This window comes from Zingiber officinale, chromosome 9B, assembly GCF_018446385.1.
Source record: "Zingiber officinale cultivar Zhangliang chromosome 9B, Zo_v1.1, whole genome shotgun sequence".
NCBI lineage: Eukaryota > Viridiplantae > Streptophyta > Magnoliopsida > Zingiberales > Zingiberaceae > Zingiber > Zingiber officinale.
Genome location: NC_056003.1, coordinates 110375027 through 110447115, shown reverse-complemented (window position 1 = coordinate 110447115; position 72089 = coordinate 110375027). Strand labels below are relative to the sequence as shown.

The 72089-nt window shown below is 36.9% G+C and overlaps 3 protein-coding genes across 3 annotated transcripts in view; 1 reads left to right on the top strand and 2 right to left on the bottom strand.

Annotated features, from left to right (window-relative positions):
* The window catches only part of LOC122023368 (protein PHYTOCHROME-DEPENDENT LATE-FLOWERING-like), a 21143-nt gene extending 5779 nt beyond the window's left edge, over positions 1 to 15364 (bottom strand). Inside the window, exons 1-8 of the mRNA XM_042581433.1 lie at positions 14985 to 15364; positions 9507 to 9552; positions 9371 to 9435; positions 9204 to 9281; positions 3721 to 3801; positions 2067 to 2228; positions 1891 to 1989; positions 454 to 1817 (exon numbers count right to left, since the gene is read on the bottom strand). Coding sequence (XP_042437367.1) covers positions 454 to 1817; positions 1891 to 1989; positions 2067 to 2228; positions 3721 to 3801; positions 9204 to 9281; positions 9371 to 9435; positions 9507 to 9552; positions 14985 to 15125 — 2036 coding nt within the window. The 5' untranslated portion in view covers positions 15126 to 15364. The remainder of the gene's footprint in view (positions 1 to 453; positions 1818 to 1890; positions 1990 to 2066; positions 2229 to 3720; positions 3802 to 9203; positions 9282 to 9370; positions 9436 to 9506; positions 9553 to 14984) is intronic.
* Positions 15365 to 41473: 26109 nt separating this feature from the next.
* LOC122022627 (phosphoinositide phosphatase SAC2-like) lies at positions 41474 to 58065 on the top strand. The gene is made up of 16 exons (XM_042580666.1): positions 41474 to 42182; positions 42882 to 43086; positions 43196 to 43361; positions 43976 to 44198; positions 45512 to 45588; positions 45720 to 45907; positions 45978 to 46075; positions 46214 to 46347; positions 46501 to 46629; positions 50846 to 51281; positions 55264 to 55385; positions 55500 to 55610; positions 56319 to 56516; positions 56817 to 56972; positions 57466 to 57568; positions 57740 to 58065. The coding sequence occupies exons 1-16, from the start codon at positions 42090 to 42092 to the stop codon at positions 57842 to 57844; spliced, it is 2544 nt and encodes an 847-aa protein (XP_042436600.1). The 5' UTR covers positions 41474 to 42089; the 3' UTR covers positions 57845 to 58065.
* A 12068-nt stretch (positions 58066 to 70133) lies between these two features.
* On the bottom strand, positions 70134 to 71250 carry LOC122024396 (RING-H2 finger protein ATL3-like). Its single transcript, XM_042583020.1, has one exon. The coding sequence runs from the start codon at positions 71177 to 71179 to the stop codon at positions 70391 to 70393; it is 789 nt and encodes a 262-aa protein (XP_042438954.1). The 5' UTR covers positions 71180 to 71250; the 3' UTR covers positions 70134 to 70390.
* Positions 71251 to 72089: the final 839 nt, after the last annotated feature.

Here is a 72089-nt window from a genome sequence, read left to right as displayed (position 1 = left end):
CACAAAACACTCCAACTAGGATTACACTGGATGAGGCTCTTAATCATTTGGGGTTGATTGACAAAGAATCTCATAGACAAGCCTCTCTTTAAATACTTGCTATGATTCTGATTAAGTTAAACTTTATATTATTTTTGCCAATCTTAGTATCTAATAAAAATTTCTATGTGACTATTAATATCAAAGAAATATATAGATTAAATTATCAAAGCGTCAATGATATTTCTATTTTCTTAATTTTTTACATGAATTATTTGTGAATATATTAATATCACATTGATATCTTATGTTAAAGCTTAACTAGTACACATTAAATAATGAAATATTTGCAAGTTTTTAAATCTAGCAAATATATAAGCCAAAATAAATTTTCAAGGGGTAAATACAAAAATCAACAACTTTATATATTATATGTATGAATATCCCTTGGGTAAAAAAATCGTTTATACATACCTTTGGGTTATTGCATCAATTTTCATAAATCTCTCAATAATGACTTGATCGCCAAGAGGAGCAGTCCCAATTGAAGGACTGTTAACAATTAGGGAAGGATTCATATTGCTAACACTGGCAGGAGATCCAACTGCACTCACATTCTGAGTTTTGGTCATTGAATTTGGTTTGCTTTTTGCAGTCCCTGAGGTATGCTGTTGTCGGTTAAGAGAGTCACTAGGACTAGAAGTCACAGAAGGAGCACCAATTGCAGCATTAGAATTTGCTATTAACTTATCCTTTTGAACACCCAGAGCAGAAGCTGTTACAATGCCACTGAACTGTCCACCTGCAGATCCACTGGAAATTTCTCCCGATCTTGATGATACTGGTGACTGGACCATGGGTCCAGAAGACACCCTAGGGCTGGGCACTGATTTCCTTTTCTGATATGTATCATCTTTTAACATATCCTTTTCAGATACTGGTCGGGCATTCTGCCACTGGACAGGGGTTGGAGGATGATTTCTTATATATGGCTGTTGTAGTAAATGTGCTCGTGATTGCTGCTGATCAACTGGACTGTTAACAGGGAGTGCCTGAAGAACTTCTTTACATCTATCTTGCTCTTGTCTATCTAACTGTTCTTCCTTGGGACCAAATCTCATACCTTGGTGATTAAAATGGAAAGAAGCTCCTGGATCTTGTTTACGCGTACTATTTACAACAGTTGTAGGATACCTCTGATTGCCTAGAGTAGAAGCATACTGACCCCCCTTTGCATCTACATGGGAATGTAGCATTTGGTTCTTCCACTGCAAATCTGTTCCAGTTAATCCTACCAATTGAGACCCTTTTTGTTGCCACTGTTGCTGAATGCCATCTACCCCTGTTGGTGTTTGCTTCTGCCTCTTAATGCCAATAAAAGGTATCAACTGGGAATCTAGGTTCTCCCTTTTCATGGAACGAGGGGAGTTACTGACTTTGTCAGGATGTGAACCCATTAAGTTCTGAGATGAAGATATATTTGCATTTATCCCAGAAATACTGGATGGATGTCCAGGTCCATGATCCTGTGAACTAGTAGGCGAGTTGACGACTGTTTGAAGCTTGGCCTGAGAGGGCAGAGGCAAAGTAAGTTTCATACCAAACTTGTTAGATCTCATTGACCGAACTCCACTCGATAGATGTTGCAATGGCATAGTTTCGTAAGCTTGTTGAAGCGATGCATGTCTTACTTGAGATCCTGTTTCTCCTGACCCACAATGAGAACTCTCAGATATCCTATCAGTGCAGATCTTCTTTTCAGGATTTTGGTTATCAGATGAAATGGTCACTTCAGAAGTATGCAGTGGACGCTTCTTTCTTCCAATACCAAAATTGAGCTGTGCAAACAAGAGAAAAAGTGTATAACTAGCCTGTTTCTCATTGCTTACACAACATCATGTTCAAAAATACCTTGGTCACAGTAGGACCTTTCCAAAGTCTCTCCAACTTTGGAGTAGGATTTAAATAAAGATGTGAGTTCAATGCTTTCACAACTCGTGCCTCTACTTCCTACAGAATAAAATCACATATATCAAATGAGCTCAATAGCAAGATCTTTGTTAGAAGACATGTCAAGGGATACTCACCATTAGGTCACTGTATGTCCAAGAATCATCAGCTATTAAAGAAATGTCCTTAATGACATTTTCCAATGACATCCTCAATTGTACTTTCTGTACAATTGGAGTTGCATTGGCAGTAGAAGCAGTACTTCCTTGTTCAGAAAAGCATTTTCTATAGTCTCGTACCTGCATAGAGGACTTTCTCTAAGCAACTAATCAAGAAGATACTACTGAAGTTATGATGCACAGTGCTAAATTAATGTTGGCATCATTAAATTTTTTAAAAATTTCTCAAGCAAAAAAAAAAAGTTTATTAAAACTAAACAAAGAGATGAATGATATTTCTCTTGCCAAAACTTAATAGCAGTTGAAGTTAGTTCAGAAGGTAAAGACTAAAGAATTTCTTTCCAAAATATTTGACACAGTAAAACAGTCCCGCCATTTAGTCTATCAAAACACAAAATTTTCACCATATTTATTAGCCTTAGTACGAGAGCATATCTTGTCAATCATTAGTTCATTAGTCATTACTCGACATTTGGCAAAGACAAACTGGACAGATCAATTATGCTTATATCATAACACATGCACTGACGTTAGCCCTTTTGGGGGGTCTATTTGCCCAACTGACCGTACTATAACAATATGCATAGTTCATAATATCTCAAAGACTTGATGTTGGAGCTTAATAAAACTTGTAAATATAGAGCTTAATAAAACTAAGAGCAAGCACAAGTGTAACCGGTACATATCTTAACAAATAGAATATGCATAAAGAAAGAAAAAAATACTATAAATTTATTAAACTTAATTATCACAAGGTTATGACACATCTACTAGATGTTGAAGCGCATTAATCACATGACAAAGCAGATCCTAAATATCATGGTGCCATTTCTGTTTGATTCTTTCTTAAGTAGATTTACATATGCAAAAAGAGAAAAAAAAAAAAACATGATGGCATTTCACTAGTTGATTAGTATTAATTTGTCACTTTGGTTCAAGATTTCTTGTTATTAAGAATGAGTGCCTTTTAGAAATAACATTGAGCGTGCACTTGATGAGGAACACACATTTAGTCTAATAAGCTTTACATTAGTAAAGTTGACTGCTTTAGAAATTTGGACTAAATTAGTTCAAATTGAAAAGAACGACTAGCCTAGGGGCCAAATTGAGAGTTAAAAGGAGGAAATTGGTACAGAGGTTATGGTTCTGAATTTTTTTCCCAAAACATAGAGATCAGAAGCAAAACATGAGTTACTTGTTTTAACATTAAGAAAGTGGCAGCTTTTCTATAGACAAAACATACAAAGAGATAAAATGAGAACTCACTCACAAATGTGGGCATCTTTTACATAAACAGAAATATGGAACCATCAATAAGCATATAATGAATTATGGCCAACTACCAAATCACATAATGCAAAAGAAGCACCAGTCTAAAATGTCAGAAACAAGAGAACATGCCATCGGACAACTAACTGGATGTTACTTTACTTTGTCATCCCAACTAAAAAGAAGGATAATGACTCTAGTTGTTAATAGCACTCTAGAAATCTCACCTATAAAGATTATAACCACATAGCTAGCTGAGAAAAACAACCAACATATTTAAAATACAAATACAAATTATAAGAATCTGAGCTTAAAAACAACATAGAAGTCAAATACAGTTTACCTCACAGACAACAGTCCCGTGATAGTAATTGCAAGGTATATCATCAAGTATGTCACTTGGCAGCCACCCTGACTCAACAGCCTACAAGCATCATGCAAAATTAACTGAAAGATAGGTGAAGTATATGCCAACCAGAAAAGGTAGATCCTTAATCATATGTGTATAAAATCTTCTAAACAAAGTTCCAAAATCATAATTTTAAATTACCAATGGTTACCCTTATTTAGCATTGTATTAAGTCAAGTAGAGTGTTAATTATGCAAGAGCCATAATTAACAATTATAATTAGGTGAGCTATTGGAAACATGGTTGCGCAATTTGATTTATAAGGGCATTCATCATCCAATAATATGGCAACCTAATTGACCAGTTTGACACCCGATCAACTTACCCAACCTGTTCAATCCAGTTGGTCCGATCAAAGCCTTAATCAGTTAGGATTGACTGTTCTAATCCCTAACTCATCCAGCATGCCTGGCTTGTCCGAGTTATCTGGCTCGGTCAGACTTCACCATCAGTTGGGACAATTGAATGTGTCGTATGAAGGATGGAATAGATAAGGAACAATTATTCCTTAAATGTAGCAAAGAATAACTATTCTTTAAGAATTTGGAATAAGTATTCCATAGTCATTTTTACAACCAAACAAAGGAATAAGTATTCCATAGCAATTTATAGAAAATAAAATAGCTATTCCTATGAACCAAACACGCCATTAGATACTTCTATTACATCTTTAACACATACCTACCTCTAGGGGAAAAAATCTAGATACCAAATTAGAAGCACAGTTTATGCACAATAACATTTCTAATACGCTTGTGATAAAACACATCTTTAATATAACTAATGGGAAAAATTAAAGTTTAATTCACAGTTGTTGAGCAATGTCAAATAACATTTTAGGAATTCTATTGTATTATATTTACAATTAGGCCTATACAATTTAGTCTCTAACACACCCCTCAAGTAGTCACACACCCCTCAAGTAGTCACAAAAATAGAATAAGAATTAGTTTTTTAAAAATATATTCAATCCCACAACTTCCCAAAAACCAATTAAAAAAATTACAACTAAGAAATGATATCATAATTTTATTGAATTCTACATTATATCTAGTGAAATGGCAATCAATCTATTTGATTTATCTTCTTTTGAAAGCATTTAAGTAGAAGTTATATGCATGAAAAATTGATAGTCGTAATACAAATTCATCGAATTTTTAGGAGTATGTTCCAACTCTATCATATTATTTAATTGCAATAATGTTAAAATATATTAATCTCTTTAATTCATTCAATTAATTTATATTAATATATATGATATTATTTATTAATATTTTTTAACTATTAAGTCTAGAATAATAAAATATGAATCATTATGTATCAATAATCTTAAAGATATACTTTTAGTTTAATAATATATATTTGATATTTTTAGAATGTTATTTTATAAATAATAGCAATAGTAATGTAATATTGTTAGACTAATAATAAGATTATTTATAATATCATAAGACTGAGATATAATATGTATCTTTTTTATGATTAAATATTATTTTTAATATCAAAATATTTTTCCACCCTTTTAATTTTTCAAACAATTTCAATTTCACACATTTGTTCCGTGTGTAAGATTTTTTAACCATTCAATTTTAATATCAATGTCCATTTTGATAACCATGTTTTCAACATGGTTTGAATGTATGACAAACTTCTAATGTTTGTGTATTTGTACAATACAATTGATTAATATGTAAGTTTGCTTCTTTTTAATAAATCATAACAAATTCAATGACATGTTTAGGAGAGTGGTTCATAACTTCATACTAATTAAAATTGTTTTTGAATTTTGGATATTTTTGATGAAAATGTGCACAATCATTATTTTCTTTTTTCAATTACTTTCAAATAGCCTCCACATTTCTAAAAAATTAATTTCAAGAAAGAAAAAATCAACAAAAAAACTAAAATTGTGTAATTTTCAAGAACCAATGGTCATTTAAATGATTTAAAGTATTTCCTAACTGTTTTGAAAAGAGTCATTTATATCTCACAAATATGCTTTACACTTGAATAAGCTAGTACACTATGTGCTAGATCTATAGAAAAGCCCATGGTTCAAAATGTTAAAACTATCACCAAGACATGAAGAGTTATTATCAAATCCTAGGAAGTACAAAAAATTGTTAGTAAATTTAATTATCTTATACTAACTACACCTGATATCTCATTTGTTATGAGTGTGATTGGCAAATTTATTGACTCTCCATGTCAAAGTAATTAAGAGACGACTATGGATTCTTTATCAATCTAAAGAATCCTCCAAGCAAGGTCCCTTGTATAGCAATCAAAGTTATCTTCAAATTATATAGTACAATATGCAGAATAAGTAGATTCATGGTTTAAAATTTCAAGTCGTATCAGAGTTTCGGTATATGACCAAAACAATATAGTTTCGGTATCATGCCGATACGTCTTCGATATTTTTTTAACATAAAATATACAACAACAACAACCAAGCCTTATCCCACTAGGTAGAGTTGACTATATGAATCCTTTTATGTCATTGAGCTCTATCTCTTACTATATCATCATTTATACTTAAATAAATTTTATCTTATTTATTGTTGTTAACCAAGTCTTTTTTGATCTTCCTCTTCATCGTTTGATATGCGTGTTTGTCATAGTTTCACATCGCCTAACTACAGCATTTATTAGTCGTTTAAGTACATGCCCATACAATCTTAAACGTGTCTCTCGGAGTTTTCCCTCAATAGATGCAACTCCGACTTTCTCTCTAATGCTCACATTTCTTATTCTGTCTATTCTCGTATGTCCACATTCACGTTAACATCCTAATCTCTGCAACTCTCATCTTTTACTCATGTGCTTGAGTCATAGCCCAACATTTAGCTCCATATAACATAGCAGATAGAATTTTCTTTTAAGTTTTAGAGGTACTTTACGGTCACATAAAACACCCGACACTCTCCTCCATTTCAACCATCTTGCTTGTATTCTATATAAGACATCTCTCGCAATCCCTCCATCATTTTGCAAAAATGATCCTAAATATCTAAAGCACTCGGTTCCGGGCACCTCGTCATCTTCTATCTTAACAATTGTCTCATTATGTCTAATATTGCTAAACTTAAATTCCATATATTCTGTCTTTATCCTACTAAGCCTAAAACCTTTTCCTACTAGTATTTCCGACCAAGATTCTAGTTTAGCATTTACTCATTCACGTGTCTCATCTACCAAAACAATATCATCTACAAACAACATGCACTAATGTGTGCAGTGAGTTCATCCATAATTAGTGCAAAAAGATACGGACTTAGAATTGATCCTTGATGTAACCCTATCTTTATTGGAAATGCTTCAATTACTCCACCTAAAATCTTTACTCTAGACATTACATCCTTGTACATATCCTTAATTAGTTCAATATATGTTACGTTAACATCTCTCTTTTCTAAAATTCTCCATATAATTTCGCTCGGGACTCTATCATAAGTTTTTTCTAAGTCAATGAATACCATGTGTAGATCTTGTTTTTGCTTTCAATTAATTGTCTAAAAAGATGTATAACTTCTATTGTCGATCTTCCAAGCATGAACCCAAATTGATTTTCGGTGATCGTGGTCTCCTTAATCTTTTTCTATTACTTTTTTCCAAAGTTTTATGATATGACTCATTAGTTTAATACCCCTATAGTTTGCACAATTTTGTACATCTCCCTTGTTCTTATAAAAAGGAACTAGAGTACTTATCCTCTATTGATCATATATTTTTTTCATTTTCAATATCATGTTAAATAATTTTAAGTCATTCAATACCTTGTTTCCTTAGGTACTTTCATGCCTTTATCGAAATATCATTTGGTCGAATGACTTTTCCATTGTGCATCATATTTAAAACTTATTCTACTTTTAAAGTTTAAATTCTACGATAAAAATTTAAATTTTTATGCTCATTTGACCTACTTAAATTACCTAAGTTTATATTTTTTAATATAAAATATATTAATTAAAAAAATATTATTATAATATTTTATTACTATAAATACTTATTATTAGGTTAAACTAATATTCTAAAAATTAAGATAAGTAAAAAATCAATTTAGGATTAACTAAAGATTTGGATCAAGTAAGTTTAAATTTAATTTAATTTAATCTAATTTTGTCAATTTAAGGAGGAAATTTTTTCCTATGTATTGGAGGAAGAAAGGAATTAGAAAAAAAAAATAAAAAATTATGTATTCAAGGATGAAAGGAATAAAAAAAATAAAATATGGAGAAGAAAGAGAAAGAATTAAGAGAGAAAAGAATTAACCATTAAAAAAATAAAAATATATATATTAAGTGGCCTAAAAATTTAAAAAAAAAACATAAAGAAAAATATTTTAAATGCCACGATTTAGCACGAGGCCTCTGCACAGCCACTGCGGTCTCGCACGAGGCCTTCACACGACCACGAGGCTCACTCGAGGCCTTCACATGGTCGCAGGGACTTGCGCGAGGCGTCCACAAGGATGCAGAGCCTTCGTGCAGGGCGTACCGATTGATGACTAGAACGATATGTTTCACCCGTGTCGTCAAGTACAATACAAGATTTTAAACCATGAGTAGATTCCTCACAAATATGTAGTACACCTCAAACTATTATGTCCTTCAGGTAGCAAATCTGACAACTTAGTAAAGCCAAAAACATTGCTTCAATGCTCACATCAAGTGCAGAGGCAAAATTTATGATTATAGCATTTGCCATGTAAGAGCTTGTATGGCCCATGCACATTGCTTTTGATGTTGTCTTTCATGGCATAATAAAATGCAAAGATGAATTGCACTAAAAAAAAGGAATCAATATGTCATTGGTTAATTTAGCAATCTGTCAACAAATATGCAAACTAGGTCTTTGAGGGGTGGGTTTAAGAATTGAATACAATTATAACAAACTGAAGTTTTTTAATACCTTTGAGCCAAGTTAGGGAGTCTTATAGACTAGTTTGTAACACTGTAATATAGAACTCATTTGTGAAATTGGACATTATAATTGGTATGGGTAGAAAAGCTACCTAGTGTCAGTAGAGCTATAAACTTTTCTATAACATTAAAACCATGGGACCTACGGTATGCCCATACAAGGACCATACCAATTGTTAAAATTTAAAAATCTCAAACTCTGAAACTTGCACTAAGAAAGAAATGCAAATTATAAAGATGAATGCTAAAAAAACAAACAGACAAGTAGCTGGGCCTTAATCCTTGTATGAATGCATTTATGCTGTAGATTATAAACCAAAAATTAACTGCAATGAAATGTCAATCTGGTCGATCCTAATAAACTTTGGACTTCATGTTCATAAAATAATTGAATAGAAAATGTTGCAGTAATCTTGCTTAATCAAAATAATCTCTGGATGCAAACAAAATAGAAACCCCCTACAAAATACTTTTCAAAGCATTCATACATACAGAAAATAGTGTCTCAGATGCTCTATCATATGGATGCAATGGCTTAACATCCTGAAGCTGAGTCTGACAGTTCTCAATCTGACAATATTGAATTAGATCAGGATAATATCACGCTAAAACCTAAGTTCAACACCGTGTTTCATCATATTTTTCGTAAATTAACAAACCTCAGAAGGCTTTCCAATGGAGTATCCATTCAGATAAAGGTTCAAGATAAAGGACACCTCATGTTCTGTATTGAAATAAAGAAGGAAAGAATGATCAATCAAATGACAATTTTTATTTCTTAATTAAAATATATACCTGGAAATAGATTGTTGGTGCCATTTGCAGCATTAGTTATTTCAATCTGCATAATCACATTTCAGAAAAGAAAAGATAAGATATGCCATCCTAAAAGCAGTAAGATGAAACTGACAATTTTAACAAATTGAGATAATAATCACATAATTAAGCATATATAATTATCAATAGTGATATTAAACTTTTTTATTATAAACATTTCCTATTTGATTGTCACATCTTACAATAATTATATCAATATAATTCTGATACTTGATTACCACCATAGGCGCCTCTTGATTTTTTTCTCTTTTATTTTATCATTAAGTGGTAGAGATTGTCCATTTGCGGCTTCTTGTTCATGTCGACTTTACATAGAACAGCATACAATGGGTCTACTGTCATAAGACTATCTACAATGTAGGTGCCTCTTGATTTCCTCTTTGATTTTGTCAATTAAATGGTAAACATTGTCCATTTGCAGCTTATTGTCCATGTTGACTTTACATAGAACAGCATACAATGGATCTACTACCATAAGACTATATGTGATGTAGTTCCAAAATCTATCAAATATAATATTTTTCCTTCAATGGTGCTAGAGTATCCAAAGGCTTCCCGATCCTCAAAAGTGAACATCATCTTTAATTCAAATTTTTTCTAAGGAGAGTTTATCAAGAGAAAATGAATCACAAACTTAGTAGTTTTGAGTTGTAGAATCTCCTTGTCAATAAATTTTGTTATTAATTAGCCCAACAATAAGTATAAAGGAATGTTGTTAATGATTGCCCTCTTTTTACAACCTTCTTCATTATATTTCAATGCAGTTACTTACTACATTATATATATATATAGATTTGTAAAATATCACCTTTCTATAGTAGAAAGTTAATAATAGTAATCTACATAGGTCCTCTCCAACTATCGCATATTAATGTAACTCCATATAGGCCCTATTGCTTCTTGCACAATAGGATCCATATGTCGATCTCCTCCACTTGTTCATCTAAGTATCAACCAACAATTTTATATGTGATTAGAGGCATGTTAAGGTAGCATGTATTATTTGTTGCATTAGGGGGAATTCAATTGAAATGAAAAAATTTAGCAATATTTTGTTCCCTTGTATAAACATCATCAATCCTAGTCTATTTACTAACTTAGTCTAGGAATGCTAGTATATCAATATCAACATATTAACTCCACACCTTCCTACGATAGAAGGAAAGAAACGACCATTACCAACTTATGATGAGATAAGATGAACACTTAACACTCCTCCCCATGTTGGTAAAGAAGTTGAGTCACTTCCATTAGCGCCAATTGTATCACCTCTATATCACATAAGTAACTCATACTTGAATTCAGCTCAAGAGGCACAAAGAACTATTTAAAATACCTTCGTTGTGACCTTTAAATTTATCATAGATGGGTTCTCCGGAGGTTCAATTATCAAAATATTCATTCACGTCATTGTTGTTGTTTCTACTTTAAATATTTTTTGTCATCAATTTCCTCCTTCATTGCATGACACATTTCTTGAGGAACTATTAAGTACTTAAAACATCCAGATATCCATGTTGCTTCCAATGAAATTGATTTGCTAACCAACATGCATGTCGATTGGGTCATAAGTTTGTTGTTTTTGTGTTATTTGTCTACCCATTCATCATTTAAAAGTTGAAGTATCAAAAAGATAAAATCATTTACAACAATTATAATAACAAAATTAACATAAGAATATTATTTTATTTATAAAAAATTATAAGATAAGAAGAATATCTAGTTTTTAACAAAAACACTAAATAAATAGAATAAATATTATCATATATAAACATTATTTAAAACTTTTAAACAACTATTATAACTACATAATAAAATTTAGCATCTCATGTTCGTTATGCTTGAAAATATAAAGATCGATAAAACTAAGAATTTAAGGATAGTTCTGAAAATTATCTAAAAGATTTCAAAAACTAATCTTAAAACTATAAAATTATTTGAAGAGTCAAGAATAATTTTACAAATTATTCAACATTTTTTAAAGTCATTTGGAGGAGATTCAAATTGTTTTTAAATATATTTAAAATTTTATTTAAAACATTTAAAATTATATTTTTAAAAATATAATTTTTGGGACAATAATCAAGAATTTAAATTTATAATCAATTCTTAACATATTAAAAAAATAAACAAAAATTGAAAGGGTGCCACTTATTATTATTTTCATCAAAAGGGTATCCAAATTTAAAATAATTTCAAACTGGCACCTCATTCCATTTTTCATCCAAAAATACCCTTGTCCCAACACTCTTGTAGCAGCTTTGTTAAAACTTGCTATGCATGTAGTAGTTTTATTCCAAAACTGTTACAATGTGTAACAACTTTGTTCAAAACTAATATAACATCTAGCAACTTGCTCAAAACTACTACACGGTCTAGCTGCTTTATTCAAAACTCCTATAACATATAGTAGTTTTAAACAAAGAGTACACGTTGTAGCAGTTTTGGCCAAATATGCTATAACATAAAGCAATTTGATCAAAATTGCTTATAGCAACTTTGGACAACGCATAACTGCATGTTAGTATTTAAGCAAATTTGACTAAGTTGGCAATTTCGTCCAAGTTGAAAAAGAATATTTTTCAAATAATAGTGTTCCATGTGTAGCAATTTTAACCAAATAAGAGCAGTTTTGATCAAATATGCTACAATAGTAATGGAATAATGATATTTTCGAATGAAAAATGGGATAAGATGTTGTTTTGATATTCTTAAAACTAGAGCGCCCTTATAACAAGGAAAATATGGGCACTATTTTGATTTTTTCTTAAAAAATTGGAATTATTTTAGAAATTATTCATTATTTTTTAAAATTATTCAAAAATAATTAAAATAATTTTTGAAATTTTAAAATTATTTTTTTAAAAAATAAAGGTTATTCTTTAAAAATTTAAAATAAATTTTAAGTTTGATTAATCATGGTTTAAATGAATTTGGACTAACTGACAATTATCCTATATCGACTACATATAGTCGATTTTAACTTTAATTGATTCAACGTCAAATATCTCCAATATTTTATTTCCACTTATTTTAATGTTTTTGTATTATTAATGGGTTCATGTAAAAAACATAAATTTACATTTAACTATATAACTGTTAAGAATCTATATTACTTATCACTACTTATATATCTCAATTATAAAACTAATATATATATATATATATATATATATATGAAATCGTTATATTAAAATAAAGAAACTCAATTCCTCTTTTCTGTCTTCTCGTAGTCTCGCAATTGTTGTCATTACAATCGCAATTCAATTGATGATCATCTCCTACGAGATTTTGATCGGCGCTCTCTCCCCCAACCACATCTCCCATCACAAAAAAATAAATCGGTAATCCAAAGCCGAATGACCCCCGCCACTCATAGCTATTATTGCCTCTCACCGTTCAACATTTGTTGTCACTAGCGGGTAAGTTTTATAGCCCCAATATTCTCTCCCATAAGTGACAGAAGGAATCGAGTCGATTTCTCTATCGAGTTCGATGCCGACAGTAAACACACAAGTAATCAAGGACAAACACAGCTTCCCACATGATAGGCAGAGGGAATCCTATCAACCTATGTTGTTGTCGACAAAAATGTGTTAATGGGGCATCAGTGTCAATCCCATACCAGAACAATAAAAAAGGCAACATGGGTCGACACTGAAATTCTTGAACTGAACCTTACTATACACTTAATATATCACCATGTGAAATAACTTTGACTATTGTAGTATCGATCAGAAAAGCACAATTTAAGAAACATTCAACAATGGAAAATTTAGTAAATAAACAGAACATAAAAAAATGGTTCTTAATAAAAGTTTCGGTGAGTTATTATGACTTAGAAAACTATAAGGGTGAGTAATTATGACTTACAAAATTATAACAATGTTTGTAATAAGACAATAACAAGCAAAACACGATTATCAATTATTTGAAGGCATTTGTATAAATCTATCCAAGTTGTTGATTTTTTGTAAAGTTATATTTTTACTAATATATGAATCATTTAAGTCATTTTTAGTTGAGTTGTGTAGAGCTAGAGCTTTTGTTGGTTTCTCTTTTCCTCTTACCTTCAACCCATCTGATTCAACTTGACTAATTGTAAAATTTATTGAACATCTTGAGGTATATACATATATCATCTTAATCTATTCTTGACTTATCGACCATTAGATCTTTTTTCTAAGTAGCAGTGTTTCTTCTATTATTTCTGTCTTTATATAACTCACCATCGATTTGTGTTCTCATCTCTACTAATCTATCTTTTTTGCATGTGTGTTTTCTTAATTGTTGAACATTTTAACTCATAAAAGATGATTTGTTGAACCACAATCTATCAACTCTTTATAAATCAAGGGACTTATGATGATCATTAAAACTCACAGTCTTGTCTATTTTAACCATTCAGTTTTTTACTTTTTTATCCTGTTAATGAACTCTCCTTGATAATGAATTCAAGATGTCATAAACTTTTGCAGAAATTTTCTGTTCATTCAATTTAACTATCTCCCCATTTCTTTGGTAAAAATTTTATTTCCAGGTAAAAATGATATTTAACAAAGGACTACATATGCTCAAAGATTTGTGTCCCACCAGTACGAACCACCTAACATTCAGTTAGATTAATGTAAACTGAATCTGCCAATTGCAACTTGCAAGAGTATAATACTGCATTTCAAAACAAAAGCAACTGATCCCAGGCTTTCAAACTTGTTAAGTTTGCACTTCACCTCAATGACAGTTACTTTGTATCATAGATTTTTAAGACGATGTGGTACTTGCTTCATTCAAAACCCCTCTGGTTCTTGTTAAATCTTTCAAATAAAAACAATATAAATTTGTATAATGGATACCCTTACCGTGCCTACAATCTCAAATCAATCTCATGTGTGATGGGTATCAACCATTTCATCAAAAGTATCATACACCTGTGTAGCAGGTATCCAAACCTGCTTAAACGGGCCACCTATGAGTACCAAAAACTCCACTCCTAACTTCGATTCCGTCAATACACAGAGAAGAAGGATACAAAAGGAAAACTTCATCGCCCCAGATAACAAGACAAAGAAAAAATTAGAAGGCATGGTAATTCAGAAAATAGTAAAAGTGATTCCATAGTGAGAGCGTGCTAGAAAAGAAAGTCGTATGCCATAGACGAATTAAAACTCACTAAGCCACTAAAAAGAAAAATCAAGCGCAGCCACGATATATGAAAGATCTCATCCTAAGCATCGTTCGAGTTAGACCAAGAAAATTCACCAGTATACTACGATACCAGGGGTCCAGGAGACTAAGCTTACAATTGCTTAATACAAAAGAAACACCATCAGCTAATCCCCCATCAGCTAATCCCCAACCAGATATAGATGAAACAAGAAAAGAAGAAGAAGAAGAAGAAGAAGAAGAAGAAAAAGTAATAGCAAAGAAAAGGCGGACCTCGCGGTCCAATCCAGCTCCGTGAAGGACATGCGAGCTCTCCTCATAGCCCTCCTTCGATTGGTCGTCCTCCTCCGGCTTAAAGTTCGATTTCGGATGATACCGCTTCCCGATCTTTGAAATCTTGAAGGAGATCCCCATCTCCCCCCTTCGCCGCCTCCCTTTCTATTGACGCATGATCAATGGAATCCGGCAGCAAAGGCTATCATAGTACACCTCGAAGAACTAGTAAGGTCTTCAGGGGTCAACGAAATCCTCGACGCCACTTGCCGTCGGTAGTGAAGGAGGTTCTCGAGTTATCTCTCCCGTCGAGGAAGGAGATCGCCGAAGAAGAGAGAGCAAAATGTTGCGGGTAATGTTCGCGTTTGGTTGAGTTTGGGTCCGCGATTCGTAAAAAGTACGGAAATTAATCTTTAAAAGGAAATAATTTTTGTTTAAAAGAATGGCTGGATACATGTTAACGGTAGGTTTTATCTAAAAGTTAATCCTTTTTCTATTTTCTATTTTTTATTTTATAAAAAAAACAATATGAAGTCGTTTTGGGTAGAGGAATAGATCTTGGTCCATAAAAAATGAAACAGAAGATAAATTACTCATAATTATGATCATATCATGGCCACAATCTGACCATAATTAGTTATCATCTCTCTAATTATGTTATCATCTCTCTCTAGGTTCGTCGTCCTCATCAGGTTATAGTTTGGGTCGAAGCGGACGGCCGAAGGCCCCCCTGCTCAGTGTCCGGCAACCTGAATACTTGTCCACTTCCGACAGCCTTCGGATGGCCTCCGATCACTCTCTCCGACCCAAACTATAACTTAGTGGGGACGGTAAACCCAGGGAAGGATCATAACTAATTGCAGTTAAATCGCGACCATGATCCGATCGTAATTGCGAGTGGTCCAACCAAGAGATATGGTCTCTTTGGATAGGGATGATAATTCCCTTCTAACTCATCTAATATTCGATCTAAATGGATAAGGATATAGAGGACTCTACCTCAAATGGTGAGGGCAAAACTTTTCTTCCCCCTGGTTTGCTGCCCTAGCCTCACTGCCCTAGCTTTGTTGCCCTAGCTTTGCTATCGAGGAAGGTGAGGGGAGAGGACGGCGAGCGCACAGGAATCATTTCCTCTGCCCTAGCTTCGTTGTGGAGCTTTGATGAGCGACATCCGAGTGGTGCTATGAAGAGAAAAGGAAATTGCGATGCCACATAGACATGCCAGCAACGCAGTCGCGCACAGGCGCGTTTTTTAGAGCCAGGATCTCCTGGGCCACTTTTTGTGGTCCAGGGGATGGACCACTCATATTTGCGGCTGGATCGTGGGCGCGATCCGGCCGCAATTTGTTCCGATCCCTTTCTAAGTTCACCGTCCCCATCAAGTTATAATTTTGATTCGGAATGGGCAGTCGGAGGCCGCCCGGAGGAGACCCTCGCTCGGTGCACAGTAACCTGGTCACTTATCCACCATCGGTGTCCTCCGAGCGGCCTCCGGTCGCCCGCTCCGAACCAAACTATAACCTGGTGAGGACGGTGAACTCAGGAAGGGATCGCGGTCACGATTCGATTGCAAATATGAGCAGTCCATCCCCTGGACCATAAAAAAGTGGTTAAGGAGATCTGCTATCCATTTTTTAAGTCTCGTAGCATAACAGTTGTGTGTGTGTGTATATATATATATATGCCTCTAGGATTTAAGAATTAAATTATAGTGTTCAACTTTAAAAAAATTATAAAACAAAAAAAAATAGATACTCATGGGATAAATATAAAAGGTTTAAGATTTAGAAAATATTTTAAAAAAAAATAAACAAATGAATTGAGACGTTTGCATTTGATCCGGCGTCTCAACACTGTTAACAAAAATTATGAAGACGCCTCCAATGCATTGAAGGCACCTCAAGTTGGGACGAGTACGATAATTGAATGGAAAGAAGAAAATTTATTAATATAGAATATATCTGATTCTTTAATTGATATAGATATAAAAATGGATATCCGATACTTGGTGGGTATGAGGAGGAATGATATAAAATCTGATTCATAACCAATCCATTATTGTGGATTTGACAAAAGGTTATACACCAACTACGGACACCTCATACTATCTACCATATAGTTATTTATAAAAAGGTAAATTATAAATTAAACGGGCAATGCAAGAGTATTTCTCCTTTTTATATAAGACTTAGTAATATATATGTATAGAGAATTTCGTTACTATGGACCAAAAAACTCTCCTATAGGATCTTTTCGATCTGAAACCCTAACTAACTACATGTTTTTTTTTAAAACAAATTATTGTATAATGCACAAAAAAGGAAAAAAAAAAGCTTTGTTCACTGATAGGTCACCTTGCCAAATTATTCAGAGACGGTTGAAGCGCTTTACTGCTTCGTTCACTGATAGGTCACCTTGCCGAAACTCGGTGAACTCGTCGTAATGCCGGTTCGTCACTTACATATGGAAGAACTCTTCAAAGAACTCTGTCTCGAAGTCCGTCCAGTTCATCAGATTAATCTGTCTCTTTACCTTCACTCTTTCCCACCACATTCTTGCGTCTCCGGAAAAGCAGAATGATACGCATTTGATCTTTTTCGATACGGGCCAGTCTAGTAATTCCACTATGCTTTCCACTATCTTGAACCAGGCCTGGGCGTCCCATGACTCGCAAGTACCTGAGAAGTTCTCCGGCTTCAACCTTAGCCACTGTATCAAGTAGGTCTCCTGTCGGACCACTGGGACAGGGGCCATCGGTGGTACTGGTACAACTACTGGGATGATTTCCTTGCTGACCCATCAAAGTCGTGATCAGCTGTTGTTGTTCCGTGATCTGACGCTGGAGGTCGGTAACTACCTGAGTCAGATCTGGTGGAGTTGTTGTCTCGTCTGCTCGGGTAGTACGTCTCCTAGCCATGCTTATCTTCATTAAATGACAATAAATTATCGTTATTTCTATCCAGGCTAACATAAGATCGTTATTATTGTTATCCTACCATCATGCATACCTAAACTAGAACTGTGACTTATCATCATAAAAAAAAATAAGTAAATATGCATAACATTAAAGCATCATAGAAGAATTAATTTCAGTATATAGATTCTTACTTGGAGCGGCAGGATGGAGGCTTGACATGTGTGTAGTGAAAAGGCTAAACCTGGCTCTGATACCAAACTGTAACGCCCCGCCCCTTCCTGCTTAAGCTGACGGGGGTTACTGTTGGGTTCTTCGGGCCACGAAAACCGCTTTTTCGCGTCGCGGAAACCCCGAAGGACCCAAAGCCGTAGATCCGTGCAAAGATTCGTATACAAAATTCGAAAAACTATTTCTTGTACGAGTTCAAAAACTGATCTACTACTTAGATCTACGAGAAAAATGTTTACCCTTGTAGCGATGCCCTTCGCGTTCCCGCTCGTCCAAATGATGCCGGATCTCAAGACCGTCAAGCGCCGGTCCTCTAGAAGTATCCACACGGACACACTAGATGGAGATGACCAAAAACCAAGGTGTGCTAGCACCTATGTGGTTCGGCCAAGGGAGGAGGAGAGGGAGAGGGAGAGCTTGAGAGGAAGAACCCAAGGAAGAAGAAGGAGTTACACCACTTGAATGGGAAAAATGAAATTCACACCCAAAAACCAAGTGGCCGGCCACTTTCAAAAACTCACCAATTAATTGCATTAATTGCAATTAATATGAAACCATTAAGAGAGTGGCTTTGTAACTTCCATGAGGTGGCACCCATGATGATGTGGAACATCATTATTGGTCCACCTAATGCCAACTCACCAATGAGGTGGCAAAAGGTCAAGTCAAAATTGACCTTTGGTCTTCCTTCTCAAGTCAAGTCAAACTTGACTCAATCTCTACCATGGTGGATCTAATCCAACCATTTGATTCGAGCCAACTTAATATAATGAATCTAATTCATTAAATTGAATTGATTCAATGAGTAAAAATCTAAATTAGACTCATTTAACACATGAATCAACTTGAGTCGAACTCAAGTTAGCCCAATTAGGATTACTCTTAATCTAATTTGATTCATCAAATGAATCTAATCCTCTTGGTTCATCATATGAACCTAATCTCCACCTAATTGTCCTAAGTGTGTGACCCTATAGGTTCTTGTAATGTTGGCAATGCCCTAAACCCATTTAAGAGCATAAGTAATGAGCGGTATCTAGCAACACATCATTACTACCCAAGTTACAAGAATGTCGAGATCCGACATCACCTTGTGACTACCAATTGTGACTACTCACAAAATAATGACAAGTGTCCTTCTATCCTAGACATCTAGATTGATCAATGTGAGGCATAGACCGTGTCATCCTCTAATCAATCTAAATCTTGAACTCCAAGTAGACTCACTCGATTAAATGAGCTCAACATCTAATGTTGAATCATTTGAGCATGGTCATGCACTTAGTGGTCTCACTCTATCAAGAATACCGATGTCGCTCCCGTCATATGGGAGGGATAGATCCCATCTACATCACTCACATCCCTCTACATAATTCGTTATATACCCAGTAATCGCCTTTATAGTCCACCCAGTTACGGGTGACGTTTGACAAAACTAAAGTACAAAACTCCTTATGTAGGGATCCATAGTGACTTCAGGTCTAAGGACTAATAGTCATACTAATAGCCACATGAGAAAGTATATGACACTCATATAACGATCCATGATACTTTCTCATGGCGGGTCATTCAGTATACATTCTCTAATGCATACCCATGTGTCAGCTTGATATCTCTATATCCATGACTTGTGAGATCAAGTCATCGAGCTGACCTACATGCTAGTCTTATTGTATTAACATTGTCCCTGAATGCTAATACTCGACTAGGAATGATTTAGAGTAGTGTTCCCTATATCATCTCACTATCGATTCAACTAATCGATTGATATAGGTATGAACCTTCTACTCAAGGACGCTATTATACTTAGTCTATTTGGCACTAATATAAATAAGTATAATAACCAAACAAAAGCCTTTATTAATATACAAGAATATGATATACATTAGTCCATACAATCATCAAATGATTGGCTCTAGGGCTCTAACTAACAATCTCCCACTAGCACTAGTGCCAATCAGTATAGGCTCTAAGGCCTAAAGACCTAGTGTGACCATCATGCTTCCTCCGTGCCAAAGCCTTGGTCAAGGGATCCGCGATGTTAGCCTCTGACTCTGAAATCTTCACATCTCCTCTATCGATAATCTCGAATGAGATGGAAGCGCCGTAGTATGTGCTTGGTCCACTGGTGTGAGCGAGGTTCCTTCGCCTGTCTATAGCTCCATTGTTGTCACAATATAGCTCAACTGGGTCAGTGTTAGGAACCACCCCAAGTTCGGTGATGAACTCATGGATCCAAATCGCCTTCCTTTGCCTCGATGCAAGAATATACTCGGCTCATTGTAGAATCGCCATCGATCCTCGCTCAACTCTTCCACCGACAAGACCACTATTAATGCAAAATACGAACCCCGATCGCGATCGGTAATCATCCCGATCGGTCGAAAGCTGGCATCACCGTAACCCTTTACGCTTAGCTCATCATTGCCTCCATATATCAAGAAATATTCTTTAGTCCTTCGTAAGTACTTAAGAATATTCTTGACCGCTATCCATGACTTTCACCGATCTCGATCGTATCTGCCCGTCATGCTCAAAGCATACGAGACATCGGGTCGAGTACATAGCATGGCGTATATAATCGATCCTATGGCCGAGGCATAAGGGATATGATCCATGCGGTCTCTCTCTCTCTAGAAGAGGGACCTTGAGTCTTCGAAGACTCACGCCATGTGACATAAATCCCTTCTTGGAGTTCTCGCATGGCAAACCCAAGGAGTACCTTGTCAATATATGTACTCGACTTAGGCCAAGCAATCTCTTAGATCTATCTCTATAGATCTGTATCCCTAGAATCGCGGATGCCTCACCTAAGTCCTTCATTGAGAAGCAACTCCCCAGCCGTGTCTTGACAGATCAAGCATAGGGATGTCCTTCCCAATGAGTAGTATGTCATCCACATATAATATAAGGAAGACAACTATGTCCCTACAACCTTCTTGTAGACACAAGGCTCATCTTCGTTCTTGATGAAACCAAACTGCTTGATCGCATCATCAAATCAAGATTCCAGCTCCGAGAAGCTTGCTTTAGTCCATAAATGGACCTATGCAATTTGCATACTCTGCTATGTAGTGGCTCTACAAAACCCTCGTGTTGTGTCATGTACACATCCTCTAGTAGGTTTCCATTCGAAACGCGGTTTTGACATCCATCCGTCATATCTCATAGTCATGGTAGGTCGCAATAGCAAGCATGATCCGAATGGACTTAAACATCGCCATGGAGAAAAGGTTTCATCATAGTCAATACCATGAATCTGCTTGAAACCTTTAGCTACCAAGCGACCCTTATAGATAAGTCCATCCATGTTAGTCTTTCTCTTAAAGACCCACTTGCACCCAATGGGTTTTACCCCTTCAGGTGGATCAACCAAAGTCCATACTTGGTTGGTGTACATGGATTCTATCTCGGATCTCATGGCTTCTAGCCATTTCTCAGAATCTGGTCTCATCACAGCTTCTTGATAGGTGGTAGGCTCATCCTCTATGAGCACAATGTCATCATGGTCAGACAAGAGAAATGAGTATCTCTCAGGCTGACGACGTACCCTATCAGACCTGCGAAGAGGTATGTCTACTTGAACCGGTTGTTGTTCCTCAACTCCTTGTGGAACAACATCATCCACAACACTTTGTGGTTCCAGTTCAATTTCCATCGTGGCATTAGTGCTATTGTTCGCATCTTGAACTTCTTCAAGATCGAACGCGCTCCCACTAGTCTTTCTAGAAACAAAGTCTTTGCCACAACTACCTTGTGCTGACTGGGAATGTAGAAGTAATATCCCTTAGTTTCCTTGGGATATCCGATGAAATAGCACTTGTCAGATTTAGGTCCTAATTTGTCTGAGACTTGACGTCGTACGTAAGCCTCACAACCCCAAATCCTCATAAAAGACACCTGGGCATCTCTCCCAGTCCATATCCTATATGGTGTCTTTATCACGGCCTTTGATGGAACTCGGTTGAGTATGAAAGCTGCCGTGTCTAGAGCATATCCCCATAGATATGTCGAAAGATCTGTGTGACTCATCATAGATCGTACCATATCTAATAAGGTACGATTCCTCCTTTCGGATACACCATTCCATTGTGGTGTTCTAGGAGGAGTGAGTTGAGATAAAATCCCACACTCAGCTAAGTAGTCACGAAACTCATGGCTTAAGTATTCACCACCTCGATCTGATCGAAGTACCTTAATACTCTTGCCAAGCTGGTTCTGTACTTCATTCTTGAATTCTTTGAACTTTTCAAAGGATTCGGACTTATGTGTCATCAAGTACACATAACCGTATCTACTGAAGTCATCAGTAAATTTGATGAAGTACCTATAACCGCCTCTAGCAGCAACATTGAAAGGGCCACATACATCACTATGTATGAGTCCTAACAAATCAGTTGCTCTCTCGCTATGCCCACTAAAGGGCGTCTTGGTCATCTTGCCTCGTAGGCATGACTCGCATATCTCATATGATTCAAAATCAAATGAGTCCAGCAAACCATCCTTATGGAGCTGGGATAAGCGCTTGTCATTTATATGACCTAAGCGACAGTGCCAGAGGTATGTTTGGTTCATGTCATTTGACTTGAACCTCTTGGTACTAACGTTATAGATAGAGCTCTCAAGGTCTAGAATATAGAGTCCGTTCATCATAGGTGCACTACAATAGAACATATCGTTTAAATAGACAGAACAACATTTGTTCTTTATTATAAACGAGAATCCTTTCTTGTCCAAACAAGAAACTGATATAATGTTCTTAGTCAATGCAGGCACATAACAACAATCGTCTAACTCTAGTATAAGCCCAGAGGGCAGAGATAGAAAATAAGTCCCTACAGCAACAGCAGCAACCCGTGCTCCATTGCCTACTCGTAGGTCTATCTCGCCCTTTGTCAATGCTCTGCTATTTCTTAGTGCTTGTACACTAGTACAAATGTGCGAAACACATCCGGTATCTAATACCCACGACGAAGAAATAGAGAGGTTGACTTCTATAACATTTATACCTGAAGTAGAAATCTTATTTCTCTTCTTGTTAAGATCTTTCAGGTATCCTGTGATGTTCCTCTTCCAGTGCCTTGCTTGTCCTTGATATAGTTGACAAAGATGTGCAACCATATCGTAAGCACCCATCAACTCATGTTGCTTCTGAAGCTCAGAGTTCATGGTCGCGAGCATTAGACATGACACATCTAATGCGTCATCTTGATGCTTCTTGTAAGCATCTTTGTCAGCTCGCGGGGCATTGGCAGGAGGAGCCTCCGGAATGGGCTGATTGGCTCTAGGGCTCTAGGTACACCTGTATCAGTCCAGGAAATTTGCTCCGTTGAGCTTGTCCTTCTTAAGGACAGATCGCAGGGAGAAAATGTTCGTATTCGACGTCATGGCAATTCTACAACAGAAATAAATGCAGAAATAAGTATCATATTCTTTAAAATCATTTAATTAGGCCTTTAATTAAATGATGCTCCAACTGAATTCTATAATTCTTATGGGACAAGATCCACATCATACTAACCCTTGAGTTAGCTTTGGCTAATACGCCCAAGGCTTAGTATGATCGGTAGGTAACGATTACCAATTACATCTCTATGCAACTCTTGTTTATAGAATCAATATCCGCATTTATATTAAAACTCGAGTTAGCTTTGGTTAATACGCCCGAGAGTTAGTATAGATGTGATTTTGACCTATCTTTTCCAATCGATGGAATAATGCCTATAGTTGACTCGATCCAACCGAGTAACTAGGAATACTCAATCTAATTGAGTTTATATTCACCCATGCGTTGATAGGCGGGACCAAGATTGTCCCTCCGTACCCTACCAAGATAATATGTATTGCTCTGCTTTGGCAGATTCAACAATACATGTGATCGAGGTAGTGATAGGTATCACGGCACGGTTAGGCATTTAGAGTTGGTTCGATCTAAATCTAATCTAATCGAGAAGGATGCATCTTGTGCACGACTTAGATCTAATCTAATCGCAAGGGTGCATCATGTGCACGACTTAGATCTAATCTAATCGTAAGACACTAATTAATTAATTACTTATTAAACATGCATCATATACATAAGCAATTAACTAATTAATATATTTGTGATTTAGTCATGGCCCTACTACGATCTTCTCAAGCTAATGAGAAGATCGAATGGTCAACCTAGGGTCAATAGCTTCTCCAAGCTCCTCCCTTTGACCACCTTGTGTTGCTCGTGCCCACCTCGGAACTCCGTCTCGTGTGGACCCTCCACCGCTCCAATTTGTACATTACAATTTGAAACTCGAGTTACATTCGAGTCTAAATCTAATTTACAAAAAAAAATAAGAGAAGGCACGACGCGCAGGTCGCGAATATAATACAACACTCGCAAACACATAACGGCACGCAGGCCGTATTATGAATTATAACACAACCAATCATATTAGGTTTTGGGCCATGACTATCACAAAATTAATATATAATTCAAAATTATATATTTTCATAATTTTCTATAATTTTAAAATTAATTTTTACAATTTTTACGAGTAAAATTTCCCGGCGGTCCCGTTTAGCGGTTTCGGGCGCAATCGCGGAACGGATCCCCTTGCGGGGCCCAGGGACAGCGCCCCTACCCGCGATCTAACCATCGCGAGGGTTCCTTTGCGATCCAACAGCGCCTAAACCCGCTGTCCCAAAACGATTTGGGCCGAGACATTGCCGTTTTGGAAAAATCTTCCCGGTGGGTTCGTTTTTAGCGATTTCGCGGAGCAAATCCCCTTGTGGGGTTAGGGGCAGTACCCCTACCCACGATCTAAGCATCGTGAGTTGCTCCTTTCTGATCTAATGGCACCCAAGCCCGCTGTCCCAAAAGGATTTGGGGCAAAACGAAGCCGTTTTGGAAAAATCTTTCCGGTAGCCGAAGCCAACAAGTGCCGAGACACTTCGCTTCTACGGAAAAATTACCCATAAAACAATAAAATCATAATTTTACAAAAATTACAGAAACTTTAGTTTTCATAAAACCAAAAACAAACTCAGATTCGCCTTGCACGTGGCTCGATATCACTGTTGGGTTCTTCGGGCCACGAAAACCCCGAAGGACCCAAAGCCGTAGATCCGTGCAAAGATTCGTATACAAAATTCGAAAAACTATTTCTTGTACGAGTTCAAAAACTGATCTACTACTTAGATCTACGAGAAAAATGTTTACCCTTGTAGCGATGCCCTTCGCGTTCCCGCTCGTCCAAGACCGTCAAGCGCCGGTCCTCTAGAAGTATCCACACGGACACACTAGATGGAGATGACCAAAAACCAAGGTGTGCTAGCACCTATGTGGTTCGGCCAAGGGAGGAGGAGAGGGAGAGGGAGAGCTTGAGAGGAAGAACCCAAGGAAGAAGAAGGAGTTACACCACTTGAATGGGAAAAATGAAATTCACACCCAAAAACCAAGTGGCCGGCCACTTTCAAAAACTCACCAATTAATTGCATTAATTGCAATTAATATGAAACCATTAAGAGAGTGACTTTGTAACTTCCATGAGGTGGCACCCATGATGATGTGGAACATCATTATTGGTCCACCTAATGCCAACTCACCAATGAGGTGGCAAAAGGTCAAGTCAAAATTGACCTTTGGTCTTCCTTCTCAAGTCAAGTCAAACTTGACTCAATCTCTACCATGGTGGATCTAATCCAACCATTTGATTCAAGCCAACTTAATATAATGAATCTAATTCATTAAATTGAATTGATTCAATGAGTAAAAATCTAAATTAGACTCATTTAACACATGAATCAACTTGAGTCGAACTCAAGTTAGCCCAATTAGGATTACTCTTAATCCAATTTGATTCATCAAATGAATCTAATCCTCTTGGTTCATCATATGAACCTAATCTCCACCTAATTGTCCTAAGTGTGTGACCCTATAGGTTCTTGTAACGTTGGCAATGCCCTAAACCCATTTAGGAGCATAAGTAATGAGCGGTATCTAGCAACACATCATTACTACCCAAGTTACAAGAATGTCGAGATCCGACATCACCTTGTGACTACCAATTGTGACTACTCACAAAATAATGACAAGTGTCCTTCTATCCTAGACATCTAGATTGATCAATGTGAGGCATAGACCGTGTCATCCTCTAATCAATCTAAATCTTGAACTCCAAGTAGACTCACTCGATCAAATGAGCTCAACATCTAATGTTGACTCATTTGGGCATGGCCATGCACTTAGTGGTCTCACTCTATCAAGAATACCGATGTCGCTCCCGTCATATGGGAGGGATAGATCCCATCTACATCACTCACATCCCTCTACATAATTCGTTATATACCCAGTAATCGCCTTTATAGTCCACCCAGTTACGGGTGACGTTTGACGAAACTAAAGTACATAACTCCTTATGTAGGGATCCATGGTGACTTCAGGTCTAAGGACTAATAGTCATACTAATAGCCACATGAGAAAGTATATGACACTCATATAACGATCCATGATACTTTCTCATGGCGGGTCATTCAGTATATATTCTCTAATGCATACCTATGTGTCAGCTTGATATCTCTATATCCATGACTTGTGAGATCAAGTCATCGAGATGACCTACATGCTAGTCTTATTGTATTAACATTGTCCCTGAATGCTAATACTCGACTAGGAATGATTTAGAGTAGTGTTCCCTATATCATCTCACTATCGATTCAACTAATCGATTGATATAGGTATGAACCTTCTACTCAAGGATGCTATTATACTTAGTCTATTTGGCACTAATATAAATAAGTATAATAACCAAACAAAAGCCTTTATTAATATACAAGAATATGATATACATTAGTCCATACAATCATCAAATGATTGGCTCTAGGGCTCTAACTAACAGTTACTTATCTTTTCTTCTTAAAACAGCGGAAGTCTTATCTATAGTATAAGTTTTTTTTTCTTTAAAACTTTTTCTTTACTTTTCAAATCATCATCACTAACTACCTATCATATGAGTCACATAACATGCTTAACATAAATTTAAACCACAATACCAAAGAGCATGATGAAATGTCATGGAGTCATAAAAGAGCGACATAAATATAATTCTTATTAACTAGAAGCAGGTCTTTCTCTTTAGCCGAGTCACTACTACACACGTCCTTCTTGCCCCCTCCTGCTGCTCCCTTAGTACATCCATTCTTTGCCCTTATCTGTGGTACAAGGAAAGTAAGCTGTGAGCACACAAGGCTCAGTAAGATCCTTTCCTACTCATAAAAAACCGTATAGCATAACTAAATCTCCAAGGCATAAAGCATAAAGACAACTCATCATATCATGTATAGAAGCATCATATCATAACATAATCGTAAGGTATCATGGCATATCATAACATGCATCCTAGCATAACATAATCATAATCATAGCATATCGTAACATGATCATAAAGTTCATCCTAGCATAACATAACATAATCATAAGCATTATAGCATATCATGATATAATCATAAAGTACATCCTAGCATATCATAATCATGATCATGACATATCATAACATAATCATAAAGTTTATCCTAACATAACATGTCATAATCATAAGCATCATGGTATATCGTAACATAATCATAAAGTGTTATGCGAGATGACTTTCAAAAACATGATTCATGCAATAATATATGCAACATGTCCTTTGAAAACTTATTACATACATACTTAAACATAATCATAACATGATTAGGGCCCCGGCTTGTACCACATACATAAATGCGCGCGTCTTGTGTAGGTCCAAGATAGTAAGTCTTGAACCCTACAAGGCATACATACTAGGCCCGTTTCTTAGTCCATCGACCCCAGGGCGCTTATGGAGCCCACCCTTGGTACAAGCCATATAAAGTAAAGTAGCATGTCATACATATCATGGTTCTTAATATTTCATGCACATCGTATCTCTTATCATATCATATCATACCATACAGAATTTGGGCACACAGCTCATCATAATGGTATGAAAAATTTGGGCACACAGCACATCATAAATGTTAGGACCAAAAGTAGCTAGAGGGGGGGGGGGTGAATAGCTCGTCGCGTGTTCGTCGCTTGGCGTTGCTTGTTTCTTCAAGGATATGCAGCGGAAAATAAAGAAACAAATACAACCACGCTAACACTAGGATTTTACTTGGTATCCACCTCCAAAGGAGGTGACTAATCCAAGGATCCACACCACGCACGCACCCTCCACTATGAAACACTCCTTTTCGGTAACTACCGAGGGCGGAGAAGCCCTACAAGACTCTCAGTACAAGAAGAAGAAAGGGAAATACAAGTTAAGCAAAAGCTTACAAGATGTGCAGTAAAAACCCTAACCCTAACTTCTTCCTCTTGCAATAGATCCGCCTCTTGACTTGGAAAGCCTCCAAGAACCTTCAAGAACTGGCGATCACGTGCTTGTAGAGAGCTGTGGAGGAGCTGGAATGAATCTGAGAAGAGCTCGTAGCGATATGCCGAAGACCACGCCGCCTGCGGCTTTAAACCCGACGCGGTCGGATCCCGATCGATTCGAATGTTCGAATCGATCGAGGCTTGATCGATCCACGGATCGATCCGACCATTTCTGGGGTGCTCGATCGATCCACGGATCGATCCGGATCGCTGGAAGAATCTCGATCGATCCACTGATCGATCGAGATCCTCGATCGATCCACGGATCGATCCGAGCTGCTCACGGAAGAACTGGATCGATCCACCGATCGATCCACCGGATCGATCCACGGATCGATCCAAAGACTTGGTTTTTGCCCAAAACAAAGTCCCAATCCTCCCTAACCAACATCCGGTCAACCTTGACTGTTGGTACATCATGCCTCGCATCCGATCACCCCTTGACCTGCTAGGACTCCCCACCAAGTGTCCCAATCCCTTTGACCCACTTGACTTTTCTCGTCGTGCCAAGTATCCGGTCACTCCATTGACCTACTTGAGTTCCACCGGATGTCTGGTCAACCTTGACCCATCTGGACTTCCTTCCTTGCCAAGTATCCATCAATCCTTTGACCTACTTGGACTTCCCAACACCGGATGTCCGATCATCCTTGATCCATCTGGATTTCCTTCCTTGCCAAGTATCCAACAATCCTTTGACCTACTTGGACTTCCCAACACCGGATGTCCGATCATCCTCGATCCATCTGGATTTCCTTCCTTGCCCGGCTTCACTCACTGTGACTTTCACCCAGCTTCACTCACTAGGGTTTTCCATCCGCCTAGCTTCACTCACTAGGACTTTCACCGGCTTCACTCACCGTGACTTTCACCTAGCTTCACTCACTAGGATTTCCTTCCGCCTAGCTTCAACCACTAGGACTTTCACCGGCTTCACTCACCAGACTTTCACCCAGCTTCACTCACTAGGATTTCCTTCAGCATCAGATTCCATCACCTGACTACCTAACTTAGTATCCAGCCAACCTTGACCTACTTGACTCTTCTTCGATCAATATCTTATCAAACATCTAAACCCAAACCAAGACTCACCTTGGTTAACCAGGTCAATCGTCGGAGGGTTTTGCACCAACAATCTCCCCTTTTGATGTTTGACAATACCACAATAACACTTACAATCCCACATGTAAGTTAGGCTAATCCTATAGCCTCCTTCTTCATGCCACTAGGTAATGAACACATAAGTTAAGTTTTCATTCTCCCCCAAGAGGGCAAACTCCCTCTAGGTAATGAAAACCTAACTTACTTCCTTTCATTCTCCCCTATTGGCACACATCAACCCCTACTAATAAAACACATCAACCCGTCTTTGGACACACATCAACCTATGCTCCAATTTTGGGCACACTTCAACAACTTCATCTGTTGAAGACTCTCCCCCTGAAGAGTTGCTCATCGTGATCACAACTTCACTCATTGTGATCAACACAATAATGAAGGTCCCATACCCTTCATTTATCCTTAACTTCTTCCTCAATGTAGACAAATACCCAACCTTGAGCATTTTCTAACATCTTGAGTTCCCACTTGAAATAATGAGGATATCCACTCCCCATTTCAAGTTCAACTGCTCATCCATGAGCATTCTCTTAACAGAAGGTTAACCACCTTCCAAGGTTTATGAAAAATAATTTTCATGTCTTTAAAGAGTCCCTCCCCCTAAAGACATGGTGGTAACTTCTGTCATTGCACCAACAATGACTTGGAATCCCTAAACCTTTAGGAAACCCAGATTTAGAAGTTTTGAGGTTCAAATGTTCAAAATTTGAAACAAACCTCAACCTAAATTTCAATGAAGTCTTCCTTAACCATTCCATCCTTGTTTTCAACACGAAAACACCCTTTTTATGTATACAAATGTATTTTAAGGGTTTGGAATGGTTACCTAGACTAAAATAGGTTCAAAGTGCTGAAATCAGGCTTTCCCAGCCAAAATCAGCAACTTGGATCGATTGGAGTTGGGTTCCAATCGATTGAACCTTTCTGAATCGATCCACTGATCGATTCAGACTTCCTGGATCGATCGGCTGATCGATCCAGCGAGCTACTGCTCGCGAGATTTGCCTTCTGAATCGATCCATGGATCGATCGGAGCTCTGATAGTTGCTGAAATTCCATTTCAGTCAACTTCAGAAACCCCTAGAAAATTCTACAAAAATCCAAAAATTATGAAATTTCGTGTAGACATTGTTTAGGGCATATATTATCAAGGAAAAATAGTTTTCTATGAAAATACATCATCTTTTCAAAGATTGACATAAACTTGAAAACTTGCAAAAACTTTAGTGTTTTCTTCAAGTTTGTGTCTAACTATTCAATGGTGATTACTATCAAAAGATAGCCTTCACCAAGGTTTTCCAAAATCATTTTGAAAACTTTTTCAAAACCAATATCCCACCATGTTCCTTGGGCATAATGCACATGACTTGTACATTAGCTTTCCCAATGATGGGAAAACACATATCTATGTGTTTTGATGAAACTAAAACTCAAAAGAATGCACTAAATCAACATCTTGAGTTTTGTTCATCATCCTAACATCTCACTTGTATCTAATGTGTACTAAAACACATACAAGTCATCTTATAGGTCTTTGTGAGATGTAGATTTTGGTTTTGCCCTAATCTAGGGATCATGCATATCTATCTAGGCATTTTGGAGATATTAGACACCCACCTAGGATGTCACTTGTTAATAAGTGTTGTTAAATGCCTTTTGTCCTTAATTACAAGGAATTAAACTTAATGCATGATAATGTTATGACATACATCAAAAAGAAATAATTTTCAAAAGAAAATATCCTATAATTACATGATGTATGAATGTCATGACATGGTATTTTTGGATTTTTCATAATAAAACATGAACGCAAAAATAGACATGATGTCATGACATATGATGGGCAAACAATCATGGCAAGATTTAGCATAAATAAAATATACCTAGATTAACTATCTAAGTATCCTTAAAACCTTAGCTAAACTTACAACTTAATCCTAGATTGCCCTTAAGTGCGTCACGAAAACGCCAAAACCTAAATTGGCATTTCTAATTCCCTTGATTAATTTATGCCAATTGAAATTAAGCATATTCCTCAAATGTTGGCATATTTCATTTTTCCACAAGAGTAGCACTTTAAAGTTAAGGCCCGGATTGCCTTAAATTTCCTAAGAACATACCAAAATCCCAACTTGGTAGCTCTTGTGAATTTCCCAATATGTGCCTTTTAAGATTAAAATCAAATTTTCACCACTAGGCACATTTTACTCTTTCAAGGAGTAAATAATAATTCCATTTCATTTTCAAAGGTTAACAAAAACCTTGAAAATGCTCCTTGAGTGTCAATTTTCTCAAAGTTGGGTTAACTACCCTTCTAATCGGAGTTGACACTCTCTAACCCATCTATGGGGTAGAGAAGATGCTCCTAGGAACCCAACACCTATTAGTGCTCCTTGGATGCTCTAGATACTCACTAGGGATAACTTCCCTAGATACCTTCCTAGTGACCTTGTTTGGCTTCTTGGAGACCTTGGTCACACTTTCTAGGTCAACTCTAGGGATAGCCTCCCTTGTGACCTTGTTTGTGACTTTCTTAGACTTCTTAGAAGCCTTAGTCACATTTATTGCAAAAATACTCTTAGGGATGACTTCCCTAGTATTTTTGGCTTGACCACTAGACCTAGGGTTTGTTCCATAACTATATGGAACTCTATGGTAAGAGGGCACATCCTTCTTAGCCTTTGGTTTGTATCCCAAACCTCTATGGCCATTGGATGGCTTTTGTACCCCTAAACCTAGGTTATGCTCTTTTTGCCCTAATAGGATATTTTCCATCCTATTTAGGGTCTTTTCCATTTTATCAAGTCTTGACCTCAAGACTTGATTTTCCATCACTAAGTCCTTAGTTTTTGTTTTTCCATTAAGTTCATGAGCATTTTTGTTTCTAGGCTTGTAGCTACAATCCTTAGAGTTCTTGCCTAGACTTTTACCTACATTCCTAGCCTTAGATGTAGTAGTTTTGGCATGTAGGGCCACATGATTTTCCTTAAAGCCCTCATGCTTCCTATTCTTATGGTAAATTGCATTAAAATGATAAAAGTTAGAACTATCATGCTTTTTACCATAATGTAAAGGGGTAGGCTCAATAAATGTTACATTCCTTTTTACCTTAGAGGCTCCCCTTGACTTGAGCTTCCTCCTTGAGCCTTGACCATCTTCTTCCCTTAGGGCATTGACTCCGATAATGCCCTTTTGATTGCAAGAGAAGCATATGATATGCTCCTTGCTCTTCTTTGTTCCGGAATGGTCTCCTCGGGCTTCTCCTTGCCCTTTGCGCCACTTGACCCTTCTTCTGGCCAAGTTGGGACACTTGCTCTTGTAGTGCCCACTTTCCTACACTCAAAACATATGATATGATTTTATTATTAATTGAAATGTTTATACCTTCTTGTGTAGGGATGGCACTTGCTCCTCCATTTGATATTTCTTGAATTTCGGAGGTGGCACCATCTTCTTCTTCTTCACTTGACCCGGATGTAGAAGCTTCTCCTTCTTCTTGATCCGGTGTCACCAAGGATTGCTCCCCTCAATCCTAGAGGTGGAGGCTTCATCATCTTGAACATGAAACAAGGAGTATGCTCCTCCTTGTTCCCTTCGTTGCATTCCCTTGAGGATGAAGCTTCTTGGATTTCCTCTTCTGGAGGTTGAGCATCTCTCAACCTCGGAGTCCTCCTCTTGATCTTGCTCCAAAGAGTCACCCTCTCTGGATTCTTCATGATCTTGTACAGTGGAAGGGATCTCTTTATGAAGCTTGTCCAATTTGCTCCATAATTCCTTTGCATCTTCAAATTCTCCAATTTTGCAAAGGATGGTGCTTGGCAATAAATTGACCAAAAGCTTGGTCACTTTGTCATTAGCCTCGCACCTTTGGACTTGCTCTTGGCTCCACTTGCTCCTCTTGAGAACTTTACCCTTTGAATTTCTTGGAGCCTTGAAGCCTTCCATTAGAGCAAACCATTGCTCTATCTCCATCATAAGAAAATTTTCGATTCTTGATTTCCAAGAATCGAAACTCGTAGAAGTGTATGGTGGAGCCACCCTTGTGTCAAATCCAAGCCCATCTTGGAATTGCATCTTAAAGTTGAGCTTGATAAAGTCTTGAACTTGAAGAATTTGCTCCAACTTCTTCACCCTCTAGCTTTTCTTGATATGCTTGACCCTTCCGGCGATGATTCCGGTGAAGAGCGGCCTTGCTCTGATACCACTTGTTAGGACCAAAAGTAGCTAGAGGGGGGGGTGAATAGCTCGTCGCGTTCGCTCGTCGCTTGGCGTTGCTTGTTTCTTCAAGGATATGCAGCGGAAAATACAGAAACAAATACAACCACGCTAACACTAGGATTTTACTTGGTATCCACCTCCAAAGGAGGTGACTAATCCAAGGATCCACACCACGCACGCACCCTCCACTATGAAACACTCCTTTTCGGTAACTACCGAGGGCGGAGAAGCCCTACAAGACTCTCAGTACAAGAAGAAGAAAGGGAAATACAAGTTAAGCAAAAGCTTACAAGATGTGCAGTAAAAACCCTAACCCTAACTTCTTCCTCTTGCAATAGATCCGCCTCTTGACTTGGAAAGCCTCCAAGAACCTTCAAGAACTGGCGATCACGTGCTTGTAGAGAGCTGTGGAGGAGCTGGAATGAATCTGAGAAGAGCTCGTAGAGATATGCCGAAGACCACGCTCGCCTGCGGCTTTAAACCCGACGCAACGGTCGGATCCCGATCGATTCGAATGTTCCAATCGAGGGAGGCTTTGGATCGATCCAGATCGCCTCTGTGCTCTGGAAACGCGCCGGATCGATCCACGGATCGATCCGGCGCTTATCGCGCGAAGCAGATCGTCCCGATCGATCGGCCGATCGATCGGACCTCGATCGATCCACGGATCGATCCGACCGGTCCATGGGAAGAATGGATCGATCCACCGATCGATCCACGGATCGATCCACGGATCGATCCAAAGAGGTTTTGCCCAAAACCAAGTCCCAATCCTCCCTAACCAACATCCGGTCAACCTTGACTGTTGGTACATCATGCCGCATCCGGTCACCCTTGACTGCTAGGACTCCCCACCAAGTGTCCGGTCAATCCTTTGACCCACTTGGACTTTTACTCGTCGTGCCAAGTATCCGGTCACTCCATTGACCTACTTGGAGTTCCACCAGATGTCCGGTCAACCTTGACCCATCTGGACTTCCTTCCTTGCCAAGTATCCAGTCAATCCTTTGACCTACTTGGACTTCCCAACACCGGATGTCCGATCATCCTCGATCCATCTGGATTTCCTTCCTTGCCAAGTATCCAGTCAATCCTTTGACCTACTTGGACTTCCCAACACCAGATGTCCGATCATCCTTGATCCATCTGGATTTCCTTCCTTGCCTGGCTTCACTCACCAGGACTTTCACCTAGCTTCACTCACTAGGGTTTTCCATCTGCCTAGCTTCACTCACTAGGACTTTCACCTGGCTTCACTCACCAGGACTTTCACCTAGCTTCACTCACTAGGATTTCCTTCTGCCTAGCTTCACTCACTAGGACTTTCACCTGGCTTCACTCACCAGGACTTTCACCTAGCTTCACTCACTAGGATTTCCTTCTGCCTAGCTTCACTCACTAGGACTTCCTTCTGCCTAACTTGACAGTTAGGACTTCCCAGTCAAGTATCCGGTTAACCTTGACCTACTTGACTCTTCTTCGATCAATATCTTATTGTCAAACATCTAAACCCAAACCAAGACTCAGCTTGGTTAACCAGGTCAACCTTGACCTGAGGGATTTTGCACCAACAATAAATACATGCATAGTTTGGGCACACAGCTCATCATAAATAGCATGCATAATTTGGGCACACAGCTCATCATAAATAGCATGCATAATCTGGGCACACAGCTCATCATCATAACACACAGCATAGCATAAGGGTTACCATCATACATAGATCATAAGTGTACATAATTAAACATAGAAGCATAGCAAGCTCTTACCACATCATAAAACATTGCATGTGAGATACATGAGAATCATATTTAGATTTCTAACCCTAATGTCATATAGTGGCCGAAACATATAGTTGGGATTTAGGTAAAAAAAACTACATACAAGCATGTGAACCCTAAACCAATATCATATCATATACCATAAGGAAACATCATGAGCATGTTTAGGTAGGGTTATAGGTTTCTTAAGCTTATAAACTTATCATGGCCGAATCTTATCAAGCATTACATTGGGTTAAAATCATCATTCAAACATGTGAACCCTAAACCAATTTCGTAGCAAATATTACAAGGAACATCATGAGCATAATTAGGTTAGGTTCCAAGTTTCCTAGGCCCTTAAACTTGTTGTGGCCGAAACCCTTAAGGCTTGGAACTAGGTTTCAAGTGTCCTAAAAGCATGGAAACCCTAAACCAATTTCATAGCAATTATTACAAGGAACATCATGAGCATAATTAGGTTAGGTTCTAAATTTCCTAGGCCCTTAAACATGTTGTGGTCGAGACTTGTAAGGCTTGAATCTAGGGTTCAAGTGTCATAAAAGCATGAGAACCCTAAACAAATTTTATAGCAATTATTTCAAGGAACAACATGAGCATAATTAGGTTAGGTTCTAAGTTTCCTAGGCCCTTAAACATGTTGTGGCCGAGACTTGTAAGGCTTGAATCTAGGGTTCAAGTGTCATAAAAGCATGAGAACCCTAAACAAATTTCATAGCAATTATTTCAAGGAACAACATGAGCATAATTAGGTTAGGTGCTAAGTTTCCTAGGCCCTTAAACATTTTGTGACCGAGACTTGGGTTCAAGTGTCATAAAAGCATGAGAACCCTAAACAAATTTCATAGCAATTATTTCAAGGAACAACATAAGCATGTCATATTAATTTCATAACTTGTCTTAAGGAGGATCATGACATAATTAGTTTAGGTTTAACAATTTTTCTAGGCCCCTAGTCCTATCATGGTCGAATACATATGAGCATGGAATGAAGTTTAATCATCATATAGGCATGAGCATATCATGTTAACAACTTCCTCATCATGAGGCACATATCATAAACAAAAATAAGAAACATGTTTGGTTTGAGTCTTAACTTACCTATTTCCTTTGTTCATGTTTGGCCGAGAGTCTAGGGGTATGACTCTAAGTTCTAACCAAACATTCTAGCATATGAACATTAGATAAATCCCTACCATAAGATACATGTTACAAGAAACATGTTGAGCATGTCAAAATTTAGGTCTTTACATTTCCTAGGTCCTTCTCTTTTAGTCTTGTCTTGGCCGAAAATTTCATAAAGGTATCCTAGGTTTTTAGGCAACCAAATCTCATAAAAAAAAAATACACAAGCTATTGTACCACAGGTGATGGAAACTTACATCCTTTCGCTTGTGGTTTTTCCTAAGGAAAAAGGTATCCTAAGTGCCAAGGAAGGAGAGAGCTTCTTCTTCTTGTACCTCCTTTTGCTTCTCTTGCTTGGAAGGGATAGACCTTGAAGGCTTCTTCTCTAACTTTAGTTTTCTTGGAGAGGAACTTAGCTTAGCTTTTGGAATAAGGAGAGGGAAGGGGCTCTTGGTTTCGGTGAAGAATGAGAAAGGAGAAGGAAGGAGGAAGAAAAAGGAATTTAATCTCTTATTTTTCTTCTCCCAATCTATTTATTCCTTTGCCAATGAAACATGTCTTCATTCATTCCCTCAACTCCTCTTTTCCCTCACTCCTTTAATTCCCACGAAAAATAGAGAGAGGGAGGGAAGTAGGTAATTCATCTTTTGCTTGCTTCTTTTCTTAACCAAGAGGTAAGGAAGGTGAGCAACTTGATTTTCTCTTGCTCTTTTAATTTGCTTAGTTTTTCTTTTATTTTCTTCTCATCTTTAACTAAATTTTCATTCCTTCCTATCCATATATTATTTATTATTCTAGTGGTTATCATACATCAATTTATCTCCATTATTTGTGGGAGGTTCAAGGTTCAATCCTTACCTCACCTCTCCTTATTCTATTTTTGGTTTCTATTTTCCCTTTTCTCTTATCCTTTTTATTTCTATGCTCTAAAGAAAATAATACTCATATACTTATCTTATAATTTCGTGGGTGTTACATGCCGCTCGGCAACATCCTTTTGCGAAATGAACGGTTTGCCCGCTCTACGGGGCTTTTCTTTACGATTTATTTGTTTCCATGCTTGGTACCAATTGTTCCACTCGGTTATAATCACGACCTGTCTTAGATCTATCCTGACAACTTGCGGGTAGTCATTCGACCATTGACAAATTCAACAAGGTTTATACCTTCTCTTGAGTTTAAGGTCGTCGCTCGACCGTTGATGAAGATATGAGTTTAACGTCGCCGCTCGATGGTTCGGTGAAGACAGGGGTTTAACGTCGCCGCTCGACGGTTCGATGAAGACAGGGGTTTTACGTCACTGCTCGACGGTTCGGTGAAGACAGGGGTTTAATGTCGCCGCTCGAACGGATCAACCGCCAGTTCTCCGAAGCAATACTTCAAGGATCTTTGCCGAGGCACTACACTCCCTTGGCAATCGGAGAATACAACGGATCGACCGATCCGGATGATCATTTGGGAAAGTTCGACAATGCTGCTACATTTCACCAATATATAGATGGGGTAAAGTGCCAAGTCTTTCTTACAACGTTGTCCGACTCGTCTTCGATAATGGGAGATAATTTGTGGGTCAGAGGCTTAAGGAGTGGTGTGAGGGGGAGGCATGTGATCCGTTCAGGGGACGCGTCGGCTCAGGACGCCTTGCCTTTCCTTACGTCCCGCGCGGGCGCTTCGTTTGAAGAAGACCCCTTCCCCTGATTTGCTTGCGCAACCTCTGAGGGTGTTTGGAATAAAGCCCGATGGAATGAGATAGGCGCGGGTGGAGCTTCTCCATGTGTGCTGATTGACAGTCTATTTTGCCCCCAAATAGAATATTACTTCGGTCTGTCGTCGTGAGTCGCTCAGCCTCCAGAGGCCGACGTTGCTTGTTGCGCCAGTCGGTCGGCTAGTGCCTTTTGCTGTTGTTGCTCGACTATCTTTGCCGCTCGCGCTTGTATTAGTGCGTCGAGCTCCTCTTGAATGAGCGTCACAGTGTGAAGTTGTCCAGCGTCATCCATCTTGTCGGCTTGGATGCAGGTGTGTTCCCATAGACGACGCCAATTTTGATCCTGTCTGAGAGTCGAGACAATGGATGCTGGGGACGTGGCGCTCCAGTTGATCGTTGGTGGACTTCTCGTCAATGAAGCCTGCAACCACAACAACGTTAGTGCCAAGTCGGGGGGGGGGGGGGATTCCCTGGCGATGACCCTTCGACGCTCAAGTCAAACACCGACGATGTAGAAGATATGAGGAAGCAAAATGACAGAGTAACTGTAGCTACAGTAGAGATGATGCATACCTCCGTCGAAGCTTGGAGCCATTTATATAGGGCTCCGGGGAAGCGCGTGCACGCTCCTCCAAGCATATCCTAAAAAGACGTGTCAGAAAAGTATCCCTGACACCATACCTTAAAGACCCGAGCATTTCTCTGACAGGATAGTGGAAGCTTCTGTCGTACGATCCTATGTCTGTCCATGCCGCCAACTATGCTGTCTGTCGGTGACGTGAGTCCTTATGAGGATATCGGCTGATCCTCCTTTTGTCTGTTAGTGGGTCGAGCGGGATGACCGCTCGACCAGCCCTTGGCCGTTCGACGGGTCTTGTCCTTGAGCCAAGCGGAATGACCGCTCGACCAACATCCCACTATCCTCGCTCTATGTTATGTAGGTTGGAGCTGTGTCTGAATCTAGTCTGCTCGGTCGTCAATGTTTTACCGATGTGAGTCCGAGCGGGCTGGCCGCTCGACACATACCTTGCCTGTTTGAGCGCCGGAAGCTCGGTACATGGCCGAGCTGTGCTACCATCTGCTTCATGTAGGCTCGGCGATTCTTCCTCCCGGTCGAGAAAGGGGGTTGCCCGATCGGACGATAATACCGGGGCGCTGACCAGCTTGACTTTGACCTCCACCATGTCATTGACCACCCTGCTGACCGGGGCCCCTCCTTATCACCGAATCAAGTATATTTTTTATTCAATTGAGTACGACTCTTTTTTTGTTTGACCAATGGATTGAGAACTCACATCAATCGATTGACTTATGTTGAATTAATTGAGTTAATCTATTCAGCCTAAGTTAATCAATTGGTATGAACTCCTAATTGATTCGTCAAATTGAAAAAGAGTTGTGCTCACTTAAATATAAAATATAATAGATTGTATTTGTAATATACTGAATTTAAAAAGAATTTTATGTTATTTTAGACTTTAAAAAATAAAACTAAGGTTAATTAGATAAATGTACTAGGAAGTTGAAAAAAAACGAAGAAGTGAGAAGCTGACTTATCAACTTAGGAGGAAATTGAATTTACTATTGAGTTTAGTACCTCATTCGGTTATCTATTTTTATCATCCATTTACTGTGCTCGCCAGCAACAGACGACGTCAAAGGTCAAGTTAGTGGCATAGAATGGAAGAACACTCCTTTTCCACACCATCATAGATTGTCTCTATTATTTACTCTAGACCAATAAGAGATTCCTCTAGAACAATCCGCACTCGTATTCCCAATCGAGTCTGAAGTCTCTGTCGTGCCGGCATTTATCAGCACGATCCCATAGAACAATCCGGCGAGTTCCAGATCGGGAAGAAGAACGGCGGAGAGGCGACCGTGGAAGTTCCGCGAGGAAGAAAGTGAAATTCGGAGTGGAGGAGGGAGGATGGAAGCGGACGTCGGAGTGGAGGGAAGCGGCCGCCAAGCGGTTGCCCGGCGGCGGAGGCGAAGCTTTCCACGGCCAGCGAGTCAGTGCAGGTGGTCTCGTTTGTCTTTAATGACAAGACGTGTGAGCTAATTAAACCGTATTTCATGACCCCTGCGCATAGCGCAGTTGGGACTCATGATTTTGTGATCGAGAGATTCAAGATTCGATCTCGAGATGTCACGATTTAGGTTTAATGTCTTTGACATAAAATTTCAATTGTGTATTTATATTTATCTTTCTTCGTGGGACCGACTTAGGAGCTACTGATGTGATGATTTAATATTTTTAATTAAACCCTATTTCATTTTCGATCACGCGAGTAATATGGTCGAATTGCGTTGTGAGGAATGAATTATTGTGTTTTTTTTGGTCCCAAAAGAAATGGAATTATTATGGCCGGGAGCTATTTTTTTTGTTCTAAAATAAAATTAGATATTTGAATTTCTAAGAGTTTTCATAAGTTCTTCCAATATTTAAATTTACAAATATATTTAATTAAAAAGAAAAAGAAAATCATAGTCAATTGTGAAATTTTTTATATTGATCTTGTATTTCAAAAATAATATTTAAAATAGAGTGAAGCTGATTTTAATATTTATATTGTATTTTTAAAAATCAATCCATGTGATATTTCAAATTCAGCCCCTGTTATTTTTAAAAATTTAAATAATGATGTTCTCTTGAAATTCAGTATTACAATTGGGTTTTTGTTAAATGCAGGAACGGGAGGGATAAAATGGGGGTAAATTGCCGGTGACTCGGTGAGCAAGACAGTAGGCGACGGAATCGCTCGAGGCGAAACCAAATGCTACACGTTTCTTCGCCTGTATCGGTCGCCGTCACGACAGCGGCCGCCGCGATCCATAATTGATATCCAGTTATCTTGCTAGATTTCCCACCACTTCTTTTCCAGTAATCTTTTCAGATTGACCATAGTAACTCATGGTAGTTGACTCTTCTTCGTGTCTCGATAAGAACTGCCAGATCAGCGAAGATCGCTCCACCTAGCAAGTGTTCTCTGCTCTCTCATCCATCGCGGAGTAAGCCAAGTCCGCAAGAAGATGACAGCGTCAGAAAAGGCTCAAATTTTGTGCCGCGTTTTACTTCCCTTGTGATTTTTTTTCATCATCTGTTTTTTCGTGGAAGCCGTCGCTCGCCCATTCCGTGGCTTACCTTCGCCTCGGTTTCTCTTATATCGACTACTTCTTCCGAGTTCCGCCTGCCAATTATTGTGAGAGATTCCATTTCCAGATCCCGGAGGAAACCGCAGAGACCTGCTTTTTGATCTATTCTTTGAGATTCCTTTTTTCGAGGAAAGAAGAGAGAACCAAGTTCTTTCCTTTTCCTTGCTGGCTTTTGATTCGGTTCTGTGCCGTTGCAGCAAAAAAAAGTTTTTTTTTTGGGGAAAGATTGCAAGTTGTTCACAGCGACATACCCCGCCCTACTATTGTGTTGTTTTTCTTTCCCTACTTCTCGGTTTGTTTTCTGGAGAATTCTTGCGTCTCTTCCGTGAATGGAGGCGACGGAGCGGACAGCGAGGCGACGGCGTTAGGGACCGCTTCGTCTCTCCCGTGTGCAACCGAGCCAGCTGCCTCTCTCGGTCAGAGGAGCTCAGGGTTGGTGGATCCGATGGCGGCGGACAGGGAGGCGACGGCGTTAGGGACCGCTGCGTCCGCCAGTAGTTGCTGCCTCCAGAAGTTTAGGCTTTACGAGACTCATATGGTGAGTTGGGTCTCCTCGTAACAGATAGATCTTGATTACTTCTTTGTACTACCTAATGATTTTTTGGATGTTGTTCACCTTAACTAATGATTCTTCTTTTGAAACGGAGCTTGTAGTACTCTACCATCATTAGGAAATTCGGTTTCTTCCTGTCTATTGATGGGAATCATTTTAGGTGGATTTTGTCATGGTTGTTTTTTCCATCGTTACTTCTATTATGTTCCGTAAAAATTTGGGAATTCCCTCTCGAGCTTCGTTATATTATCAGATCCTTGAGAAAATCGTGCATAGCAATTTCCTTGTTAATTTCTGCTATCTGCTAAGTCTGATAGGCAGTGGCTTATGAAAAATAATATCGAATTGTTTTATTGTTCCTGTTCAGTAAGTTTGTTAATACATCGAGCAGTAAAATATGACCATATTCTCCCCCTTACTACTTACAACTATTCACGCGAATCTTTGTGCAGAAAAACTGAGATTTATGTTCCTTCCAAGATACTTCCCAGTGATTTTGACTAAATTTAATTGATTATTTCCAGTCTTCCTTGCTTGTCAGACGTCTTGATGGATCTAAAATTATAGATTATTTAGTTAAGCTGTTGAAGTACTCATTATTGGACTGCATCAGTGATAAAAGTCTTTATCCAGTAGTTAATTCCTTCTTTTGTTTAACTTAGATACCTGTTTACTTTGTTGCAGAAATTCTACATGGTAGGTAGCAATAACAACAAAACACAATGGAGGGTGTTAATAATTGATAGGCTAGAACCCTCTGAGCTGAACATTCGTGAGGACCCGACAACATACTCTACTGTTGAATGTAATGACTTGCTGAAGCGAGTACATGAGGGCAACATAGCAACAGGTGGATTAAAATTTGTGACCAAATTTTATGGTATTGCGGGTATGTAAAACTTCTATTTATTCTGAACTTGGATAATTTTGCAACATGGTTTCAAACACAACTTCCAAACACTTTGCATTAAGGTCTTCTGAAATACATCCATTTGCAGGATTTGTCAAGTTCCTTGGCCCCTACTACATGCTTCTCATTACCAAGAGAAGGAAGATTGGCAACATTTATGGTCATGCTGTATATGGTGTCTCCAAAAGCGAAATGATAATCATTCCAAATTCTACTGTGCGATCTGCTGTGACCTATTCTAAGGATGAAAACAGGTCTTTTGTCCATTCTTCATGTGAAAAATGTGTTCTGTACACTTGTAGTTTTTATCTACACCGTGCTTATCTTCAAGAATTGATTGTTATTGTATCCCAGACTCTATAAGCTTGAACAGCCATTTCTAAATTTTAGTATTTTACACACAACAAATTTTATTTAACTGCTAATAAGTTTTTCCTCAATCACTGCCATAATGCAGTGCGGAGTGTTATATAAAGTATCAATCAAATTACTCCATTATCCGGTTGTCTATTTGCTATTTGTTTGTCTTGTATACAATCACTTAGTTTTTTTTTCTTACACGCAGTACTGTTGCTATGTGAAAGTACTATCTTCTCGTATAAACATTTTTTGATGTAACCTAAGTTATACCATTGGAGTCATTACAGTTTCTGGAGGCCTAAGTGTCAGGTTCAATTTTACCAGACAACTTTATAACTCCGAATCAGTATTTGGATTGTTGTAAGATTTATGTATTGGAAGAAATATGTACAGGTTTCTTGTAGTATCTGTGATTGTGGAGATACCTGTTACCTTTGCGTCATTCTATGATGATGTTTGTTTTATTTGCAGAACTATTCACAACTTGTATTTCTTATCTGTTACATAGATACAAGAAGCTACTCTGCACTGTGGATCTCACGAAGGACTTCTTCTTCAGTTACTCGTACAATATAATGCGTAGTCTTCAGAAGAACCTATATGATGGCATCACAGGACAAGTTCTGTATGAAACAATGTTTGTTTGGAATGAGTTCTTGACACGTGGTGTCCGTATGCTTCTCAAAAATACTACGTGGACAGTTGCACTAATTCATGGTTTTTTTAAGCAGGTACATATTTGTCCAGTTTATGCCTGATTGCAGTCATGATTTTGTAGGAACTGTCTATTCTAGATCTATCTTAGCTTGCTTGGGAGTAGTCTATGTTATCATCTAGGTACTTAATGACTACTAAATATTATGAGAACATCAAGTTTGTACAAGTTGAACATATATGAGGCTTCCTGTATGTGAGCATGGATGAAAATTACCTCTAGTACCACTACTAATCTAAAATCGGGCTTGTTTCTTTGCTGCTATGTGATTTTTTTTGTGCATGGAAATGACTTTTTTGTGTGCTCTTGAATTGTTTAACATCTGAGTTTTGATGTTACTGGAAAAATTCTAATGCTAAAAAGAGAAGCTTTGCTTTCAGGTAGAAGTTAGTGAGGAAAACATTAGGGCTGCTTACCCTTCAGAGTTCCCTCTAGTGATGTTATTATTTATCATTGTAATACTGCAGCTTAAACCTTTTAAATACATGGTATTTACAACTAGTTCCCTAACAACAATATTGTTTGCACCTATAAGTTTCCCCATAGCTTTTTTTTCAAAGAAAAGTTCTTACATAGAGATCAATTTCATATAAAAATAGGTATTCATATCCTCTAATATCTATTTATTAATATTTTGCATAATAAATATGGTCTTAGGTTGAGTATTTTAATATAGGCATAGGTTTAGTAAGTCTCAGGCCGACAAACTCATGCAAAAATTGATGTCATGAGATCATAATGATATAGATGTGTGAGGTTACTGGATTAGATAAAATAAGACATGCTCCTATATAATATATAGTGGGTTTAATTCCAACATATCCTAAAGATAAAAATAAGAAAAATAGATTAAGATGTCAACAAAAAACAAGTGGGATCATTTAGGGTGAAATGTGAGGTGTAGAGGGCAATCATAAAATTTTACTAAATAGTAATACTATTGAAAATGATTTCATGTTTGGGATGTTTGCAAAAATGGAGCCTTACGTAGAGCTCAATAGCCAATCCCAAATAGTTGAGTCTATAATTTATTTTAGCTGTTTAGGTAATAATATTCCTCCATATTAAATTTGCAACTCCTATACTGACAACTTGTGCTGGTATAATCATTTTAATACAGTTCCTTTGCCTCTCCAGACTGTATATCTATGTATGGTTCTGCACTAGGGTGCCAAACCAAAAAAGTAACAAATTTTCTTCTCTAAGTTGGATCTTCCCTTTTCTATGTTTGGCCAATGGAAAATGTTTCTTTTTTCTTATCAAATATCTGTCACTCAATCAGTTATTATTTCTGTGTAACATCATACTATGGTCTCTGTTTGATTTCAGGTTAGGCTCTCAGTCTGTGGCAAAAATTTTAAGTTTACACTCATTGCTAGGCGTTCACGCCATTTTGCAGGCACCAGGTGATTAATTAACAACTAGTTTTTTAAAGACTTGTTTCTTTTACAAACACATGTTGTCAAAATAATAAAGTTCCTGTAATCTGTCCATATCTTTTTGGTCAATGATTTGGTGTAACTTTTTCCTGGATTAGGTACCTAAAACGTGGTGTCAACAAGAAGGGTAGAGTTGCCAATGATGTTGAGACAGAACAGATTGTATGTGAAGATACTATTGAAGAGACGCCGTCAGAAATAACTTCAGTTGTTCAGAATCGAGGTTCAATACCACTTTTCTGGTCCCAAGAAACTTCAAAGCTAAACATTAGGCCTGATATTGTCTGTAAGTTCAAACTCTCGCATTAGCTTTGTCATATTATACATTTAACTAATACGTAAAATCCTCTTTTCAGTGCACAAGAAGGACCAGAACTTTGAAGCTACTAGACTTCACTTTGAAAATCTTGTGAAGAGATATGGAAACCCTATTATTATTTTGAATTTGATTAAGGTAGGGAATTTCTTACGTTCTCTAACAAATAAGAAACCTAAATTTTATATCTTCTATTTTCTGTACATTATATGTCATTCCTGTCAGAGATTTTTGGTATTCATGTAATATCACTACTTGTTTGTTCTACATAATCAGTCATGTGAGAAGAAGCCACGGGAATCTTTGCTTCGTGCAGAATTCAGTAATGCAATTGATCTTATAAACAAAGATTTACCAGGCAAAAAGCGCTTGAAATTCTTGCATTGGGATATACAAAAACAATCTAGAAGGTACATAGCTGGAATAATCAATCTTTTTTTATTTTATTTTGTTAATCTCTACTGTTTGAGCAAGAAGTGAGTTATTAACTGTGTTTTCTTAATTTTATGTTTACATGATCTGTTCAGCTTTCAACTAATCATTAGCTACTGAAATATATTTAGGAAAGGTGAAAATGTGCTGGAAATGTTAGGAAAAGTGGCAGATTATGCCTTAAATCTAACTGGAATTTTTTATTGCCAATTACCACCATCCTTGAAATTTCAAGATGTTGATCTGCCGACAGATATTGGGTAAGGCTTTCCTTTTGCAACTTTATGTTTTTATTATTGTTAATTTAGGTTTCTCTATTGGTTTCATGATTAGCATCACAGTATCTTAGCATTCATTTTTATTATTTGTCAGCATAAAAAGTTTGAATCACAGACAAAATAGAACCCAATCTAAACAAGTTACATTTAGAAGAACCTGAAATTCAATGTTGATTATTTCTATTGCTGAAAAATGATTTGTTTGTCGAAACAAGTTTTTAAAACACTTTTTATGAACAATAGATTTATTTTCTACTATTTAGACGTGATATTAAAATATGTTGAAAAATATCCTATTTTTTATGTACAGAGGGGAAAAGATTTTCACCTTCCGTAGGTTCAACATGACTATGTAGCCCAATCGATTGTATAGCTCATCAATCGTCTCTAGCCTTCTATCATCAAACCAAATAGGTAGGCAGTATAGCCCGATCGATTGTCTCGCTTGATCAACCTCCTGGCTCAATCAGATGGTCAAACTCGCCTAATCACTGACATAACTTGCGGACTTGACCAATTGGCCTAAGCAACCTCCGCTTGACTTACCTACTTGACTCATTTAGTTCGACCAACTCAAATGAATAAAATGGACCTACTCAACCTTATCAAACTACTTACTCACTTAGATTGCCCAAACCACTCATCCTGCTTGGTTTGCTCAAAACACTCAAAACACTCAAAACAATTGGTCTGGTTGGATCTGCTAGCATGCTCAAACTGACAACTCACCCAACTCACCAAGCCTAATCAACTTGATTAGAGGCTTGATCCGACTAGTTGAATCTGCTTGTTGGACTCTATTAGCCTGACTGCCTATGCTAACAAGCCAAGCTTACTCAGTCTGGCTGAACACTCTTGACCTGTGTAATCTAATCGGATAGATCCTACTCGTTCGACACAACTAGCTCGATTGACTTAATAGTCCCACCCAACCTGTCTGGTCCATTTGGCCCAACTCAGTTGACTTAACCAACTAAACTAGTTAAATTGATTAACTCTATGTGCATACTTGGATTGCCCAATCTGCTCTGCTTACTAGATTCAGCTCACGAGCTCATGTGCCTTATGCTCTTTGTAACTTGCCTGCATGACCCAATTGGACTAACAAGATCTTCTGACTTGACTGACCACTTAGGTTGCCCGTCTTGGGTAGACAACTTGACTTTATTGGCTTACTCGGATGATTGCATTAGATTGAGAATGGAGAGACAGTTATTAATAAAGTGAAGAGATTACAAATGGGTAAAAGAAAATAAATTTTACTCTTTTTCAAAGGAAGCCATTTTCTTTACAAATTTTTATATTTTTTGTTGAACAAAAGAAAATTTCTCTTAATCGGGATTTTTCATCGCACCATGAAAAATATTCTCTCAAATATTTTTCATAGAATTAACAAACCCTTAGTCTAGAATAGCAATGGCGAAGCTTGACTTTCCATGAGTTTAATAACAATTTTGTACTCTCATTTTCTCTATGATGATCAAATTAATATATGATTATTATTCAAATTTGCTTTGATTAAATTGCTTCATAATCTAGGTTTTATAATTTCTTTAATTCTTTGATAACCACTTTCAGGGAGCAAATTTCATTATTATGTATCTAACAGACTTTTATATTTCCACTTACTAAATAAGAGAACAAATTAGATAATGCTTATAATTTCTGCCATTTTAGGCATCGTCGTAATGTTTTTCACCATTGTACACTATCTTATTTTTTTCATCTTTTTTTAGACATGATTGTTTAGTTCAATAGCAATCTCTCCTATGCGCCATGACTATTGTGTCAATTAGTACTATGTTGTGCTAACATTCAATAGAGCTTGACAAGTCTCAACGTACATCGTGATGATTTCAAGTAATCCTTATTTTTTAAAACTTGTTTCTTGGAAATTCTAATTCATATATTTTTATTTTTCTAAGTAAACAAGTCAACATTAAAATCAGAAATGAATAAAACACTATTGATATAGTTATAATTGAGATAGTCATATTAGAAGTAAAAAATTAAGTCAAAGGGGATTAAATGAGTGGAATTCATTTATAAGTCATCTTGGCATACTTTAGAATGTGCTGAAATATGTTGAATACTAGTACATTTATAGTACGATAAAATCTAATTCAATTGATTATGTAATTAAAAATTTTATTTTAATAACTAAATGCAATAAATGAAAGAGTTTAAAATTAATAAAAGCCATATAAATATATCTCAGTATAAATCGATGCATGCCAAAGTGCGTTGAGTGTCAGTGCAACATAATGTGCAAATTGTATCATTTGATTTGAGTAGGGACCAAAACTCATATAATGATACTTCAATTTTTTTACCGCCAGGTATGTAACTTCTTTCTCTTCTTTCCTTTTTCTTCTCATTTCCTCCCTCCACCTCCAATTCCCTATCAGCACAATTCCAAAATCCATCTCATTCTTGTCAAATACCGAAACTCCAGCTTGGAATAATACATTTTAGTATTAAATTAATTAAATTGAACGTGTTTTTAACATAATGAACTTAAAGTAATGTCTACTGAAAGATTATCACCATGTTCTCTAGAATCTTATTGATATGCAGTGTATACAATTCAGTTTATTCCCAAAAATATATATACTCAACTTCTAGTGAATGATTAGTTTGCCTTAAGGTTCAGAGAGAAGGCTCATAAAATTACACATGGAGTTCTATGAAAGCAAACTAATCCTACAAGATAGAATTTAACTGAAATCTTAATGAATAGAGAACTCTAAGCACAAAAATTTAAGTAAAGCTATGTATTACTATTAAATATGAATAGGAGCAAAAACAAATTCGAAATAAATATATTGGGATCAAATCGTCTTCATCTTGTTTGATGATCACTGACCACCACACATGTTTCACATGCTTAATTCTTCTTAAAAAATTGTATTTTATGAGCAATGCACATTCTGAAAAATGGAAACAAAAAAGAAAATAGAAACATGGTATCAAATTGAATCTAGTGAGATGTTATATTGAGGATCACAATTTTATGGAATCAAAGAATATTACATTTAACAAAAAATTAAGAAAATGGTGGATAGAATTGATTTTTTAATTACCAATTAAAACTTTAACAACAGCAACAACAAGTAGAGAGAGAAACTCAAGCCTCAGATCTTGTGCACGACCAATATCATGGTACTGGGCTAATAGAAGCAAACAATTAATGCTGAACAGAAGCAAACAATTCACACGGGAGGATTGCCTACCGCCAAGTGGCTAGAGAATTTAAGTTGTTGGAGCAGTGGAAAGTAGGGGTGAATTTAGCTACTTCTTCAACCATGGATTTCTTCAACCATATATATATATATATATATTGGTGAAAGTAATCCATCACATGATCGATTTATAATGGGCAAATGTACTTAGATTTGGTGGGGTTATTGAGCTTGGGCATGAAAAGCAGCAGGAAAATCTTCAACATTCATCAGTGATCAGATGTTGCTAAATGCCAAGGAGGATCGATGAGAGGATGGAAAAGAAAATGGTTTTGCAAATAGAAAAAGTGATTAAGAGGGTCGAAATGGAGAGTGAGATGGGTGAAGGAGCAATAGTAGAGAGAAAGGTCTTCTTGAATGGCAGCAGGGAGAGAGTAATAAAAGGATTGAAATACTAATTTACAGTTCAAAATCAATTAAGGAAATGCATTTGACCTATATACATAGCTAAATGCTTCATTAGTTGGCTAAAGGTGTTCTGACAGTCAGCCTTTGCAATTGCAAGAAAAAGTGAAAGCTGAAGATAAAGAATGCCAACTGTAGTACATTGTTTTTAAAAGATAAGTAGTTCTATTGATTTGGATATATTATTCCAGCAACAAGTCTGAGTCATCATTGATTATTTCCCTTTTGGTTATCTTCAATGTATCCAAAATTAGCTTGGAGACTGTTCCTTTTGCTTTTCTCCTCTTCTGAGGATAGCAGTAGAGGATAGCTTTCCTCCATATTTATGATTATATATTGTCAAGTCGTTCAGATGCTTTGATCAAAATGGCAGTGGTAAATGATAGATTGAGAATAGACTGATATCACTAGGCTTTTTAATTATCTCAAAGCAGCATATTGGAAACTATGAGGTTGAACTGCTGTTAACTACCACACTATTATGCATTTGAATCATGGATATGCTACATGAGACATGATTTTAGAAATTTGCCATGCAATAACCAATGCAGGGTATCAGTTGCCATTGGTTCTTATGGCAGTTCCTGGAGAGATGAAGGGCAGAACTCAGATATATCTCAAAGTGAATACTCTGGGGACAGAACCGAGCACGATGTTGATAATTCAGCCAATGAAATACATAACCATACTACTTCTCATAATGACTATTCTGCAGATGAATTTGAGTGCAAAGTCAACTTGGCAAATCCACCAAGGCTTCAAAGTGGCGTCCTTAGAACAAATTGTATTGATTGCTTGGATCGAACAAATGTTGCACAATATGCCTATGGTTTGGCTGCACTTGGTCAGCAGCTTCATGCCTTGGGATATATAGATGCTCCAAAAGTTGATCCAGACTCCCCTTTAGCTGATGATATGATGGATATCTATGAAAGAATGGGGGACACACTTTCTCTACAGTATGGAGGTTCTGCTGCTCACAACAAGGTATTAAAATGCATCACATAAATAATATTTACTTTGAGGGATAATCTGTTTGTGAAAAAAGTTATTATACGACATATTTACTTTTTTTTTTGTTAATTATTTTTAAAATTTAATTCCCGCTTCCCAGGTTTTAAGTGTAGTTTATTTATTTCCTTAAATAACTCATGGCTGGCTAGTGTATTTTACAAGTCACAATCTTATATGAATTGTGCTACGTATTGTATGGTGCATATTTTTTTTTATTTGGGAAACATGTCTTCCTTGTATTGGCACACTCCTATGTACTCTAAATTCATGTTCATTTTATTTCCTCACAATTTGTTGCACTCATTTTGTGGACCCACAAAAAACTTAAGTGACATAGCTTCACACTGGAAGCTATAAGCTATATGTTTTTAAAGTGGCCTCACATATCCTTTAGGAAATCAGTGTCAATATTCTTGTTGATGTTTGAATATGAGAATATATTTATGTTGTTTGCAAAATTATTTAGGGTTAGAAATTCTAATGTGAAAGAGGCTATGAAAAAATTTTAGAAAAATAATTTTGATTTGAAATATATGATTAATTACGAGATATTGGTTTACTATAAAGCTTATCTTACACCTTCATTTTATGCCATGGCACTCTTTGTTTATGTAGAGAAGGTAATCATACTTTGTTTCCATTATTTATATAATTAATCGCCAAGTGTTGAATTTATAATAAGAACTCAATAGCTAGTAACTAGAGGTGTCAATGGGTTGGTCCTTGGCTAGGGATGGCTTGTGCTCACCTAGGCTTGCTTTCCTTTGGATAGGGATGACCTCAATTTGGATGTAACTATGGGTTCTTGATTGTTAGTGCAATCGACCTCTGGTTAAGGTTGACCAAGCTCGATTGATCAAGTTTGAGTTGGCTCGAGTTGAGTTTCGATATTTAATTAATGTGTTTGTTGAATAGAGTGAGACGTCAGGTAAAAGGAGAGTTTGTCAGAGAGGGAGATTGTTGGTATAATCGACCTCGGTCAGGTTGACCAAGATTGATTTGAACGTGGATGGTTGAGCGAAAAGTCAAGTAAGCCAAAGTTGAACGGATATTTAACTGTGGAGAAGTCTAAATAAGTTACAGTTGATTGGACACTTGGCAGTCGGAAGTCCAACAAGGAGTTGGTGAGAGAGAAGTCCAAGTGGGTAACGATTGATCAAACACTTGACGGTCAAAAGTCCAACAGAGAGTTGGGAAGGGTGAAGTCCAAGTGAGGTCATGGAGGATTGGACACTTGACATAAGAGGCGAAGTCCAAGTGCGGCGTAGAGGACCAGGCAGGAGAAGTGAAGTTCAAGTGGATCATGGAGGACTGGACACTTGGCATGAGACGTGAAGTCTAAGTTGGTTATCGGACACTTGACAATAAGGGAAGTTTTGGTAGGTGAAGGTTGATCAGATGCTAGGCAATAATGAAGTTCTGGCACGTTAAGATTGATTAGATGTTAGACAACGGTAAAGTCTCATTAGGTCAAGGTTGACCGGATGCTACACAGTAGTGAAGTCCTAGAAGATCAAGCAAGTTTGGTTGGTCAAGGTTGACCAGATGCCTGACAAGTCAAGGTTGATCCCGGCAAGTCAAAGGTTAATCGGATGTCGGTCAAAGAAAGTTTTGGTAGGTTGAGGTTAATCGAATACTAGGCAAGGCAAAACTTTAGCTTTGGAAAGGTTAAAATCAAAGGTATCAATCGACTGCTAGATAGTAGCAATTGACTAATGATCCCTAAACTTCGAATTAGGAGTTTGAGGGAGTTTGCTATAGATTGGTCAACTACTAGATTTTGTTGATCGATTGATGACACACTGTTGCAGCAAACAAAATGTTTAGAACTCGATTGAACAACTCGACTGATGATCATCATTCGATTGATGATATGGATTAGTCGACTGTTGTCATTGTTGTAGCGAACTGAATGTTTTGAACTCGACTACATGACTCAACTATCCAAGTAGCAGTTGATTGATCTGTTGTCATTGTTGTAGCAAACAAAATGTTTTGAACTCGACTACGTGACTCAACTGTCTAGGTAGCAGTTGATTGATGGACTGTTGTGGTCAAAGCTAAGTTGGAAAGAGTCGTTCTGCAGGTGAAATAATTAAATTCAGTAGAGCAATCGACTGATGGGCACATGCAGTCGACTGTTAGATGGAATCAACCCCGATCTGAAGGCTATAAAGGAAGGATTTTGTGGAGGGTTTCGTCACCGGTTCTTGAGGGTTTTTGGAGGACAGTGCTACTGCATTTTTGGATTTTCAAGAGGCTAACCAAAGCAATCAACAACGAGCAAAGCCAAGTTCATTTGTGTAAACTTGTTTGTTTCGATTTCTCTTGATTTCATTTGTATTTGGCTTGTATTGTTTGTAAGAGTGGTGCTGTAAGATTTCTAGACAAGGTTTCCAGCAAGGAGAAAGATAGTGGTGTTGTCGTTAGGACATTAGGCCCTGGAGTATGAATCGGGGGTTCCAAATCACGTAAAAATGGTTTGTGTTTGTGTTTGCGCTTGTGTTTGGTTTTATGTTTATTTTTCCACTGTGTATTAACCGATTGTAGACGAACATACAAATGAAGCGATGTCAACAGTCCCAACGTTGATGACCTGAAATACTCTCGTCCCCTCGGGACGGTCTAGTGGCTAGTGCATGAGGTGTTGTCACCATGAGGTTTAGGGTTCGAATCTCTTTAAAGCCGAGGTAAATACCTCTCTTATGTGCTAGTCACTATTCCAAGGCTAGTAGCTGCCCGTGATTTACCTCTTACGTGTTGACCTTGGGACGGGTTGGCGGGGGCGCTGGGGGCGAGCGTATTCGTCTTTTGCCACCATGACCTGAAATACTCTCACACCAAGCCCATCCCTAGCCTGGGAAAATGTTAGTTGGGTTGTGCTCTGCATGACTTGAATTTGTTGGGCCTAAAGAATCATTTTATTAGTTGTTTAGTGACAATTGGTGGAGATCAGAATGCATCTAGTGGAGATAGCCAATAGTGCTTTGCACTGCTTATGATCATGACTATCACTCACGTCCTCTCCATTGCAAATACAATTGATGGTATTTGCAGTGGAGTGGATATGAATCCACAACCAATATCGTAGAATTATGATCCATTTAGATAATGGATGACTATGGGATTAAGGGGTGGATGATGGATTGAGGGTTGAACCAAGAGGTGAGGCTATTTATAAAGAAGCAAAACAAGTGAGTTGGGCACATGTCCATGCCCAGCCCAACCCGTGTGCTGACTCACATGATTGGCCTAGCCACGGGCTACACTTTGTTAGGCCAAATCATGCCCAATATTATTGCAGACCATAGCCTAACTGTCTAACATGAACCATGGCCTTTTCTCTTCCTAGGTATGGACTGACCCATCTTTGGCTAGATTGTGCCTAACATGACCAAATTGCCTAGGCTGAGCCACAAGCAGCCTGACTGGTCTAGTTGACACATCTATAACTGTCTGCAAAGAAGTCCACTCTTTGCATGTTGTAAGTATTTTGGTTGCGCAAGGCTAGCTTTTCATTCACTTAACTGGTTTTTTGAGTTTCCTAATTAAATCTTTAGCTATACTAGATTCTCTATATGGGTTTCTTTTAGTCTTTATTGCCCATTCACTAAAAATATGAAAAATGTATAAACCGTCTCTACCAATTCATCATCTTTAGTAAATTCTTAATTGCCTAATTTGATTCACTCCTTGAGAAGTTCTGATACAAAAATTTCCTTCACACTTTTCTTTCTATAGGTAAAGGATTACTTTGTCCTTAGTACAGCTATTCTTAGTTGAATGTATCTGGAATTTCCCAGATTAACAATATAAATGCTGCCCCTTTTAGCAAAATATATATGGATGAATGAGGAAAATAAAGTCTAGCTTGATTATCCATAGCCTATTTATAACATGAAAATATTTTGCATGATCACAACATCATTAGTTATGTTTTTTGTATGGTGTTCAGATATTTTCTGAAAGAAGAGGTCAATGGAAGGCTGCAACCCAGTCTCAGGAGTTATTGAGGACAATACAACGATATTATAGAAATGCCTATATGGATGCAGAGAAGCAAGATGCTATTAACTTGTGGGTTCTTACGTTCTCACCAATTGATTATCATTAAGCTCCTTGCAGTGTCCTATAGCAACACTTTCTTGGCAACAGTCTTCATTTATTCTAATAACTTTCTGAAATTTGTAGGTTCCTGGGTCATTTCCAACCCCACCAGGGTAAGCCAGCACTTTGGGAGCTGAGTTCTGATCAACATTACAGTACTGGAAGGCACAATGCAAGTTCTCATGAGAATGCAAGGTATATTTTGTTAGGCTATAGGATCTACAGGTAGATAATGCATGCTATATTTCCTACAGGTAGATAATGCGAGGTATATCTTTATGTAACCAGATGCCAAGTTGGTTGCCAACATGCCAAAGATGCACACTATTTTCTTGGTAGTCAGAGTATAGGATCTACAGTTATAAATAACTAGATTTCACTAATAGACAATAGAACACAATATTTCCTTGGATTCTTTAAGAGGAGAACCTCCATAATCATAGATGAGGATAAGAGAGGAAAACTAACTTCATCTTTATAATTGCATTGATCTTAATTTTATTTTGATTTTATATATTTCCAATGGTTTTAATTGAAAGAAAGGAAATTCATATATATATCTTTTAAGATGCGACATTATCCTCTGTTGCAATGGAGTTCAAGTTGACTACTAGGATTGTAGAGAAGCAAATAATAGTCACATAGTAGAGATAGATAGCATAAATTTGTATGCTTGTTGTGCACCAAGTATTGGATGTTGAAGCCAAACACTTTGCTTTTACACATGTTTCAATTATGTTGGTCCATGCAAACATTTCTGCAATCAAGAATTTTTAAATCTTACACTGATTTCCAATAAAAACACCCATTATTGCTATTTATTCTCTGTACCCATATGTGAAAAATATCTTAGTACCTTTTGGAGCACTTTCCCAAGTTAAAGTTCAGCCTTTTATTTTTCAGGTCATTTATTAAGAGATCTCTGTCAGATGGCAATATTCTTTGTGATAGCGAAATACCCATGTCTATCTGTGATCCTGGATCAAATGAAGCTGCTGCTTCAGCATTCCCTACGATAATACAACAAGATTCAGTTGCCAAGGGTCTTTGTGATTCCACACCTGAAATTTCAACTTGTGATAATGATATTCAATATTACAGGTGAGCTTCTCTTGACTATTACTCTTGTGGACTCATTTTAAGTTCCTCTTTTGGTTTCTAACAAGAAGGTAATTACTTGAACTACAGTTGTTTTTCTATTTTCTTTTGTTGCTTATTTATTCAGACTACTAAAACAGAAGTACGTAGCAGCTGAAATTCTAGTGAAACTATTTTATTTTGACAGTTCCCGTTGTATGTCAAACTCCAGCATTATTGGAGCTTATTGAACAAGAATTGCTGCTTTAGATGTTCCTTATGCATAAACATAATCTAATGATAGTCTCCTGTTCTCTTTATTAGTTACATGCCGACATTTCCTAGGAGGCAAATAGTTTCAGATAATGGGCACATATGCTTCAGCAAACATAGATTCAATGACTCCAACTGTTCGAACTTCCTTGACTTCGATTGGCTTTCGTCATCAGGCAATTCATGTGAAGATGAAGGCTCTGAAAGGTAATCTTCAATGACCATCTTCTTTAGTGAAAAATAAAAAATCTTCACGGTTCGTGAGATTGGAATCATGTCTACTTTTTATGCCTTCTTTTGTTTTGAAGATAAAAAGTAGGGAAAAAAATGAAAATTACTTCTGAGATTGTTGGTTCCCTAGAGGCTAAGTTTGCTGCCACTCATAACAAACTACTCGTTTTGCTGTTGGCTCATTTCATTTATAAGTTATTATTGATTTGTGTTGGCCAACCAATCCTAGTAATATCTTTGTTTGAGAAAGAATTCCTTCGTGTTACTTGCACGAATGCAGACTCAAACCTTTAAAATTAAGAATCGTTGCGAGTGCTGCAAACATGGCAGACCAAAATAAAATTATGAAAGCATTTAATTTCACCCATGTAAGCATACTATGCTTGTTATTGCTGTGGCCATCAGTCTACGCATCTCTTTCAATTCAAATCCCATTTTGCTATTCATTTCCTTTTCACTCACGTTGCAGGTCCTCTATCATTAACTCACCAATGACAAATGTTTCCACTGAAAATGTTCTTGAAGGAGACGAGGGAATTAGCAGTTTAAATATAGAGGGTGCCAGCATTGAGGTTTGTTTCCTTGTATCATTTTTTGAGCACGATTTCTTTTACTGTTATTTACTCTAAGATCTTGTACTTTGATCTTTGCCGAGTCCTTCTTGGCTCTCTCAAACAATGACAAATTGATATTTCACCTTTGCAATTGTAGAACTTAGAAAATAGTTGTTTTCTTGTATGCAGGTGGGTGAAACAGAAGGCAGACAAGCATCTGAAAACTCCAATGCTGGTGAATTTTCTGATAGATTTGCTCACTGGGTTGCTTATGGAGGGACGCTATGCTATTGACGACGATGTGCATAGTCAAACAAATCAATCTCAGCATTCCACTGTAATGTCCGATCTGCACTAGTTAGAATAAGTTTTCAACTTTTTGTGTTTTTTTCAGAAGAAATATAATTAGTATGTATCTTGGGTACGTAGATGCAATTCTTTCCGGGCTAAGCTCTGTTTGTTTGTATGTAAATATCGACACCAAGAAGAATGCAATAATAATTACTTGTAAATTATAGGAAGATTCAATTTAAGAGGTATCTTATGCCTTAAGTCTTCATTACATAGTATGAATGATCTTCATTATACCTTTCGCAACTCCGGCACAATTGCTTTTTTAAATAACCTATTTATCTTGGCATGCTTTGTACAATTATCTAAGTATAATTGTATTGACTTCTCCAAAGATTAGTCTAAGTCCTGTAAGAAAATTTTCAACCAGAATACTTTACAAATTTCGAAAGCCATTTCTCTGTACTTATCTTTTGCACTAGCTAGATCATGCAAATGACATTCTGATTTTTACACCTCAATTTAACTAAGTTCACAGCTATTGATCGTCTATCTTCAATTGCTCTAATCCAATCAACATTTATATATACTTCAATATTTTACTTGTTTGTGTTTTAAGAAAATAAAATTTCTTTTTCTAGATTTTAGATATCTCAACCCATGAATGTTTGCATTCATATATGATATTCACCGGAGTTACGCATGAAATGACTAATAATGTTGCTTATTAGGATTGCATATTACTCAAAATCCGAATAATTTTGCTTGTTTATGTTTTTAGAGAATAGAATTTCTTTTACTGGAGCTAAATTTAGATACTTCAAAATATAAATAAATATTAAGTCCAACTCTTATTCTCACATGACAATTTTGTTTTGGTCATAAATGATACTCATTCTATTATTGATGCAATTCATATTGACAATGCCCAGTTGACCCAATTTAATTGGCCTCGAGTTGAGTTTTCATATTTAATCAATATTTTTTATTGATGATAGCGAGACGATAAGTAGGAGAGTTTTTAGAGATGAAGATTGTCGGTGCAATTAATCTAGGATCTTAATGTTGATGTGGATGTTTGAATGAAAAATTAAGTAGGTTAAAGTTGATCAAATATTTGACGGTAAAAAAGTCCAAGTGAGTCCTGATTAATCGAATATTTAGCAGTCGAAAGTCTAACAGGGAGTCGACAGGTAGAGAAGTTCAAATGATGTTTGAAAATGATGAAGTTCTGGTAGGTTAAGGTTGATCGGATGTTAGACATGAGATAAAAAATCTAAACAAATCAAGGAGGATCGGATGTTTGACAATGACAAAGTCTTGACAAGTTAATATTTACGTAAGATGCAAATTTCCGATAGATCAAGGTTGGTCGAATGATAGATGGGTAAAGTTTTAGTTGGTTGAAGTAAATTGGATATTAGACAAGGATGAGGCCATAGTAAATCGGGATTAACAAGTGCTAATCGTATGAGGAAGTTCTGGAGACATGACGGTTGTTTGACATAATGGAATTCGATATGAATAATATTTTCAACATTGTGAATAATATTTTTAGTACGATGAAGAGTGCATCTGTTAACTGATGCGCAATATCAATCGACTATGAATAGTATGTATATCACAATAATAGTCGACTGTTAACACTGTTGTAGTGAATAGAAAGTTTCTAAATTGTTTGCAAGACTCAATTGTTCGAGGATAAATTGATTGATGAATAGTAGTACCAATTGATTATTCATAATCAAACAAAGTTGGCAAGAGTCGTTATACATGTGTAACAGTTGAATTTAATAGAGCAATCGATTGATGGTGATGTTATATATGTGTAACAGTTGAATTTAATAGAGCAATCGATTGATGGTGATGGACAATCGATTGGATGGGAATCAATCTTGACCTGAAGGCTATAAGAGAAGCATTTTGAAGAGATTTTCAAGCTGGATTTTGTGGATTTAGATCAATCGATTCATGGTAATAGACAATTATTGGACGGGAATCAATCTTGACCTGAAAGTTATAAGAGAGGCATTTTGAAGAGGTTTTCGAAGTTGGTTTTTGTGGATTTTTGGAGGATGGTATTGCTGCACTTTCAAAACTCAAGAGTCGTTCTAAAACAATCAAAAAAAATGCTCAGAGTAAAGTTCTTTCATGTAAATGTTTCATTTATATCGTTCATTTGCTATCTTTATTTTGTTTTTTTATTGTCTGTATAAACAATAAATGTAAAAGGTTTTTTTATTTCTGGAAGATATACGGAAAGAAGAGAACTTGTGATGATTTTATTAGGATGTAGTATAGAAATTAAGAAAAAGAAAAAAATTAATCATTGAATTCAAAATTGATTAATTAGAAATACAGAGTATAAGATCTTATATAGTTTAGTTAAGAAATTCTAAATATATATATATATAAAATCAGATTATCCTAAAAATTATAAATAAATAAATATATATAATTTAATATTTTTCCTCAAACTCACGATACTATAGCTAGAAGCATTGAGAGTTTTTCAGATAAGAAACGAAGCGTGAAGCAGAATATGACTTGGTAAACATATCAGCAATCTGTAGTTTTGAAGGAACAAAAGATAATGTGATACTGTCAATATGAAGATGGTGACGAGTAATGTGACAATCAATTTCAATATATTTTTTTCGCTCATGAAAAATTGAATTGCGTGTAATTTGAATAACACTCTGATTATCATAATATAATGGAGTAGGTTGATGAAGAGAGATACTCATATTCGTAAGCAATTAATGCAACCAAATTATCTCATAAGTTGTTGAGGTCATGTCACGATACTCAACTTCTGTGGAAAATCTAAAAATAACATCTTGCTTCTTACTCTTCCAAGAAATGAGGGAATTATCAAGAAAAATACAGAAATCAGTGATAGATTTATGATTTATAGGATCATTAGCCCAATACGCATCAGAGTATGCACACACTTTAAGAGATATAGTAGAAGGAAATAGATTGAGAGTTATAAGAGAAGCATTTTTGAAGAGATTTTCGAAGCTTATTTTTGTGGTTTTTTTTTGGAGGATAGTATTACTGTATTTTTAAAACTCAAGAGTCATTCTAAAACAATCAGAAAGTGCTCAAAGTAAAGGTCTTTCATGTAAATGTTTCATTAATATTATTTTATATTTTGTATTGTTTGTATAACAGTAGGTGTTGTAAAAGGTTTCTTTGTTTCCAAAAGATAAACGGCAAGGAGAGAACTAGCGGTGATTTTATTAGGATGGTAGGCCGTAGAGTAGGAATCGAAACTTTTGACCATGTTAAATTAGTATATTGTCCATGTATTTTACCTTGTGATTTGTTATTATTATTTTCACTATGCACTAACACAGAAGATAAGCTTAATAAACATGAAGTCACAAAATATTATTCATCCCTCTCTAGTTAATTAAGTCACCGTCTCAACACAATTATCTCGATCTCACTTTAATTTTCAACATTTAATTTAATTTAATAATTTATTTTGTCAGATTTAACCCATATTTGTATTATTTATTTTAAGAATTATATCACATTCAAATTATTATTTTTTCTTCTTCTCATTCTTAATTTGACATGCAAGAATCTTATACTTTTATACACGAATATTCCCCAAAAGAGTTAAGCTTGATTAGTACGGGATATAACTATTATCATAAAATAAATGTTTAAATCTTAGTAAAATCAAAGGAAAAATAAGTACCCCTACTGATTAACTATAATAATACAAGATATAACTATTATCACAGAATAAATATTTAAATTTTAGTATATATATATATATATATATATATATATATATATATATATTATACTTTTATACACGAATATTCCCCAAAAGAGTTAAGTTTGATTAGTACGGGATATAACTATTATCATAAAATAAATGTTTAAATCTTAGTAAAATCAAAGGAAAAATAAGTACCCCTACTGATTAACTATAATAATACAAGATATAACTATTATCACAGAATAAATATTTAAATTTTAGTATATATATATATATATATATATAACAAGAAGACTTTTCTCATGAAGACTGTTCTTATGAATCTTCATGAATGTTATGAGTGCTATGGACCAGCTCAATCTAATTAAGATTTGGTTAAGACGTTGATGTCCACTGAAGATATTCTTGTCGTACAAGATTCGCACGTCAAGTTATCACTTGTGATCCACGGATAAACCTTTGTTATCCTTCAAGGACAGTCGCCATACTGTTAGGTGTGATGAATCTTATCAACATCAATTTTAATTTAAACATTTTTTTAATCTTTAGATAAAATTGATCGATGAGTTTTTAATGAGACAAAAATTAAAAGGCCGTCCTTTTGTATTTATTTGAATCGTTAAAAAGATTTACATTTTTTACTTTTTATTAAAAAAAAAAAAACACTCCGTCTGACTACCATTTACCTTTAATTGCAAATATATTTCACTTTACCAAACGGTCCTTATTTTACAGTTACATATTTATAACTACAATTATAATAGTTACCAACATCTCCTATTTACTATACTATTATAACAATTATAATCTCATAAATGCTATAATATAATACTGATTAGTATATAAAAAATAAACTAACTATATAGTAACAGCTAATATTCAATCTCATTTAGTTATATCATGCTAAATATTTTTATTTATTTAATTATATAAAATATTTTCAATCAGATAAAAAGATTAAAATTTAAATGTGCATTACTTTTTGTTTGATTATAATACTTTTATTTGGCGTTTAGTAAACGAAGGACATCCATTTAACTTTTTTTTTAATAACAATAAATATTATTTTATGCGCACAATTAATTTGTGACTTTATATATCCAGTTGTCCTAGTCAGCAGCCACCCTTTTTCAACCCAAGACGGAGAACTCACGGTCCCAATCCATCTCACTCAACCATGTGTGCTCCAGCTCATGTCTTCAATGGCTACCACATCCGGCCCATTCTGTCGGGACGGAGTCAGAAATTTCATACAAATTACGAAAGATATGTGTTTATATTGAGAAGAACAACATCGATACTGTTACCCCTTTCGTCCTCCATTTCTATACTTTTCTATCTGATGCACTATAAAATTTAAAAATAACATAAAATTTGATTTATTTATGACTCTACTCATTAATATTTTTCAGAGGCTTAGTACTGTTTTCAGCTTAATAGATTAAGAATCGGATTTGCAAGTTCTGTTTCAGGTTTCAAGAATCGGATTTGCAAGTTTTGAAATCAGAACAAGTGTGGATAAGCATGCACTGAGAAATGGTGGTGTTCTTAGTCAGGCATGAGCTTGAAAAGCACAAAAGTAGCTAGGCAAAGAGAGCGATGTATTGAGTGGTCCATGGTGGAAGGTGATCAATGCACAAATGGAACTAGCTAGCGCTGCGAAAGGGAATTGTTAGTGTTCGAATGATGGGACCCGCGGCCGCGATAAATTTGATCAGTAGAATAATCGAGAAATAAATTTGAACCTAAAATTTCAACAAGCTGAATGTCAAACCAACCTAGTAATATTAAGATTTGAGTGCTCAAAAGATATTCTTCCAAAAAAAGTTAGGTTCATGTAACATCAGTTGGTAATTAGGATATGATAGTGTAGATTGAGATGACGACAAAAATGTTTTTAGTCAAATGATACGAGTGTAATGACTTATCTTCTAAAATATAAAGAAGTTGATCTTTAATCTAGAGATTCTTTGAGGGTGTATTAGATGATAAAAGTATGTGCAAGGGCTTTAAAAGAAAGTAAATGATTTTTTTTGAGTCAAAGAATATATATTATAAGTTATATATAGAAGACAAACTTGGATACTCAAAAAAAAAAAAAAGATCTATTTGAGGGCATCTCCAATTGTTAAAAATCTAAATGCGATTTTTTATAATCCCCACCATGCTATATCAATGCTATAAAAACATCCTATTTTCTCCATAGTAAAAAACCTCTACAACTTTTGTATGGGCAACTTTGTAAATCTCATTTATTTATTTATTTATTTTTATTTAATATCTCTATATAATTTTCATTTAATATTTTAATTAATTATGATCTTTAATTTAATTTATTTATAATTAATATATTAATTAATTTATGATTTTTAATATAATTTTTAATTTTCATTTAATATTTAATTAACTTATAAATTTTAATTTAATTATAGTCATTTGTATTTTTTTTTAACTTATGCATTTATTTTTAAAATAATAATTTGCTAATAATTTTATTGGAAATTTATATTTATATATAAAAAAGAAAAAGTATAATTTTGATCATTACTTTATCATTAATTACGAAATTACGAGTTCCATCTTAGAAGAATTTAAACTATAAATCTTAAACCTCTCTCTAATGATAAACTTTTTTATTTAATTTTTTAAATTTTACAAACCTCTAAAAAACTTTACATGGGAGATGTAATAACCACGGAGAAAGATACAATTGAATAGTGTTGGAGTGTTTGTCTATGCTGAAAAAGGAACTTGTGAATTTGACGTAATATTGAATATTATCACGAAAGTGTCACTATTCTAAAAAGCTATAACTAAAGAGAATAGAAATTTATTAAAAATAACATGAAATATATATCTAGTTAGTCAATTTTTATAAGCAACTATATTTATGACGCAAAACTATATAACTAAAAAAGAAACCTTGTCAGTAGACTTAAAAAAAAAAATCCTGTAATAACGACGTAATTTACGACAGACACAAGTTTTTGTTAACAATAGAAAAGAGTTTCCATTGTAAAATAACGACAGGAACTCCTTTTCATCGTTAATTAATGATGAAAACTCACATTCGTCGTTAAGTGGGAAGGATTAACGATGGAAACTCGTTTCCTTCATTAAGTAATGACAAAATAGAGCTTTCGTGGATAATCCTACCGGAACACGTTTCCATTGCTAAAATCAGGATCAAAATTAAGACAGAATCTTAGGGGACGTTTGATTTAGGGGAATGAGAATGAGAATAATTGATTGTCATTGTTAATATTTGAATTATAGGAATAGGAATACAAATAAGGGAATGAATCCTTGAAATTGGGTAATAACTCATTCCCATGTACCTCCCCTTCAATGAGCCATTACCTTATTTTCATCAATCAAAATATTCTCTTATTCCAAAAATATCCTTGACTTAAAACTAAAATTTTCTCTCTTAATATTAAATATCAAAATATATTTATTTATTTTTTCTTTCATATCACTTCTCTTTCCTTGTTCTCTCTCATCATATTTTATCTCTCATCATTTTATCACACTTTCTCTCACCATACTTTTTCTTTCACCATACTTTCTCTCTCCTCAATCTCTCTCATCACACTCTCTCTCCTCATTTTTTCTCATTACATTTTCTCTCTCTTCATCCTCTCCCATCATACTTTCTCTCACATCATATTTTCTCTCTCATCATGATCTCTCCTATCACACTTTCTTTTCTCATTTTCTCTCTCTTCATTCTCTCTCATCACACTTTCTCTCTCATCATTCTCTTTCATCATATTTTTCTCTCACATCCATTTTTCTCTCACATTTAATTTTTTCTCTTATTTTCCTTTAAGAGTAAAAAAGGAAATTTTGATTTATTCCGATAGAAAATATGCAACTAACCAAACATTGCTTTTAAGAGTGATATCCATGCTCATACCCATTCCCATTCCACAATACAATAATTCCTATTCCGATTCCTATTCCTAGGAAAGAACCAAACACCCCCTTAATTTGATCTCCGCGTAAATGAGTTTAATTCCTCGCTCCTTCCTGATCTTGGCTCTCTGGCATACTCCTCTTTGGCACGCGTGCGATCTCCTCTTCGGCACCCAGGTAATCCGGCCAGCTCTCCCTTCTCCTCTCCCATCCCATCTTCAGCCACGGCCAAGCTTCTCGCGGTCCCTTGGCCAACAGCAGCCAAGGGGGCGAATGAATAACTCTCGTGTCTTTTCACATTTTTTGTAAATTAATCGAGAGAACACAGAGTAATAAAAGCAGCGGAAATAAAAGACAATTGACACAAGTTGATTTTACTTGGTTCGGAGCCTATGACAATTCTTACTCCAAGGTCCGTGATTAACGATCGCTTTCGGTGGGTAATTCACTAATAATTTGGAGAATTACATAGAATTTACAACGAGAGATAATTACAAATTGTGTAATGTAAGTTATATTGACAGTATTAGAATTCGGTGTAGAGTGCAATTGTCAAAGCAACGTCGTAGCATTGTTGTCGGAAGTCGAAGCAGAGCAGCGAGCGTAGAAGATGTAGCGTATTGATTTTCAAGTCCAATGTAAAGAGATGCTTGAACATCTCTTTTATAAAGGGTTGAAGGCGCCTCCAACTGCAAATAATGTTATCCCCAAAGCTTCGGCAGCGATAATCATCGTAATCTACGATTTTTATCCTCTGGAGGGCATCTTCTATGCTCTCCGAGGTGCCTCCACACCCAGCTCTAAGGTGCCTCTAGTTGTATGGGAGGCGCCTCCATGCCTTTCCTCGTTGGTTCTTTGACCAAGGTGTCCGAGGCGCCTCTAGTATCATAGAAGGCGTCTCGAGCACTATTCACCCGAAGTTTCTTTGTGCATTTCATTTCCTGCAAAACATGTTAGTCCAAAATACCAAAGATATCCTGTAAAACAAAGTTAGCTGTAAAATACTGAACCAGATAATAATTAAATAATAAGGTTTAATAGGCTAATAGCCTTAACGAAATTTTTAGAAATTTTTCTAGAATTAATCGGAGCTCGTACGACGTATTTAGAGGGATGCACTTATGGGCTCGAGAAAAGCATATTTGAAATACCCGGAAGTAGGAGCTGATTAAGGAATCAACTTAGGGTTTAATTGTATTAAACCTAAGTATAGTTATAAAAAACTCCTCAGCCTTAAATTTCTTACTCGACATCTCCTTCCCCCTCTCCACCGCCGCACCTCCCTCTCCTCCACCAAGGGTTGGCGGTTCCATCCTTCACCGCCGCCGGACATCTGGTCCTCTCTTCCCCCTCTTCTTCTTCTTCTACCTTAATCCAAATCCAGTTTTGATGCCAAGCTTCTCCTCACGGACAGAAGGCAGAGAGCATCTCCGACTACCTTCATCCGCCGACCTCTTCTCCTCATGCGAGCACCAAAGCCGCGACTCTTTCTCCCTCGCATGAGCACCCCCGGACGCCGTTGGCCTCACCTCCTCACTCTAGCATTAGAGACGCTGCACCACCGCAGGTTGCAACGAGCCAGTGGCCAACACGACGCCTCTCCATCACTTGCTGTCGTGCCTTAATATCGAGTCCCCTGGCGATTTCCTCCTTTGTCTGTCACTAGGGTTCATTGAGGTGGGTTCTAGCCGGAGAAGAAGCCGTGGACACAAGCTTTGGTAAAGCACTTCGTTTTGGATCCTAGGGTTGTAGAGATCTAGATTGTGGTTTTTGATTTGGGAAGTTTGTGCTAATTAGGATGGTTGATCTTGTAGCTTTGGCCATGGATTTTTGTAGCCTTGCTCGGGCCACAGTAGCTTCACCAGCAGCTAGTCCTGATGGGTGTCTCAGCTGATCATCATGAGTTGCCACCGTAGAGGAAGTCCGATGTTTGATTTAGGTAACGAACTAAATTTGAATAGATTAATTAGTTGATTAATCTACATCTCATTGATAACCTCAGATTGATTGGGAATTTATAAATGGAGATTTGTTATAAGCTCAAGTAGATTCGAGTTTGAGTTTTGATGCTTGGACAATATATTGTTAACAACATGTTTGGACAATATGTTGTGGGACATATGTGAGAGAAGATAAGTAGGTTATGGAGGACAAGTACTTGACTAGTAATGTCCTAACTAGGGGTAAGGCAATGGTAAAGTCCTAAATAGGGGGTTAGACAATGGTAAAGTCCTAATTAGGGTTAGGCAAGGGTAAAGTCCTAACTCGAGCGTTAGGCAAAGGAAAGTCCAAGTGGGTCAAGGAGGATCACACGTTGATAAAGGAAGGTCCAAGTGGGTCAAGGAGGACCACATGTTAGCAAAGAAAAGTCCAAGTGAGTCAAGGAGGACCACACGTTGGCAAGAAAAATTTAAATAGGTCAAGGAGAACCTCATGTTAGCAAAGCAAGTCTAAGTGGATCAAGGATGATCGATTGAAAGCTTTTCTTTGCAAAATAGAAAGGGCTCGAATCGATTGTCTAATCAATCAAGGCTAATTCTATCAATTGGTTAATCGATTGAGAGAGGTTTTTCGCGAAGCACAATAACTGCCTCACGAAAATGGTGAATCAATTGAGAAGGTACCCAATCGATTTCGAGGGTTCTCATGAGAACACAGAGGTGCTCTGGATTGATTGGGTGATTGATCTAGAAGTGCTTAATAGATTGGCTAATAGATTGGGAGAAGACCATTACGAGGTTTGACAACTAGATTTGCTAAGATCTGACACGACAATAGATTAGGGAATAAGGCCAATAGATTGGGAGCCCTAAATCGTGAGATATAAAGTATTTGGCGAGATTCAAATATCAACTCTTCTTCTTCACTCTTCACTGTTGATCCTTAAGCTTTGGAAGACAAGTGTTGCTGCACTTTCCAACTGATCAAGAGACATTTACAAGCTATAAGAAAGCAAGCAAGGTTTTCATTTGTATTGTGTATTTTCTTCTTGTTTGCATTGTATTTCTTGTTTGTGAACGTGCATAAGGTTTCTCCACTTCTGGAGTGTTTTTGAGAAGGAGTATTTTCATAGTGGAGAGTGAATTCTGTGTAGATCCTTGGATTAGTCACCTTGTTGAGGTGGATACCAAGTAAATCCAGGTGTTAGCATTGTTTTAAGTGTTTTCCGTTGTAACTCATCATTGAAGAAGTGATTGAAGCTAATCACCCCCTCTAGCTCGTCGGAGTGTCCTAAAAGCTATGATTAGTGACGAAAAAGTAAATTTTGTTGCCTAAACCGTCTATGACCCAATATATTGCGACTAATATATTTCTATCGTAATTCTGTTGCTATAATCGAATAACAACGGAATAGCAACGAACAGTCAATTTTTTTTTTTAGTGTCACGAATGATAATTTAAATACTAGTGGGGTTATGAAGACAATTTAAATGTAAATTGTGTTGGTACTGGGTGCACAACATGTAACTCAGGATTTTAATATATGACTAAGGTTAAAATTATGTTAGTTGTAATCGAACCAAGTTTACAGGTACAAAGTACTTGACAGGAGTTAAAGTCTTGGTTGTGAACTAGTCAATGATTAAGTCCTAGTGGATCTAGGCATCTAAAGTTCTAGTTGTGAATCATGCATGAGCTAAGTTTTGGTTGAGACCCAACAACAAATTCCTAACGAGAGGTAAGGTGAATTAAGTCCAAGTGATTAAAGTTTGACAATCAAATTCCTAGATGGAGGCCCAAGTGATTAAGGCTTGATAGACAAATTCCTAGCCGAGTGCCAAGTGACTCAAGTCCAAGTGTGTGGAATGAGCTAGAGGCTTATTACTTGACATAAGTTCAAGTGTGTGGAATCAGCTGGATGCTGATTGCTGATTGCTGATTGCTGATTGCTTGGCAAAATCAAACTAGACGGGTCAAATCTAGTCAAGTAAGTGCAAGCAATTTTACACTTTTATATCATATTCATTATGTGTAACAACTGTAGGGAAATATGTTCGATGGTTCCAGACAATCGGGTGGAGTGACAATTGGCTAGTGTTAACTCTCGACGAAGGGATTTCGGAGGGTCCAGGTGACCGTACAGGTATAGAGGACTGGAGCAATTTCCAAACGACTGTGAGACAACATTATCAACAATTCGAGAAAGGCAATCAAGATGAAATTTGACCCTTGCTCAGGTGACCGGAGGTGTATAGCAATTAGAGAACTTCGTTAATGTTATCTTACGGATAGAAGTTCTAGCCACGCCAGTACCTACACAGGCGATCGAGAAGGCTCCAAGCAACCGAAGGAGTCTTATATAAGGAGTTTCGAAGCAGAGCTTGAAGACATCCCATCTATAAACAATTCACTCTTATTATCGTGCTTTGAATACTCTTTCACCTTCTGTGCTACGACATGTTACGACTCGCGTTTCATTTTTGTTAGATAACACCTAGAATAATATTTAGAGTAAATTTGCTAAAGTGCTGAATAAAAATAACACGATTTAAAAAATTTAAATTAGATAAAGTAAGAACAAGAACCTAAATATTGGAATGAACTATTTCCAATGGAAAATTATACACAAGACTGGCTAAGGTGAAATGTAATCAATGATTTTAACTTCTAAGCAAGCTCTATAAGAATGAGATGAGAAAATAAATAAAGTAGATAAATCGTATTAATTAATAACATTTTAAACAAAACTTAAAGGACGATCAAGTCAAACAGGTTAGACTAATTTATTTGTGCACTTATTGTTCCAGCAAAAGGAGAGTAGTGCTCCGAGCACGGATCCTTAGTCTCTAATTTATGGATAAAAGGATGGTCTATTTGCAACTGTTAATTATACTTCAGAAAAGAAAAACTAAAGATGATAACTTTGAATTAAACCCCATTGAATTCTGGATTCATGGACTCGTTGGAGATATCGAAACAGGACCACCAAATCCTTGCTCGACGTCGCACCCGCTTGGACTATCCGTAGCACCGCCCATCCTGCTCCCACGAACGAGAAGCCACGGAAACAATCTCAATGTTGACTTGGGCGGCGGAGGCGGCGGTGGCGGTGGCGGTGGCGGGGGTACCTCCTCTGTTTGACTAGTCGCCGGCAATGACTCATCTGATGCGGATTCAGCCGGCAACGCGCTCGAAGAAGCGCTAAAAATCCCTTCTTGTGAGTTCGAATCCCCAATTCTAGCACAAAGATCGGAACTTGCGGTGGTATTCAAAATCGATTGGGACGAATTAAGCAACTGAGCTCCAGACTTGGCGACTTCTGACTCCTCGACCGCCGCCGTCGTGCGGCAGAGGGGGCAAGTGGAGTGGCTACAGAACCACATGTCGATGCAGTGGAGATGGAAGGCATGGCCGCACCTGGGCAGCAGCGTCGCCGCCTCGCCGACAGTGAGTTCGGAGAGGCAGACGGGGCACTCGAGGCCCTCCTTGAAGGTCCCCGGGCGGACCACAATGGGCGGGGGGAGGGCGACGGCGGCATCAAGGCCGAGGGCGCCGCAGGGGAGGCCGGGGGAAAGGGCGAAGCGGGCGTGGGCGGCGCCGGAGACGGGGATGGCGCCCCAGTAGCGGTTGGAGCGGAGGTAGCACACGAGGAGGAAGAGAAAGACAAGGAAGAGGATGACGACACTGGCGATCAAGAGGGCGGTGGTTGTAGAGACGGAGAGCCGAGAGACGCCGTCCATGGATCGTACAGTTTGAATTTGAGCTGCGGAGAAGTAACGACGTGCACTTTGATTTATAGAAAGAAAAGAGGAAAGAAATGGAGCTGCTTGGTAAAGGCGGCTGCCGGCTGATGCGGGAATATTTATCAATTCACTTTGCTCTCTTTCTGGTTAATTTAACTGTTGGTTATAAATTGACCTTTTAATCTATTTTTCTTTACATCATTTAGGAGAGAAAGACAAAGATGAAGGTAATTATTTTTCTACAAAAGATAATATTATTATCAATTAAAAAAAACGGAGAGAAAGACATCTGTGCAGATTAAAACAACAATAAAGATCAGCACACTTCTTTTATAATGTTTTGTTTTGACCATATGTGGATTTAGGTAATTTAAGTAAAACACTTTCTTTTGAGCATCACTGCTGCTTGATTTGGTCTAGGCCGATCTATCTTCACCTTTAATTAGGTTTCTTAATGACGAAGGTCCAATCGATGTTGAAGTCAACATAAGCCATTAAATTTTAAATTGATATAACTTTTGACTCGAAATTCGAAATCAGCTTCTGTCTATCGTCATATTAGTAGAATTCGAAAATCTATATTTATTACGAGTGAAATAGTAATCATCAAATTTTCAACCTCAAATTCTGCCGTTTAAACTCTTTTTAAGATTTTTTTTACTATTTCTAGTAATTTTTATTTATTTTTAGATATTTAGTGTATTTTTTATATTTTTGGTATTTTTTAGAGAAGATTTGTCTTAATTCGAGTCTTGATTTGAGTTAATATCGTCAAGTTAATTACTTTCTTTTTTTTGGGTAAAAATCTATTTTCTTTCTTTACAAGATTAGAATTGAGATATATTAATTATAATTATTGTAATTTCTTTTCTTATTTGAGTCTTATGTTGTGGTCTATACAAGATTC

Coding starts and splice junctions, on each gene's coding strand:
- LOC122022627 (XM_042580666.1), top strand. CDS start 42,090: ATGGCGGCGGACAGGGAGGCGACGGCGTTAGGGACCGCTGCGTCCGCC. Junction 45,908..45,977: donor CATTAGGCCTGATATTGTCT/GTAAGTTCAAAC, acceptor TCCTCTTTTCAG/TGCACAAGAAGGACCAGAAC. Junction 51,282..55,263: donor GTTCTGCTGCTCACAACAAG/GTATTAAAATGC, acceptor TATGGTGTTCAG/ATATTTTCTGAAAGAAGAGG.
- LOC122024396 (XM_042583020.1), bottom strand. CDS start 71,179: ATGGACGGCGTCTCTCGGCTCTCCGTCTCTACAACCACCGCCCTCTTG.